Source organism: Pempheris klunzingeri, chromosome 9 (assembly GCF_042242105.1).
Source record: "Pempheris klunzingeri isolate RE-2024b chromosome 9, fPemKlu1.hap1, whole genome shotgun sequence".
In the NCBI taxonomy this organism is placed as follows: domain Eukaryota; kingdom Metazoa; phylum Chordata; class Actinopteri; order Acropomatiformes; family Pempheridae; genus Pempheris; species Pempheris klunzingeri.
In genome coordinates this window covers 3,589,825-3,655,284 of record NC_092020.1, presented here as the reverse complement: position 1 = coordinate 3,655,284, position 65,460 = coordinate 3,589,825, and the positions used below count along the sequence as shown (strand labels likewise).

At 45.0% G+C, this 65,460-nt stretch overlaps 1 protein-coding gene across 3 annotated transcripts; it reads left to right on the top strand.

The window, feature by feature from the left end:
- The first annotated feature begins 4,890 nt into the window (after positions 1–4,890).
- On the top strand, positions 4,891–56,927 carry ebf1a (EBF transcription factor 1a). Of its 3 annotated transcripts, none has more exons than XM_070836357.1 (17): positions 4,891–5,069; positions 5,909–6,065; positions 7,123–7,186; positions 7,874–7,929; positions 9,239–9,312; positions 10,854–10,922; positions 33,700–33,781; positions 34,781–34,922; positions 37,225–37,355; positions 38,861–38,987; positions 46,331–46,419; positions 49,741–49,806; positions 50,412–50,574; positions 51,757–51,936; positions 53,978–54,175; positions 54,466–54,534; positions 55,657–56,927. In XM_070836357.1, the coding sequence occupies exons 1-16, from the start codon at positions 4,936–4,938 to the stop codon at positions 54,531–54,533; spliced, it is 1,800 nt and encodes a 599-aa protein (XP_070692458.1). In that variant the 5' UTR covers positions 4,891–4,935; the 3' UTR covers position 54,534; positions 55,657–56,927. The 3 variants fall into 3 exon arrangements, with proteins under 3 accessions (XP_070692458.1, XP_070692460.1, XP_070692459.1); XM_070836359.1 differs by lacking the exon at positions 54,466–54,534 and adding an exon at positions 37,085–37,090; XM_070836358.1 differs by lacking the exon at positions 54,466–54,534.
- Positions 56,928–65,460: the final 8,533 nt, after the last annotated feature.

Below are 65,460 nucleotides of genomic sequence, written 5' to 3'. Positions count from 1 at the left end.
CCTTTAATCTGCCCTTTGTTTTTGTATACAATTATCAGAAAATAGTGAAAAATGCCCATTCCAATCTCCCAGAGCCCAAGGTGATATACAAAACGTGCTTGTTTAGTTTGCGGCGAGTTTTGCTTCAAATATTACTGAAACAATGGATTAATTAAGTGGTTATGTAGATCAGCCGCTCCAACCCCACTGTAATAATGTATTCTTTGCAGCATGTCTCACATGAGAAGCATGATTCCACTGGAACCACCCACAGTACGTCTCTGAATAACGGAGGTCATACTGTACAAATGAAATCAAAGTGTTTGATTGTTTCAGGCAGTCATCAATACTCGGCGCATTTAGTGGTCAGTGAATTCCCAGTCCTTCCCACTCAGGCGTGCTCTAAAATCTGGTAAAGGAAAGAGAAAAGTTAGTCAGAAACAAAACAAAAAGTTATGTTGTGGCACACAGAAGAAGTGAGCGACTCAGGTCGTTTTCAGTTATTCAATTTTTATTGTTTAGTCTAATTAACCAAAGCAATGACAGATTTTCAGCAACTCACCCAGTCAAGTCACAGGCATCTCATTACACCTTTATAGAGGAAACACTGTGTATCCATTTAGACAGACTGATCCAGTTAAAAGATGCAAATCTGATCTTTGTCCTGTTTTTGCAGACTGTCCTCTAATCTTTTATTATTCAAAAACTATTTATTTCATCAACTGCATGTCTCTGGCTGAAGCAGTCATAGCTCACAGACGGACTGGTGAGGAGGAGTTTTAAATATATTGGACGCAATTTTGTTGTTCATGGGTCACAAGCCAAACAGATTGAGAGCCGCTAAAACTGTGTATCATTTTTCATTAAAAACAATAAATGACACACAATTAGTATGCACCAAAAGTTTCATCTTTTGGTCGTTTTGAAAGCAAACACACAGCTGAACGATCTTAGAAATCAAATAGAGAAGTTGCCCTCTTCCTTCAACTGGTATTACGTGACAATTTTTCCCTACACAAATCAGAAAATCCCAAAAATTCATACCAGTCATTGATTTTAAAAACTCGAAACAAAGAACAAGAACAACAAAATCTAGACCTTCTGAAAGGATCTGCTAAATCCCCCTGCAAGGAAACAACTGACTTGTACTGAATCCATGTGATTTATTCCTCCAGTTCATCTTCTGGTGTTGCCTACAAGATCAATTACATTCAAAACCTGTTCTCATGAATCCACAGTCTCATTGACCTTGTCCACATTTGTTGACCATGTTAATTAATGGGCGCAGAGAAACAGAGAACTGGACAGATGGCATTTATCTGCATTCTACTTACTATGCAAGTGCCACATTTGAGAAAACAAGTGCCTCTTGGTGGATATTGTAAATTCCCTCGTGCAGTGTCGTTTTAAAGCCACTAGATGGCAACATAGCACCAAATACAGTGGGTAGAGTCTGTGTTTGACAGGTCCTCAGTCACCTGAAGGAGAGTGGGAGAGGTCATCCCTAGGAAGTGTTCACCAGAAAGTCAGACATTCCTAATTATTACCATTTGTTTTAGTTTTTTTACAAGTAGTGCTAACTATTTCTCATTGATTTCATCTTGAAATCTGTTTTTCTGTAGGTGTAGAAGCGGTAAAAAAAAAAAAAAAAAAAAGTCCTTGCATGTTTCAGAAACTAAGTACACACTCTTTTGGTAACACTGTTTTTTATGTCTGGATCAAGACATTACATTCTGCTGCTATTTTGTCTTCATATTTAAATAGTTAACGTCTGTATTTGTCGTCTTTTATGTCGACTAGAGAGCATATTGTTAGACATAAGGCCCATTCTCAAAAGCATATGCCTGAGTTTTACAACTAGTCATTTTTATGAGTCTTCAATTCAGTCGGGCCATTATTATCATCAGCCCAACCTTTTGATTTACGGGAACATCTGGTGGTTGTACAGGAGGCGGGCGGCAGCGCCTACATCTCCTTTCTGATCACTTACTTCAAAATGTCTAATAGAGTTATAACGCAGGGCTTTTTAATAGCCTTCCCATATGTGGACACTTGAATAGAAGTCGTGGCCTACACACACACACACACACACACGAACGCACACTTTTGCATCGTTCACATTCCTACCTGTGCGTAATGGCCGGGGATATTTCGCAAACCTTCACGTGTGGGTGCCACGGAGTTAGTAAAACACAGTATTAACATGGCTGAATCATCGGGCCCCAACTGACATCTCTGTTTTTGGACACTGAGACAGTGATATTTGGGCTAACAGCGTGTGTTGGAGCTCGGGGATATAAATATATGCCATCCCAGGGGCCCGGAGTGTTCGTGCTGGCCCGCATGCCGACCAAGGCAGACAGATCATGGCGAGAGAGCCGGCCACAATCAAACAAATGTGCTGAAGGATCGCTCTGACCGTGTGTGTGTGTGTGCGCGCGTAAAAGTGAGGCAGTGTGAGAGTGAGAGACATTTTACCTCACGTTGCTTTTATTTATCACTATTTATTGTATCGTGTATTCACGTGGTGGGGCGCTCACATTTCTCCTCCCACAGCAGGAGACATAAATAAACAGCTGTAGACAATGATGAGATGATTTCGGGGGTGTGGTGTCCAACCTTGACCGTTTATGGCATTTATCAGACCCTGCAAGTGGCCGAGACTCTCATGTGTGAGGCTGCTGCACAGGATCACCGCTCAAATGACAGTAAAACTCCTTTTTAGATTGTTAGAGTTGCACAAATATAATTATGTTATACAAAATAGTGTGAATCTTGTCATTTGGTATGACTTTTTTTTTTTCTGAGGCGCTTTGTTGGGCAACTGTGATTCCAACATCAACGTGTCAGACTGATTCATTTCAACAATTCTTGATAAAAATCTTAATTTTCAAAGATCCCCCCCCCCCGAAAAACAAAAACGACACTCATTCTTTCCATTTCATTAACATGAACCAAACAGCCCTTATTGAACAGATGGCCCCCAGACAATTCAATTTGACAATTTTGAAATGACTCAGTAATGATGAGAGGGGGGGGGGGGAGGTTGGGGGTGGCAGGGCTGATGGGGATCACAAGGAGCGCTGTAACATCCTCACTTTCTGCAGGCTGCAGTTTTCATGCATGTGAGCCCACTGTGCAGTTCCACGGCTCTGTGAGCACCCATGCAAATTTTTCATTTCACACTTTTTTTTTACTATTTTTGTTTTGGAGCACTTATTTTAGACCAGTTGCAATTTTTTTGGACGGCGGGACACAGCGCAGTTTAGCTGTAATCCTCATATTTATGTTGGATTCAGCACTTAGTCCCGCAAGATTTCTGTAATGCATCTAATCAAAGCTAATTTCAAACCATCGGGCTGTAACAGAAAAATGTGCGCAGCGGCTGCCAGGCTTTTTGGTGAGCTGAAACTTTGTTAAGCTCTTAATCTTCCAGAGTTGATACTCTGAGTGAGCATTTAGATTGCTCAACACAGCTGATTCAGTTCACATGAGACAGCGTTTACGTTTCATTTTAAATGTTTAAATTAAGTCTCTTTTTTTTCTTCCCCCAAAACAGCTTCATTTAGAAACACTCGTGCACAATGTGGGAAATTAAAATGCTGATGTTCATTTGTTAATGTTGAATTAATGTGACACACACACACACACACACACACAAACACACACAAGTAGGGCACAATTAAATCTGCACACAAGTGGTGCAACTGTTCCTCAAACTGTTTCCTCTCATTTCGCTGTTGCACGTTATTGTCACATAATAATGAGAGAAAAATCTGTTTTATCTGATGCTCGTGTGAAAATTGGATGCGACTCTGTTTCGTCTTGTTTTGCGGACAGATTCGGGCACATTTTCATAGCTGCAGCTCAAGTGACACCGCAGCAAACAGACGATGGATGTTACAACCGCCCCGGGTCTCCTCTTCATCCTAACCTTTAGTCTCAGCGGGCGAACTGCGGGGATTAAACTAATGTCCTCCCCTGAGCTGATGTTTGATAGTCGCGAATGCATTAATTGTCATCTTTAAACACATGCAAAAAAAAAAAAGACACAGCGCACGCTGGCACACACACACACACACACACACTCACGCACACACACCGCACACAGCTTCTGGCTAAGTGGCTGGGGCGGGACCCTGCGTGGGACGAGGCGGGGACAGCAGGCAGGCGGGCGGGCAGCGTGCTGGTCGGGTTGGTGGACGGCTGATTGTCCGTGTTATTAACTGTGTTTGGGGGCGTTCCTGCTCGGCTCGGAGACCCCGCCTCCCTCACCTACTAGTTCTCTCCTGTTTGGCATCCCAGAGATGGTCCAAAGTGATTCCTCAGGGAAGAATAGAGCGCAAATCACCCGAGCAGGAGCTGACGAGGTGCGGAGCCGCCGTTGCCCAGGACTGCCTCTTAATTGCGCGTAATCTTCCGTTTCATTCATCTGAGCAGAGGAGAAGACTTTGTAAACAAGGAAACGGAGCGAAGGAGGTTGAAACGTGTTTCATCTCCTTGGTTTTCCTTCTCACTGTGGACTGTTTGTTGCAGAAACTGACATTTTGCTTGTGTTTTTGTCAGCTGCACCTTGATCCGGGGGACCGTCGCCAACTCCGTGCAGCCTCTCATCCTGCGCTTCCCCTTTCATCGCTCTCACGTTGCTCATCTTCATAGCCGCTGCTTCCTCCTCTTTTTCTTCTGGAGTCGCTGACATGAGGTGCAGCTAACCCTGGATGCTGACAGCTCCCCTTTTCCTTCCACATGTCGCATCTTTTGTTTACTTTGAGAAGCACACGCGCAACTAAACGCCAAGTGAAATAGACCACGCCACTTTGCTCCTCTGACAGCGCGATCAAACAGTCGCAAGAGGAGGGGAGGCAGGGAAAAAAAGAGGGAGCCAAGGAGAGGAGGATAGACAGAGAGAGAGAGAGGAGAGAGAGAGAGATAGCGACAGTGTGAAGGTGCGTTTTGATGTTTGGCATCCACGAGAGCATCCAGAGGAGTGGGAGTAGTATGAAAGAAGAGCCCATGGTGGCCGGGATGAACGCGGTTCGGACATGGATGCAGGGCGCCGGAGTGCTGGACGCCAACACAGCCGCCCAGAGGTGAGCCTGAGGCGGCCTTGGCGCTGCGCTGACACCGGGGCGTGGAGACCGGGGGGAGAGCGCGTAAAGATCTGCGGTGTTAAAAGACGGAGCGGCTGTATCACTTGGGGCAGCACACGTTCCCAGAGGACGTAGTTGTTGGATAACCACTGTTCCTGCTGGCTTTATAAGTTTTTAGCTCAGAAGTCCAACACGATATTAAATGCTGTGCGAGGCTCAAAGTGGTTCAACATATTTGTGGAGGGGAAGTGGAGGCAGCCCAAAGCACTTTTAGGCTCGCAGGGTTTCCATGTAGGCTCAGATTAACTTTGCTGGCTGGAGAGAGTTCTGCGAGTTTGCGTTTAAGATTTGATGGCTGTTCCTCTTTTTTTTTTTTTTCTAGACGTGATAAAAGCAGGGCAGTTTACTTTTAATACACAGCATGCAAAAATCACCTCTGCTCCAGCTTGGATTTAGTATATTTTCCTGAAGAATTAAAATAAAATTCAAGTTGGTCAAGTTTAAAATGACAATTTCACACTTTTATCGACATGAAAGCAACTGATCTGCTCAAATTATGCTCGTAACATAAATGAGAAGATTTAACCCTTTTAGGCCTCCAGCTGAATATTTTTCAGTCATGTTTCATTATTGTTGAGCAGACTCCGTCCGCATTAGACAGCGGTTTTAATTAAACAGTACGTATTTAATGAATTTTAGAACGGACATTGGCGGGCACATACGCGCCTGTAGCTCGGAGTGTAAAAGCAGATCTCTCTTGTGTTGCATTTTGTGTTGAATGAATTTATTTTTTAATCGCCCTCGTTGTGGATGGTGCTGGTTTGTGCTTGTGTCCGCAGCGGAGTGGGTCTCGCTCGGGCACACTTCGAGAAACAGCCGCCCTCCAACCTTCGCAAGTCCAACTTCTTCCACTTCGTCCTGGCTTTATACGACAGACAGGGCCAGCCGGTGGAAATAGAGAGAACCACCTATGTTGACTTTGTGGAGAAGGAAAAGGTGAGTTTGCACATTTCACACGCGCACAAAAGTGAGCATGTGTGAGTTTAGAATAAAACCCCTCAAAATAAACTTCTAATGCATCGTGTGCTGCCTGACTCAGTCCACCGGGTCAAAGTGATAAATTACCAGACGTTTGTTAACAAAGTGGCCAGACGCACGCAGCAGGGATCGTGGGTCCTGAAGGCTTCCCTCCTGTGAATTTTGCATGTGGTTTCCTGCAAGACGCACAGACCTCTGATTATTTTAGCTTGTCTTAATAATTACAAAAGCTTCGAAATCTATTTTAAATGAATTTACTGTAAAGTGTGCATCACTTGCACGAGCACTTCTCTGCCTAGTTGTCACTTATATTGAATTTACGACCCGTCAGCACAGCGTGTTGCTTATTCCTGCAGGTGTTGTCGGACAAGATATTCAGTTCTTTAAACAAACATCAATATTCATGTTTGATACGTCGATCAAGTGTAATATTGATCTGTTTGCCAGTGGCGTTAAATGTGAGTGTTTTACGTTAAATGTGTGTTTTATTCATCAGCGTTTAGTATCGGCCTCTTTATCATTTATTGCATCCCAGTGTCCTCCTCTTGTTGGTCAGCATTAATAACACATTTTAATATTAGGCTTTTAGATTTATGGGATAGAGAAATAATAAATGTGTTAAATTCTTATTATTACATTTGTTACATGGAATTTAGGCTACATCATTTTAAACAATTTCAATTTCCAGCAGGCTATAGGTTAATAAAGTTGTGAACAGGCCTATTTGTAAAGAAAAAAAAAAAAGTTTTTTTAAACAAAGAAAATATCAGATTATCGATAAACTGAATATATTAATATAAAACAATTTGTCAAATAACAAGAAAAGTTGGCCAAGTTTCAAACATTACAAATATTTTCTCTTTTAGTTTTGTGGATGATAGAAACGAAGTGATTTAAAATTTGATCGCAGTTTGAGAGACGTTAGTGATGTAAAAATATGAAAAAATCCAGTAAAAATCCCAGGAGGAGATGGTTTGCCTGCTCTGACCGAGTCTGTTTGGTTTAATTTTCATAGGAAACGACGGGGGAAAAGACCAACAATGGGATCCATTATAGACTTCAGCTGCTCTACAGTAACGGTGAGTGTCGCCTCCATTATTTTAATAGAGCAGTAACAAAAACAGCGAGTGACTGATACTCAAATCAAAGTGAGCAAAGTCAGGAAACAAATGTTTTAGGAAGTCATGTCATTGATCGAGTGTTTAGTTTAATGTGTTTATTGTCTGTTCATCATGAAGCACCAGTGTGCTTCATCTGTTTAGTAAAATGCTTTAAATGTTATTTACACATAATTTTTAGGATTACTAAATTATTATTATTATTTGCTTGATGCTTTACACAGCAAATATAGCAGCAGCCCAAGAAGACAGCAGAATAAAATGGTTCCAATCCCCCAGTTCAACATTTTTTTTTAATTTGGTCTTGGTGCTTCCACTGAATAATGAAATTATATTGATTATGATTTTTTTTTTTTTAAAAAGTGTGTGGTTGTTCCTGCCCTGAGCATTTTCACAATTAAGTTCTTGCTAAATGTTTTTGGAGATAAAATCAAACACAGGTAGAGAAAGTAAGTGACATTTTCAAGTTCCAAGCAAACTGACAGCATGCAGCAAATACTGAGTCATTAGTGGCAGTTTGGTCTCATTCAGTTTCCATGAAGAGTCAGAGTGAATAAAAGCTGTGATCTGAAAAATGGGGAAAGCTCTGCCTCATGTGATATGACTCCTATATTTTAACTATTTGTCTGCCTCTCTCTCTCTCTGCAGGGATCAGGACAGAGCAGGACTTGTATGTTCGGCTCATTGACTCTATGACTAAACAGGTAAGAGGTTTGCATTAAACTACTGGGTCTAAGAATTGAACTGTGCATCAGTTCGGTGGTTGTGTTGGTCTGAATGTTGCCCCCACCTCCAACCGCCCCCTCCTCCTCCTCCTCCTCCTCTTCCTCTTCCACCACCCCCCCTCGCCCCGCTGCATGCCTGTGTCTGAGACCCTCAACTTCAGCACAGCACAGCCGGCGTGATAAACGACCTGTCTTACCTGTGGAATACATTTACAGAGGCCCAGAAAAGTAGAGGACATGTGTCCTCATACTCTACCTCTGCACAGCAGCCAGTAAGTGGGGATGGTGTGTGTGTGTGTGTGTGTGCGTGTGTGTGTTTTTATAAGGAAGTGTATACATATATGTGTGTACGTGTGCGCGTGTCAGGCTGTGTGATTGTGCGCATAAAGTGTGTGAATATCTTGGTGAGGTGCAGAAGCTGTTGTGTGTTAGTGTTAGTGTTTGAGAGAGACAGTGATGCATGCCAGCTCACTCTTTGAGGACCTTGACCCTCATTTCCTCAATGTGAAACAGAACAAACTATCCCTGAGTGTGTTATGGCCAATTCAATCACACAAAGAAATACAGAACAGCACATGTGGGCTGACGTACACTGAGGGAATTCTTCGTTAGGATGAATTAGATAACAAAGAAAATAAGGCTCTTCAGCGCTGTTTTGATATCTGGTCTTTTGTTTTGCCAATTCTGCCTCTAGTGCCATTAGGCTTGAAGAGAGTTTTGCCTTAGAATGAAAGGAGTAGGAGGGGATGTTGTTTGTGTGAGTGTGTGTATGTTTGCATGCTTATCGGTGTGTGTGTGTGCATGTGTGTGTGTGTGCAGGGTGATCACAGCCCTGGAGAGCATGTTGAGTGGGGTTGGAGGGGTAACCAGACTAGATTTTTGGACGCTGTGCTGTATGGACCAGATGGTGCACTATACTCCAGTCTGGCAGTCCAACTGCTCACTGTACACAGCATATAAACATACGTGCACCCACAAACACATATGCACACGCAGGGGAACACACACACGCACGCACACGCACACACACACACACACACACACACACACAGCTCTCTCTCTTACTGTCTCTCTCAGAACAGAGCGTTCCTGCTCAGAAGGACTGGATTCCCACGATACACACATTTGCCAGATAGACAACACTACTCCCAGATGAAAGACACACACACACACACGTTGCTGTTTTTCATTTGCCCCTGCATTGTAGTTCACTTTTTCCCTTTCAGCACTCCAACATAAAAATATAAATCACAGTTTCTTTAATTTTCTGTTTATTTCTTTATTTTAGGCAATTGTCTATGAGGGCCAAGATAAAAACCCAGAGATGTGTCGGGTCCTGTTGACCCATGAGATCATGTGCAGGTAAGACAAAACGCATACGGCCACAACTGTTTACAATTTATGCGTCTAGCCGATGTTTTCTAATCTGGATGGAGATGAATGTTTTTCTCACGTTGGAGGTGTCTCTGTTGGTGTAAAGAGGGGGCAAAGACATGAGCAGCACTGCTAAATTACAATAGAAATCTTATCATTTTCCTTAAAGTGGGTTGGGGAGATGGGCCCTGGCCTATTTCTGTTGATAGGGATATGTGTGTGTATGTGTCTGTGTATATGTGTGTGTGTGCATCCCTCTCATGTTCAGCTAATTAGGACAAGGAAAAGCTCATTACTCAAACCCATCCTCCTTAGTCTGTGTAATACATGCAGTTTGCTGTGTCCCGACAGTGAGCTATGTGCAGAGGGGGACAGACTCGAATTACACGTAATATACACACATTCACACACACACACACACACACACCCAGTCAAATATACTGAAGCAAGCGTAGATCTCAGCGGCCGACGCGCACATTTACAATCAATAAAAGCATCACACAGCGTTTGATTGTCCCTCACAAACCAGGTAGAAATACATGTAGAGTTTGAGAAAAATGGCTGGTGGCAAAGTGTAGCCACTTCCTGGTTATCACACAAGGCAATTTAGACCACTTGTTTTCATATGCTGCAGGAAACGGTCGAGATCAGAAATCTGATCTGGCTCTCCAAGCCTCCTGTCCTGAGGGACTCCAGAAAGTAGGGGGGAGGGTCAGTCTCTCTCCCTTCTTCTCTCACTCTCTTTTGTGTCTTTCTCCATCCCCTCCCACACACACACACACACACACCCATACATCAGATGCACTCAGGCAGTCAGACACAGGTACACACAGACAGGCATACAGTACACACAGACGGGCAGACAGAGAAGAAAAGGTAGACGCGATGATACTTTTTTGGGGGAAATGGGGGGTGGGGGGGTGGGGGGGTTGACGGCACACAACACACTGTTACATTGTAGTGCAGTCAAATGATTCAGAAAGGACTCGTCACATCAGTATGCAACCCCCTTCTACCCAGCATGCACTACTCCCCAGGTCCAGTGGGACCACTCTGTGACCCACTTCTGAGAGAGAGAAAGAGCGAGAGAGAGAGGCGGGATAGAGGGAGGGGACGAGCGCTGAGGAAAAATAGAGAACATAAGATGTGTGGTTGTGTGATGTCTGACAGAAATGGAGCTAACCTGAGCCCTGGAGGCTAATTCAAGTTTGTATCCAGCCTCCATTCAAGCTCACTGCTTTTGCTCTTCGCCTCCAAACTTTTCCTAAAATCGCCCCACTGATCTCACCTACTGTAGAGCTAGAGCCCCAGTCTTACCTTGAGGAGCCTGACAGAAATCCAATTCCCGCTGTTTCTTGAACTTGACCAAAGTCTCACGCCCTTCTACACCCTTTTCTCTTCTCAGTATGCTCTTGCTCTTGATTTGACCTTATCTTGATTTCTCTGTTGTTCACATGTCTGTGACTAACTCCTCTTTGTCTCTGCATCCACCACCACCCCACCCCCCTTCTTCTCTCACCTCCCCGTAGTCGATGCTGTGATAAGAAGAGTTGTGGCAACAGGAATGAGACCCCATCAGACCCTGTCATCATCGACAGGTAAGCAAACTTTGCCCTTTAACCTCAGCTGGCGTGATGCTGCGCTGTCATCGCAAACACAAACACAGCACGTGTGACTGTGGAGGGATGCAAACAGGAACTGTGCACAGAACAGAAACATACTTTTACACTAGGTAAAGAAATCAAGACAACATTTCATTTAAATCTTGAGTGAAGTAAACAGATGAGAGCTATTTTCCACATGGCCGAGAAATAAAACCTGCAAGCCCATTAAAAGAAGGCCGCAGGTTGTTTAAATCTCAGCGACCATAATCGACTGTGTAAGCAAAATGTGTGAAACGGCAGTAAATAATATTTCAGTGGTGTGTGTGAGTGAAGTGGAGGAGCAATCACAGAGCAGTTGCTGCTTCAAGTGTGGTCAAACAGTGTTTGTGTGGTTGGGCTGATGACTTAGCTGATGAGCAGTTAGGGTTACAGCTACAGCCGGACGTGTGTGTGCGTGTGTGTTTGGGTGTATAAATCTCACTCTGGGCTGAGTGTGGTACTTAAGCTGCCGCTTTTGACACTCGCAGACACACTCCTGCGCACACACACTTTTCTTTGAGTGTACACCTTTCTCTTGCTTTCATAAACTAGCTCTGACCGATGCAGCGACTCGCATGATTTACAGTCAGCTGGAAAAAAGAGAAGCCCTGTAGATTTACAGTGCGGCCTCTGCTGTATGCATTGCATGCGGCACACATGAGGACATACAGTGTGAGGGAAATTAATCGTTTCTACTTGAGCAATTGTTGGAGTGTGCAGATGTCAGGTAGCTCCATTCGGGACCGAATAGGAGTAAAAACTTCCATAATGTTTCCCATTTGAGAGTATTTAGTGATCTATAACTTGTCCAAACAACTGCATTGTCAGGTAAAATGAAGCGCATCATAGGTTATGTAGGTTTTATGTCTGATTTGAATTTGTCACATTTGAGTGTAGCCTATTTGTGTGTGTGTGTTAATGAGGCAGTGACCTGTGCTATCTGATGAACACAGCTGTCCTGTTCTTGCTGCTTCTCTGTCAAAAGCTACTCTTTACCTGTGTATGTATGTGTGTGTGTGTGTGTGTGTGTGTGTGTGTGTGTGCGCATGAATTTGTGTGTGAGTTTGTGTGTGCGTGCGCCACCCTCATTCCGCTCCAGTGAAGCGGAAGGCCTCACCTCAGCGCTCCCTGAGACAGCTGCACCCCACCACGTGGCCTCAGACAACACGCCTGCCCATCACTCTGTGCCATATTTCTGATTTTTGTTTTCATGTGTGTGTACTTGTTGAATTTCTCATCTGTGCACTATGTTGCTCTGTTTTTTTTTTTTGTTTTTTATAATGGTCACCATCCTGGTTCGTTTCAGTTAAACTTTTTGCCGCAGTTTGAGCAGAGCCACCTTGGTGAAACAGGCTGAGCTCTGCTGTGAACAGCTTTCCCACACTGAGCATGTGTTGTGGTCGCTCGCTGGCGGTATTCCCCTGACGCTCAATGGCTCAGGTGTGAGGGCAGCGTTAACGAACAACAAATTAGAACAGGGGGAGGGAAAACAACAGCAATATCTCCGTTTTCCTCTCCAGTGAGCACTCTTTCTGGACAGGAAAATAGGTCAGGTGAGAGGAGAGCGAATGGGGGGGTTGGCTTGTTTTAAAGGGGGGACTGAAGGGGAGTAAGGAGAGGAGGGTTTATACGTTTGCTCATTTAGTACCAATATATTCTTGGCAGTTGTAATAATCAGGGATTCATAAACAAACAAACAACTGTGAGGGTGAAACTGACTCAATTACCATGAGTTCCCCTCCTTCAAATTCATAAAGAAATACCATCAGCAGCCCCTCTCCACCCTTGAAGTTATTTAGTTCGTTAAATAAGGGCTCGTTAGCCCTCTGCTGTTTCGCAGAGATGATTAGATTTTACAGCCCTAATTAGCTGGGCTAGCTCTAACTCTTCTGGAAGAGTAATGGGTCTGATTGCCTAATTAGCTCTCTCTCGTTAAGATGGGAGAAACAGGCCACTGCAGCAAAACCGCAGGAATGAGGAAAAATAAAGTCAGCTAATGAGAAACTTATTTGATTGTTAGGAGAACAAATCTGGTACAGTGTGGATCGGCAGCGCTCTGGGTACTGTACTCGCTCACCGGGAGAATCTCTCTCACCCCTCTCTTTATCTCGCCTCCTGTTGAAAAGAGAATTTGTTTGGGCTTTAAAGTATCTACAAGCGGCATGATACAGATTTTAATTATGAAGCATATTTGTTTAGGCTATGATAGCGAGAAGCACTTTAACATTCCTAGCTTTTTGTCGTAGCTGAACAAAACAACCTCGACAATCTGTCCTCCTTTCATGCTGTCTTGGTTTAGGAATATCACGGGTGCAGCAGCATTACATTTTGCAAGTGGCATCGTCTCTGACTATCCGAGATATGTTACAAAGTCCGTCTGATCTGAATATCAGTCAGTCCTGAAGATGGAGACAACTCATGCCATATTTTATGTCTTTAACCTCTGAGGTGGTGAGTTGTCAGAGATTCAGAGAGCCCTTGTCATGACATGTTGTGTCTGTGCTTGACACTGGGCAGGAGAAGCAGCTGAAAGGTGAGAAGCTCCTGTGCGCCTCTCCATGTCTTCCCCAGGGAAACATGTGTGGTCCACTTTAGCCTCTTACAGAGGCAGGATAATATGAGGGGAGCCCTTAACCCCCCCACCTCCACTTCCACCTCTCTCCATTACTCCTGGTTAGCGTGGGGTTAATCATATGCAGCCACTGCTAGTCAGTCTATCATGTGCCTGGATGGGCCTCAAATCGCAAACACATTTCCCTCTCACCCATGTACACCTTTGCTATCTCTCCTCATAGCTTTTCTTGAATTCATCTCCCCACAGAACAGTTTTTGTTAATTTACTTGCTGCATCCACATAATTGTGGACTAATCTCTCAGCCCTACTCGCTTTGGGGGTATGACTGTCCCTCCGGCCCCATGTGTCCTCTCTTTCCTTCCACCACCTGTGTCCTGTGGCCCTTTCCTGCCCGTCCAGCTCCCCCAGGCCTGCTACAGGGTGTCCCCCAGGCAGGGAGAGCCTCTGTGGAGGGGGGAGACAAACTCTCTGCGACCAGAGATAACAATCCACTGGATAGCCCCGCATATCCCATGATTCCTCTTTCCAGTCACAGTGCGGGGTGGGGAGGGAGGTGTCAAATGTACACACACACACAGCCGATGTTATTTCAGGCTTATAGCTGTTTTCAAGTGTGTTCTTGTGTGTGTTTGCGTTTGCACACACTCCTGCAGCCCGCCGTTGATGTGGCCCATTTCCTTGCATGCGTGTCTGTGCTTGTGTATCCGCGTCAATGTTGGTTATTTCCCCCAAAGTATGTGTGTGTGTTGATAGAGGCCATTTCCTGGCGAGTGTGTGTGTGTCTTGAGTGAAGAATGTCGGCAGGAAGTGCTCCTCCCGGGGAGGATGATGTCATGGCCGACAGTTTCCTGTTCTGTGAGCCAGTAAAAAGGACTGAATCTCAGCTTCAGGATGGGCAGTTAGAATTTGTGGACCAGGTTTTGGTTCACCTCTGGCCTGCCGTGGGTCTACACCTGGTTTGGTTTCACACCGGATCACCTGACACACCTGTGAGGAGCAAAAGTTTGTACCCAGCAATATTTCAGGGACTTGATTTTCCAAGCTAATGCATTTTGCTGCATAGCTTGTTTGTCACTCTCCCCCTCTTCGTCTCCCTCTGTAGTGGGGAACCCCCTCATTGTTTTGGTTGTTATGTTTGGATGCACTTCCTGGGGTGAGAGGTCATGTGTTGCCTTGGCTGGGCTAACGTGTGCTAGTGAATAATGTATGTCATTGACTTTATGTCAGCCCTGCCAGCCCCCCAAGCCGAGCCCACCCATGTTTAATTCATCCATCTCATTTGTGTGTGTGCGCGCCTGCAAGTGTGTGTGTGTGCGTGTGTCATTTAGAGGCCCAGTCTGCACCTGTCCAGCCATTAGCCCCCTTCTCATTTGCATTTGATGCTAATGTGGTTTTCTGGCAGCGCCTTCCGTCCCCTCAGCTTAGTTTCACTTTCATATCCATGACTGTGTGAGTGAGAGGGTGCAAACACACTTACAGTACAGCTCTGCGACACGTAACTGTGTCTGCTGATGTGTCCAATGTGACTGTTGAGGTCTTCATTAATTTTTCTTTTCTTTCCTTAATCCCGGGTTGGTTTTAATTTATGCAGGATAATCTTTCCCCTTTATTCCACTTTTTTCCCTCACCGTTGCTTTTCTATTGTGTCTGACCACCAATCACTCATTTCCCTCCAAGACAAAAAGAAAAAGGAGACAGTCATGAGACCCTGAGGCTGACACTATCTCTCTTTTGGTGTTTCTCTTTGGGGGCGGATAAATCTTGTCAGATTGTGCCTTGATTTTCGGCTCTGCCCTTTTCCCTTTTAAAAGGTTTTTGGTTTTTCTCGTTGACGTGTTGTTTCTTTTGTGCAGTCTTATGGGGGACAGCTGCATTAGATGTTATGGGAGGCTTTGAAAAGGACTGGCCCTGAGCTGCTTGTGGTGTTTGTGCAGGGCTCAGGGGCAAAGAGGCAGAGTTGCTGGCTCATCGATATGCAGGCAGAACTCCCCTCCCTCAGGTGCTGGCTGCCTCACAAATCCGCCTCACACACACATATAAGAACACACACACACACATAGATACAGATGCAGCTCTCACCTACAGATAAACTCGCACACAGTACACAAATACATATGCAGACCCACGCATGCGCCGTTATAAGAATCCACAGGCGTTCAAAAACACAACATATGCACACATACACACACATCGACCTGCAGCTTTCTGCATCTGTTTGGTTGTTCTTTTTTCCCTGCGGTGGTCCCCCCCCCCCCAGGGTTGGAGGAAAGCGCGGCCCCAGGGGACAGACGGCTGCGCTGATTGACAGCAGGGAGTTTGGAGGTCGAAGAGCCTCTAAAACAGCGCTGCCTCTTTCTCTCTCATCTAGACCTTCAGCACTCTCACCCCCAACAACTGGCTCGCTTTCATTTGGAAAACTCCCAACAAAAAATTAACACGTCACTCTCAGAGTAAACATGGGTTTGTTTCCATGATATGAAATATCAAATTAGCACAAGCTGTTTCTGCTTTGTGGTGAGGAAACAGTGAGGAGCACACTGGAAATAAGTATTTTTAATGCTTAGGTTTGTGTGTGTTGCATTGTTGTGTTTTAATTCTTTCCCCAATAAACTAAACAGAGCTGCCATCACACTTAATAGGCAGTTTAGTTAATGCTTCCCAGCTGAATACAGGTAACAAATAGTTTATAAGGGCATATAAACTGTAATTTACAAATGTCATAACAGTGAAAAGTTCTGTATTTCTTGACATGAGGGGGTTTTTGGCGAGAGCTTCTGTAAATAGTGCTTTTGTAGCTCTATTTTCTCTGCAAACTGCTTTGTCATTACTGCTTGACATTCCCTGCTTGACCTGGCCTCTCTCCTTGGCCGTTCCCTCTGCCTTTGTGTCAGTGTTTGTTCTGTACCAGAATGAAGGGTTTTGGCCGGCCAGACCTGACCCAAATGAGTAGCGTCCTACTTCTCTGAGAGCTATTTAAGACATTTTTGGTGTTGGAAATTGCAGGACAGAGAGATAGAGATAGTAGGGGATTTAAATAGAATGAAGATATATTTACCATATGAGAGGTCTCCTGTATGACGTGTGAACATGAGTGGTGCTGCAAGTGAGGAAAGACTAACGTTTTCCAGGATTTAGTCCGGGACTCGCCCTAGAAGATGCGCTCAATTTGCTTTTCAAATGAGGCGTGAAGAGCGCGAGCGTGTGCCCCTCGGTGTGATGCTATACATTCGGACGTGCATGGTTATGTGTGTGCGGCAGGAGCAATGCTTTGTTTTCTCAGTGCTCTGATGTGTGTGGACAGTCTAGCACATGGCCCACTAAGTGCTCTCTCACAGCCAATGTGTTACATAGCTGCCTGTGTTGCTGCTCGTAATTGAATAGACACACCAGCTCGTCTCAGTGAAGGATACTCAGGCCTCCTCTCCCAACAGGCTTAGCCAGTGTGTCATCGAGCAGCAAGGCTTCCAGCCGCCCTGATCTCAGCCCTCACTGATGATTCATTGTTGACTGATTATTTCTGCTAAGTGGGAAGCGCGTAAACTGTCCACTTCATGCCAGCTCCCTATAACCCCCAACCTGGCGCCCCCACTTCCTATGAGCCAGTTTCCACCCCAGCCCCTTATCTGGCGCTTTACCTCAGTGCTGTAGCCCAGGATGTAAGTCCAGGTGTCCAGGATGAGTGCTGATGACCCGCTGTGCCCGAGCAAGATGTATAGTCTGTTGATTGTTTTCCATCAATCTGTCCAGGAAGAATGGATTGCTGGCCAGGCGCTGTGAGCGGCGCTCTCAGTTTCACACGCCACAATGGAAGGAAAACCTGCACGGCATGGGGGAGACAGGGAGGGAGAGATATAGAGTGTGATAGTGGTTCTGGGACTCTGCAACATAGGAATAATCCTCGTACTAGATTTTGATTATTTCATGAGAGATTTTGATTTTGATTTTTAATATTCTTTAAAAACATTAAAAAAAAACATTTCCTGAGGCACCTACAATATGAAGGATGTTTAGTAACCATATCATTATTTCAATGATGGTTCAACCAATTCATATCTGCTCTTATATATATGAGTTTGGTGACACTGAGCTTGACTAGTTTGAGTAGTAATGTTAAGAGACAAAAGGAAATCTTCAAGGGGGTGTCTCTGCCGTAATTAAACGTAAAGCAGCAACGTCAACATGCAGACAATTATGGTCAACAGCATTGCTCGATCAAAGGGATGATATATTCTTATGTTCCTAATATATATTTTTTTACTTTGCATTAATCAACAATTGAGACCTAAGCACATGTCACTGTTCCACTTCAAAAAGCTGAGCTGAATTTAAAGGCCTTTGTTTGTGTTTATGTAACTGATGAGGGGAGACAAAGTAAGGCGTAGGCAATCGACTGAGACACTTTGTTGTTTTACACCGCCTCACCCCCTTTGTGTGCACGCAGCTAACGTTGTTTGTTTGTTTACCAAGTGGCTTGACCTCGCTGGGAGGAATGTTCACTTGTTTCCTTTTCTTCGGCGTCTCCTTCTGTGTTTGTCTCTGATTTTTTTTTTTCCCCCATCCATGTGTCTCTCTTCTTCATCTCTGTTTCTCTCTCTATCGGCCCCACTGTCTATGTGTCTTTTTCTTTGGTCCTCCCACTCAAACCTCCAGATTTAACTCTGACGGTTTTTTGGTTAATCACACTTGGAATCTTCCCCACGTTTGAACACTCTTCCTCGGCAGCGTGTTCTTCCTCGAGCTCTGAGTACGGCGCAGGAGAGAGCCACGCTAATTATCCTGGTTATTGGCTTCTCCAACGCAGAGGCTGTGATTTACATGAGGTGACATTCAGTTCAAACGGCCAGACCTTTGCAACCTTTTTCTGGAAAACAATTAACAGCGCTGCTTTCTCGTCTGCCTCCCCACTGTACCCTCTTTTTCTGTCACTACACCACTCCCTCTCTCTCTTCCTCTGGCTATTGTCTTCACACAAACAGAGAAGATTTACTGCCAAAAGAGTGAGGCGTGTGCAAGGAGGTGAAATTATTGGTGTATTTTCTGTAGTGGGTGATTACTTGCTTGTTAATTGACCGTTATTCTTTGTGGTAGATAATCAGAGAGGAGTATAAAGTGAATCTGACACGGTGAAGGCATTAACTTTGCTTTTGCCGGTTTGTAGCTGATGGTAGCCCTTAAACTGTATCACATTTGTACAATAAAAGAACCCAGCTTATCCAGCTCCTCTATATTTCCGTCACTGACCCTAGAAAATTCAAGAACCACACTATTACAGACTTGAAATAGTGTGTATGGACAGACATATAGCCCACACACGCACGTTCAAACACAAAGACAAACTTACAAGCGTGCCGTTAATGAAGCGCGTCTCTCTTCTGTCATGACGCCCGTGTTAGCATGACAAGATGTTTACACACACAATCACGGCCGTGCCTCTGATGTGGGCCGGGATGAAAGAGAGATGAGAGGAGAGGAAAAAGAGGAGGCAGAGACGTGACGGTGAGCGTCGGGTATAGACTGCTTTTCTCTGTTTGACAGGAGGACAGTTGTAACAGTACCCCACTGAGAGCTGAGAGAGAGGTAGAGAGAGACTTAGAGAGCTAGATAGACAGACAGCAGAGAGGGAGAAAGATGTACCTGGAGGAAAATGCTCTGAAAAGGAAAGACATTCTTTTTTTCCTTTTTTTTTTTTTTTTTTGAGCTAAACTACATTCTCGAATCTGGAGGAAAACAATTAGATCCACCCGCTTCCCCTTGTCCCGCAGTGTAGATTACAAATGAGCAAACCTGGCATTTATCACATCACTACAAACATTTATTAAAGCCGGTTCCCCTCTAAAGCTGCAGAGATAACAGTGGGTAATTGCAGAGACTGGCTCTATTAGTTAAGTATGGCTAATGTCACTGCCTCAGAGCATTAATGGACGCCGTAGTATTATGTTCCTGCGCTCATTACCACCCCACTCCCCTTCAAACAGATACACACACACACACACACACATATTCACACACCCTCTCCCCCTCCATTGACCCTGCAGCAGGAGTCTGTGCCACTCTAATGAGAAATGGAAAACACTACTCCGCAAACTCCAAGACACACACACATATGTGGACACACAAACATACACACACGCTCGGCGGGAGCCATTACAAGGGGACAGAGGGGTACAACAGTATAATCACACACGCCCAGGGAAACAATTGTGCCGTTATCAGAGTGATCACATTATAAAAGTTTAATAAACACCAAACGGCCTAATGGTGAATTAGCCTGCATCTGCCCTGTGTTGTGCCAGGCTATAATTAGTGATTTAACAGAGACAAACAAATGTTTTTAGCCAGAGCTTTTCACAGTCAACAGATTTTCAGTTGGACATAAATTATTCGGCTTGTCCAGAATTAAAAGAAAATGTGTGGCTGGGCTGATATGTGTGTTTTTTTTTTTTTTTTAATTTTGAGGTCTTGACTCCAAGACACCAAAGTCACACACAGACAGTTACACAAACACAGAGCCACTGAGAGCAGGGTTTGGCTCTAGCCCCAGTCTGGTTTTCTAAGTGGCACTTGAGATGTGTATGGAGAGAGGCGGATGGGTGCTTGAGATTGTTGAGGATGAGGAGAGAGTGAAGGAGGGAGCGAAAGGGGGGGTGGAAAAAAGAAAAGAAACGGGAAGTGATGGTGGTGAATGACGTGGAATAAGTTAGTCAAGAAGGAGGCGGGGGTGGGCAAACTCTACTCACTCTGTCCTGAGCGAAACGAGCTGTCGAGTATCTATTTTGATGTGTGTGTGTGTGTGTCTGTATGTGTATTTGCATGCGTGCGTATGTGGGCATTGACGTTAAATCGATGGCAATTTATAATTTACAATCACAAGGACCTATCACTTTTTATAGGGCCTCCATCTTCACTCATCAATATTACATCAGGACCCAGACGCTCAGTGTTAAGGAGCAGGAGGGTGAGAAAACGGCTGAGGAGAGAGAATATGGCTTTGGTCCAGTGTGTGTGTGTGTGTGTGTGTGTGTGTGTGTTCGTGTGTGTGCAAGGGGTGGAGGGGGGAGGGTGGAGGGGGGCATCTGCTGAGGTTGTAGAAAACATCGCTTCCAGCATACACAAATGTGCAAACGCATACCCCACCTTGCATGTGTGTATGTGTGTGTCTGCATCTGTCTGACTGTTTTTGTGTGTGCATGTACGTATGCGTGTGTGTGCTTGCCAGCTGAGTGACAGTTTGGTATTGATCTGTGGGAGGCCCCGGTGTCATTAGACCCAGTATGGACCAGCAGGCACACGTGGAGGTCAGGGCACGGAGTTTGTGTGTGTGTGTGTATGTGTGTGTGTGGGGGGGGGGGGGACCAAGTGTTCAGTAGTGACAGGCTCAAGCCTCTGAAAGAAAATCAATCGTGTCATAAGAGGAAGGTTTCCTCCAGCTTCTCCCCCTCTCTGTCCCTCCTCCTCCTCTTCTTCCCATCCTTTCTCCCCTTTTCTCCTTTTTTCTTTTCATTCTTCTCTGCTGGGAGATCATCTACAGAACCTCCATTTATACATTTTACCACTCTTTTGTTCCCTGTCTTTATTTCTGTTTTGAGCATCTCTGTTGTCCCGGCCAAACAGACACACTCACACAGAAGCTAGCACTCCTGGGTCAGGACGGGAGTTGCATGTGTGATGTGTGGATCAATCCGAGGGGTTATCCTGGCAAAAAGGAGCCATTAGTGACAGAACTGATCCTGGATCAGCCCTCATTAACTAAAAGGGCACAGGGGCTGTTTGTCCAGATAAAAGAAATGACCCCAAACCAGGGCCAATTAACTCAGAGGGCAGAGACTGGTTGAATTGATGGCATGCGTGGTTTTGTTTAATGGAAGTTTGATTAGAAAAGAAACTGATTAGACTTTGTTTTATTGTGAATTTAAGCTGTCCCTCAGTTATTTATTATTAAGGATGAGCGCACACACACACTCTCTCTCTCTTTCTCTCTCACACACACACACACACACACACACACAGGGCAAGCCTCCACCTGTTCTCCTCTCTCCTCTCTTGCCTGAGGGGACTAGTATGGTAGATAACAGTTTGAGTGGGCCTGCTGCAAAACACTAATCAGACCTAACACTGCCTAATTAGCACAGAGTCCGCTGATTGGCTTACAGCAATAATTAACACAGGTGAGAATAATTAGCTCCCCATAGACCTATTTGTGTGTGTGTGTGTGTGTGTGTGTGCGCGTGTGTGTGTGTGTGTATGGAGGATGTTATTATGCAGTCTTAGTCCCCAGTGAGACTGAGGAGGCAGAGAGAAGAATCAAACTCATTACTGAAACCAGGCCAACCTGTGTTAGGTGCTCTGCTTTCCCACACCCAGAGAATTAGCCATAGAGATCCACCTCCCATCTCTCTCTCTTCTCTGTGTGTATGTGCTTACTTTCTCTCTTTTCCCTCTCTCGCTCTCTCTCTCCCTCTCTCCATCCCTTTCTCTTTAGCTCCCCACTTGCTGATGACTGAAGGTGCGTTTGAGGAATCTCACCGCTAGGTGAACCTGCTAAGATGAGATAAAACACAGGCGTGGGGCATCTTTCTATCATTTTCTGTTTCTCTGGTGGTCTGCTTCTCTCTTTTATCCCCCACCCAGCCCTACTTCAATCTCTCTTCAGCGTAGTAAGAACGAAATGGGGAAAAAAAATGTTGGCGAGCGCTGTCTTCCTCTCCATATAAAAAGCTTGAGCATATACAGTTGCATCTCCCTCTCCATAAAATTGCATATCGCACACTCCATGAACCACTACTTACCGCCCGGCTGTATATAGAAGATATTGAATCATGCTCAGCCAACACCTCATGTTGCCTCTCCAAGAGAGAGGAAGAATGAGATAATGAGAGAGACTGAGAGGGAGAGACAAAGAAAAGAAAAGGAGGACAGTGTTTTGCTGAGAGACTGGCCGTCGTTCATCAGACTGTAAGCAGCATGGTGTCCTCCATCTCACTCTCCCTGGTTATTTTTGCCAAAGAACTGCTTCTTTGATCAAGCCGACATCACAGAGAAGAAGACGGGCACGCAGACATTGAGAGGGGGTTAATATTGTAACACAATTGACGGCTTGTCACTTTTAGCTCCGAGGCACCAACGTCGTTGAGTAGTTAGTTAGGTGCTGGATAGGGAGGTAGAGGGGGGTAACATACACATAGCACACACACACACACACACACACACACACACACACACACACACACCTCGAAGAGCTTTTTGCTTGCTAAATAAATAACAAGCAACGATGTAAATTGGTGTTTTCCTGGAGTGTGTGGCTGCTCCTGGGATGTATTTTTCATGTCAAGACATTTTAGAGTGGTTTAGGAGTACAGGATGTACAGATAATGAATTTAACCCCCCCACCCCTCCCCCCCAAAAAACTGCACAAACACACAGTTTTACTCTCATACATACACATGGGGAAAGGAGTCAAATATTCACCTGACCACAGGTGCATCGCAGCATTAATGCGAGGCACATTCAGGCTGACTCCCGCCCCCATCTCCCTCCCTACACTATTGTTCTCTACCCACCATGGCTCAGGGAGGTGCCAGGGGTGACATCAGCCTATAACCATACACTAGTAGAAACACAGTGGGAGAGGAAAGCTCATTGTTGGCTGACTGATCTCCAGTCTTGCGCTGACAAGCCTCCCATGTTCGCCAGATTTGTTTTTTGTTGTGTTCGCTCCTGGTAAATGCTTGTCTCTCAAAACAGACAGCTAGTTCCTCTGTCACACCGAGGCTGTCAACACAACACTCACCCTCACTGTACTCCACGTCGCACTGAGCTGTACGACACTCAGACACACACAGAGATGTATGAGCTAAATGGATGTACTCAGAGGCAGCTTAAATGCATATAAGAGCTGTTAAAGTGATGTTTACAGGAGGCATTTGCATAGTGTTCATAGCACTTTCTGCCTCCTTTCTCCTTCCCGTACATACACACACACACACACACACACACACTCATAAGTCCCTCTTTTCCCCCTTGAATACTCTTAACAGTCCTTCCTGACTAAAGAAACAAAATGAAAGAACGTTGATTGAGGCAAAACAAGGAAGGTTGTTTTTTCATATTTCCTGTTTCAATAATTAATATGCATGAGTTTTATGGCCGCTTAAGATGCGATCAATTATTCATTAACAGCATGTTAATTGCATCCACAGTCGTGAATATTTAACCAAACACTAAATCAATGGGGTCGAATGAGCAGCAATATGGACATTTTATAAGCTTTGCCAAAATTAGGTTAGGCTTTAATGAAAACGCCAGAGAACAGATTGAAAAGGGACAAATGTGAGGAAAGAACCGACTTCACGAATGGACTGAAGCTTATGTTTCAAAAGCAGACGATATGAATAAATGCAAGGTTGTTGACTCGTAATAGTGTAGTCAGTGACTCTTAGACTTTTCTTCTGCTTTGTCTCTTTATTCTCATCTCCTCCTTTTTTAAATGGAGAGGATGTAATCTCTTCATCTCTGCCCACTGTAGCCAGCCTTTTTGGCTCTCAAAGACTCCAGACTCCTTTGTCCTGGATCTTTGTGTATTCGTGTGTCTGTGCAGCTCTTGTTTGTGTGTGTGTGTGTGTGTGTGTGTGTGTGTGTGTGTGTGTGTGTGTCATAGCAGTGTCTGGACGTTGACATTTCTCTGCTTGGATAACCATCGCGCCCTCTGTCCCTCTGTCCCTCCAGCCATGACGCAGGGTAATGTCACCTGTCAGTCTCAAACTCCTACTTACAACCGCTGTCCCCCTTAACTCCCCTCGCCCCCCCTCCCCACATGGACCACCACCAGCCCACCATCCTCTCACCCCGACCCTAACTGCGCCTTACCTGCATGGGAGACAAAGCCCTCACCATCTTCCCCTTCCTCACTCCTTTTTCCTCTCCAGAACCTCATATGACTCCATATCCTCCTGCTCTTTAGTTGTCTTATATCCAAATGGCAACCCACCCCTTCCTCCCCCTCGCATTTGGGCCCAAGACTCCACAATATGGAACGGGAAGACAGCGCATGCAGTGAATGGGAAAGTCAGGGGTGGGAAGTTGACTTTTTGTCTGAAACCCAGTGCGTTCTGCGCCTGTTTTCAATTACTCTCCCAGCACAGGCAGGGTGGAGGTTTATGCGTTATATGGGAATGTAATTGACTATAACTGCCCTCTTAACATTAACCAGGTGTACTAGCTGAGTGTGTGAGATTAGGCCCCGGGTCTTGGCCGTTATGGTGTGTGTGGACCGTCTATGTGTGTGTGTTGTTGTTGATGTATTTATGCCCTGCCCCTGTGAGGTGCTGCCCATTAGCACCGCATTTAAATCTGCCATTTTTCCTGTGTGTTTCTGTGCACATGTGTGCTTATGTGTGTGCATACTCCAACGACTTGTCCCTTTGTGTAAGTTTCATCATGCATCTGCCTCCTTGTGCATAAGTGAACGAAAGGGAAAGTTTAAAAAAAAAAAGAGGCAGGATACAGATCCAGCCAGCTTCAAGGGGGGGCCTGACTTTACAAGGACAAAGTCAAAATGGGCCCATTCACAAGGCTGACACACTGTGATTTGTATGTATAGTGCTGTGCAGCCTGCGGGGCACTAGCCCAGGGGCTATCACTGACACCCAGACCAGTGTGCGAGCAGGGGGGAGGTGGTGAAGGCGAATGGGGTGTATGCGCGTGTGTATAGGAGGAGAGGGTTGTGTGTGTTGGGGAAAGAGAAGCATCAACAGGCTGTCAATCAAGCCCTGGCCACAGCCTGTCAGTCCTCGATAGAGCTCGTCCGGGGGAGAATGGGAGTCCCTGGGACCCTGGGAGGAGAAAGGAGGAGGAGGTGCAGGAGGGGAGGTGGGGGAAGCAGCGAGGAGATGACTTTCTGTCTGTCTCACTGACTCAGGCTTGATTTGATATTTGATACCGAGCATATGGCATTTGAATGCAAATCTATTTTGATTGTCCCGCCGTCTGATAGGGTTAAGAGGAATCTATAGGGGATATGCATGTGTATCAGAGAGAGCTGGTTTGGAGATACACACATACAAAATGATACAGCGAGTAATTCAGATGGATTATATTACTCACCAATTCACTTGCATTAGGCTTTCTTTTCTCCAAAAGCAATATAAAGATATTCAATCAGAATAAATATATAAGATAATGGGTCAGAGGTGACAAAAATGTTTTATGTAGTGATTCTTATCCCCCTGTGGTATCTGGAAAAACTTGGCAGTGTATGTATGTGTGCATAGTGAACAATACAGTCTGTGTGTGTGTGTGTATGTATGTTTCAAAATGTGAGCGTGTGCAGGATAATTATTTTCCCTGCGTGCATGTGGAGGATTGTGTTTAAAAGCAAGCATGCCAAGTAGATCGACAGACAGACAGACAGACAGACAGACAGATAGACGGACGGATAAAGCCGGTATTACTGCAGTATGGAAATGCGAGGCTCAGTTCCCTCCCAATTAGAGCAGTGACTTCTGAAATACCATAATACCCATTAATTAGCAGGCTGCTATTTTCTCAGTGATATGGCTAATTAGTCTGCGAGGCTTTACACTATCTGGACCGTTATTATTGGGTTGAAGCCATGCAAACACACTCACGTACACACACTCACACACATGTTCGAGTTGACACTATCACATACGGACCGTATAAAGGAAAGAGGTACACAAGCAGTACACATCGCAACAATTTCCCACAGTTGAGTGACCCTAATTTAAGTGACACCATTATATGCTTCAGCAGCAGCATAGCACAGCATGAGAGAGTTAATGGTGAAGGAGGGGATGTTGATGAACAGTTAGAGACTGGCTGCCCTCCCCTTCAACTATATGCTCCTCATAACACGTTATTATATACTGATAAAATCCAACAAACAGCAGCACTGCCCGTCCCCCTGTGAGGAAAAACAGGGAAACGTTTCAACCCCCTGTAATGACTTGGCATGTGTGTGTGCGGTGCTCTCTCTGCCTCGACAGTCCATCAGTGTCTCCCACCGGACAGACAGGCCACTGACACAGCACCACGAGGCCGGGAAACCTTTTCAATCACTCCCTCACTTTTCCCTCTCTGTCAGGTGGCAGAAAGGAGTGATTGATCTGTTGTTTCTCCATGGCGGTAAAGGAGTGGAAAGAAGTTGTGTTGGGTGAAAAAATAAAAAGGTCTGGCATGTGTGACAACCACTTTCATAAGTTTATTAATCATCTACATCAATAATGCAGCCCTGGCCCTGCTGTTGGTTGTCATGCAGCTTGTGTGTGTGTGTGTTTGCATGCATGCGTGCGAGAGTGTGTTCACACTCCTCGCAGGCCGATGAACTTCATAAGTGTCCCATCACCACTTTAATCAAATTACTTATGAACCAAAATTGACAGTTTTCATTAATTATAAAGGATTATTCTAATTGCGATTCAAATTTATTCATTTAGAACAGACGGCATTCAGTAATGTTTCAGGAAATTTGCATATTAAATGGAGAGGGTAGGCCATTAGCTATGCTAATGTATGCATGATTCCTTATTTTGTGATTGGTGGGCCATATGTAGCAGGCTGGGGGTGTGCAGGTGAGAAATCTAGAAGGAGCTGTAATATGTTTGATAAACACAGAGGGATGCTAAGGCCAAAACACACATGTGCACATGTCCACACACACACACACGCTCACACACACTGTAGGAAGCCATACGTCTCCCGTTCAGTATCATTCTCCCCCTTTCTTTCCCCCATCACACACACTCTGTCTCACATTGTCTTGGTCTCTCCCGCTCCCTGCTTCCATATTCCTCCCTCAAGACCAATTGGAGGGAACAACTTTTCACCTGAGAACAAACACGGCACTCTAATTAAGTTTCTGATTTCTGATCCTGCTGCATTTAGAAACATAACCTTGAGCCTGTGTACAGTCACAGTCATAGTTATGATTTAATATGGTGCTTAAATGGAACAAAAAGAAAGAACTTTTGCAAGCGGCACATTCATCCCCACAATGTATGGGGCTGGTCCCAGGTTGACACAATGCTCTTTATCAAGCTATATATAGTCGATGCATTATGCATTAAGTTTAACATGTGCTTAAATCAACACTATTCAATATGAATACATCAGTCCTCAGCTAAGGTAGAGAGGAGAACAGTTAGGGTAAATGACTGCACGGGGAGGCATGTAGGCGGGCATAAGCACACGGTCACACACACATGCGGTCACACACACCCTTCGGCTGTGTGGCGGCGTCTACCCAGGCTGATGACAGGGCCATTATTCACTGGTCAGTCCCACGAGGGCAGGGTTTGGGCTGGACAGGGTAGCAGACCGTCCCAGCATGGCAGGACAGCGCTAAGGTGAGAGGGACCAAGACCCTTCATTACTCTTGTGGTCTGGGGGCCTGGAGCTTTTCCCTCTCCCTCTGTCTCTCTTTCTCGCTCTCTTTGTCTCTGTCTCCATCAGATTAATGGGCCAGGCCCCGACAGAGGAAGTGTTTCAATCAGCACCGCCTGCCAAGCTTGTCCATCAGCCAGACAGCCTCTTATTCATCATGGCTTTGATGCACACACACACATTCACACATGCATGCACAGATGTTTATTTGGTTGCATTTTGTCCCTGGTGTTTTGGTGTAAAGCCAGACCACAGGTAGCGACGTTATCTGGCTACAAGTTGTTGAAGCCAGCACTCCTTTCTCCTACACTGTTCCCACGCAGGAGAGATCTCATTGCCTGTCTTTCAATGCTCGCTGCACGATTTCTTAGTTGAATTTTGAATGATCCTTTTCGGATGAAATGGATGAAACACAATTGGTTAAGTGTCTCTGGGACTACTGTCCCCAAGCTGGGACTGGAGCTCCGGCTCCAGGGAAGCGAGGAGCGATCTCTCCCAAGTGGGGCCTCTCCCTGAGCGGCGAAGGCACAGTGCGGATCCTCCCTGACCCACCGTCCCCCTCCTCCAGGGTCCATTTGTACTTAGAAATATTTAACAACAGGACAAATTCAGCTGACATGACATGCACACACATTGAGCAGATACAGACGAAGAGGAGGATGGGACGATGCACGGAGCGAGCTGGAAATGAATTTTTCAACACAGTGAGATGTTCTATTTGAATAAATCATGACACTTAAGATAGACATGAGGGCAATATAGAGGTGCTCGCTGCTACTTTGAGGAGTAGCACTCCAAAGGAATGGTATAAAGTGTGTTCGTGCGAGTGTGTGATGGTCCGTCTTTGTCTGCCTATCGTCAAGTTTGTGTATGTTCAATATGTGTTTCTGCGTGTTTTCTTTCATGTTTTGTCTTTTTTAGCTGCGGTATCATCTATCTATATATGTATCTATCTGGTATTAGTGTGGCATCTTGATCTGGATGTTTATCTCCCAGTAAACTGGGCCACTGGTGTCCGAGGCCCAGGGCCAGGCCCAGAGACAGACCTGGTTCTGGATTATTAATGTCACCCCCTGTGGAGCCAGGCCCCCTCCCCCACCCAGTGCCCCCCTACACCCCTGGGGTCAGCCTGCATGGCTCCTGGTGCAAGGCCCCTCTCATAAATCTCCCTAAATTAGTGTGTGTTTGTGTGCGTGTGTGTGTGTGTGTATGTGCGTGTGTGCGTGTGTGTGTGTGTACTTCCACACTTAAACATATACTGCAGGCAGGGAGACAGGTCACCACGAAAACAAGCCAGTCAGGGTCTTGGTTGAAGTGTCAGTGATGCATGGCGGAAAGAGTGAAAGAGTTGCAGAGAAAAGAAAGAATACGAGAAATGAAACACACAAGGGGAGAAAAAAAAATACACAAAGCAGAAGCTGAGGAAGATATTTGGTTCTCTGAGAGCACCAGACTTCACTTCTAGTTTGGTCGTCTATTAGTCACTCCTTTTTTTTCTGCTGTAACATTATATTTGCTTACAAATATTTACACTTAATTTGAACTCGCCTCTGACTTCATTAGGATCGATTTCCTGAGCAAATCTTAATGTTTAATTGCCGAAGTGCAGGATCTTCCATTCCTCTACCTGCTTAGATTAGTTCAACATGTCCCACGGTGGTAACAGGCATGGGGAAGTGCTGTTGTGTCACTTAGTTAACCCCCGAGACAAATGGCTCCCCTCCGGAGCACAGTGAATTACACACCTCATGAAGCATATTAGGAGCCAGACACAGTGCTTTTCTTCTGGAGATGATCTGTACGGCAGAAATGGATGGAGGGAGAGGGAGAGGAGAGGGCTGAATTATGGCATCACCCACAGCCATTTTTACAGCACATTGGCGTCAGAGCAAAACAGAAAGAGCAGAGAGAGGAGGGGCAAAGAATAAAGAAATGAGGCAAAAAGATGTACAATGTGTAACAAAAGGCTGAAAAGATGAATAAACTAGAACTACTGAGGAAGATAAAACCACACAGTTCCAAAGTTATCTGTGTTAAATTTGACAAGGAAAACAACTCTTTACCTCATTTGTTGCTAATGTAGGAAAATTATTAGAAAATATAGCAGAATTGTCCCTCGGAGGCTTCCTTGCTGTTAGCTAATCGCTTAGACAATCTTTATCACCACTGTAATAATATTTAGATGCTACAGGGATTACTTAAAAGTTGTGTTATAATTGCTTTCCTTGTTTTGTTTTTTTATGGGCAGAGGGTGATTTTGTGTTTAATTGCTCCAAAGTGACAAATAATGCCCGTTATGATATGATGAAAGTGTGAGATCATTAAATTACTATGGCGACTGGCTGCATGTGTTTATTCGTTCGTTTTCGCTGTTACAAATTTATGCCATGAGGCTTCAAGAGGCCAAGCAGTTATTTACACAAATTCACTTCCACAGCCATTCCTGGATTTGGGGGTAATTACGTGTGAGCAAAATGGTTTTATTTCATTTAATCCGGCCGGTGCGGCAATTTGCTCTGGTAATATTTGTAGCTGTGGAGTCTGCAAAGTAAAACAGCTTGAAACCAGCCAGGGTCTCGAATACAAACAAGGTACAGGAGGCAATAATCAAAACAAGAATGTATGCAGGAGATATTTTGAGATGAGATATAGTTTTGCAACATTATTTTTAAGAATTTGAAACATCACATGCAGGACTAGAGCCCCGGCATTAAACATACTGAGGAGTCCAAATATCCCTCTCATGTAAACCTTTTATTTATTCATTTAACTGTTAATCAATAATGATTTAAATGCTGTTTTAAAGCCTTCTCACACATTCCTCAGTCACTTTTAAAGACATTAGGTCTAAAGAAATACCAGAGTTATCTTTAAAACACAACTTGTGCAATATTTGAATATTTGTGCCAGTATGTAAAGCAGTTGTCGGGGGGGTACAAGGTGCAAGGCGGAAAGATATACAGGAAAAAATAACATCGAAATAGAAATTGGTGTGATACAGATCTTTAGTGAATGCAACAATAACCAGTAAGCCACCAACTCCAATATGCTGACAGACCAGTGCATACCACCCACCAGCCTGAGGTCGCTGTGCTGCCATTAAGACTGCATGAATTTAAATCTTTCTGATGTTATGGATACACACTTGAAACAGTTTGCTAAAGGTAATGGATAATGAAAACCATATTCTATCAATATTCACTTTTGATGTGTTGCTTAATATCCACTTTACAATCAATTGAAATTAATACATTTGGAGGTTGTGGGGATGCATCTGACAAAAATAGCATCACGAGAAAGAAAGCAACAACTATGAAGCAGTAAATTATCTGATTCATTGTTTAAAAGCAAGGAAAACATGACAATAGAGAGCTGAATGGAGCAAATGAGAGAATTATAGGCTATCGTCAGCGATCTGTCCATATTTACTGGTCAGCTGTCAATCAGATTAACCATAAATCCTTGTGGTAATCTCTGCTGTTGCATATGAACACACGCTGCACTTTATCACCCCCCTCCCACCCCCACCCCCACCCCCTCCACACACACCCACACACTCTGTTGATCCATGTAAATGTGTGCAGTGGTGATTCCAGTCCCCCGGCTCCCTGGGAGATGAGATAGAGCACCGAGGAATCAACATGCTACAGTTTTGTAATGTTTCCGTGCGGCTGACTCCAGACACCTTAAGTCATGTAAATAATAAATCAGATGATCCACGTGTGCAGGAGATCGAGGGGACACGCTGATGTATGGCAGAGCGAATGAGGCATGCTGACTTTCTGACTTACTGTCTTCATCTCTTTTTCGCACTCAATATCTCAGCGCAGTCTCACTTTTTCGTCTTCCTCCTCCTCTCCAATCCAAACTCTAATATTTAACCTCCTGATTTGGTCACCTCTGACTCTGGTGACCCTAACTTTCCCATATCCACTTATCCATCATCTGTCTATCATGAATACCTCAGAGGAGGAGGAGAAGGACACATTGGGGAGAGAGCGGAGTCAATGAATTAAACAGGAGGTGGAGTGAGGAAGGTGGAGTATGTTGGACAAGTGGATGTGGTCCACAGCTGTCTGCGAGGCTGCTCTCTGACCTCGAGGAGATAAGAAAGTTGGGAGACCCTCAGCCTTTGGGGTCCAACAGCCAGTATAAAAAAAAAAAATCCATCTCTCCACTTCATGAATTATTGAGATATTGGCCTACAGCTTCTAAAATATACAGGAGGGTGGTCTGTCTCTCCTTTTCGAATTTCACATACTCTCCACCTTGTCCTTCTGTCTATCTTTCAATCTTTTTCTCCTCTCACTTTCTACTTCCTTTCCTCTCTTCCTTTCTCCCCTCCTCATTCAGATTTAGCCTCTTGCGCCAGCGAGATCGTAAATCAGAACACAAACAAAGCAGGGAGAAAAAAAAAAGACAGCGGCAGAGAAAGACAGTTTGTTATTCACATCATAAGAGGCTTCTTCTTCACTTGAAGAAGAGTGTCTACCACTAACCAGCTGTCGTGCATTTAAAAGTTGTCAGGGATAAATTCACGAGTTCTTGTGTTACATCAGATGCTTGTAATGCGCACAGCAGTAGGCTGGCTCTTGAAATGAGACAGAACTCTGGTCTGTCCATTTGTCTTCTTTGCTCTCTTGTTTTTTGTTTTGCTTTTTTTTTTCTAGATGAAGCAATTGTCCAAGGCACACTGCTGCTTACTGTGTTTCTCTTGACATGTCTCTCTATGTGTGTGTGAGATGCGTTTGCCCGTGCATGATTATATCTAAGGCAGTTGGCTCCAAACGCGCTGCCCAGTGCAGAATCCTAGCCATAACAAATGAACAGAGGGTAGAAAATAAGACATATGAAAGAAAAGCTGAGCAAAGGAGTGATTCTCTCTCTGGCTGGTGGAGATCTGTATTGTAAGCACTTTCAGCTGTCAGCACTTCTTTGAGCTACCTCAAAGGGAGGAGGAGGAGGGGGGGCAGGGAAATGTTGTAGTTTTATTTTCCCCCTTTTTGAGGGTTCCTGTTTATTTGTACACGGCGCTGTTTATTTTCACGGTTCATTTGATACAGTTTTTTTTTTCTTTTCAGAGTGAGAGACAATGCAGAAGGGAGAGATCTACAGTACTGTAGTTTCAGTAAAAGAAGAAGTTGTCAGGCTTCTAGCCTTTGGGGTGGGGCAAGGGAATAAATTGTCAGCCGTCCCCTCTCTGCTTTTCAGGCCTCCGGTGCCCCCACCCCTCCCGCCCCCTCCGCACCCCCTCTCTACTCCTCCGACCCTCCCTCCTCCCTCCCTCATTAAGTATTGATGTGGGTAGCCATACTTGCCATCTCAGCCTATTAATAATGCATGGCAGGTGCTGTTGATGTGGTCTCTCACACTGAGATTGAGAGAGGCAGGAATGGCAACACTGCGCTGCATAGTAGCTACAGCACAACCTCCGTCACACGGCTCTGCAGCTGGGGGGGCCTGCGTCTGCCCCAGTGAGTTTATGGCAAGATGTGACAGCAGCTCGGAGATGGATATACAAGGTAGCATCTTACTCAATATCCCGGAGCTGTTTTTACATAGAAAACTGCCTTTGTCATAAACAACTGATGGATGAGGGAGGGATAGTGTATGAGCCTTGTCTGCCGCTGCTCTCTTATTTGTTTTACTTGTATTTCATGTTGTCTTGAAGTAGCTCATGCTGTACTTTCACTGGCAGGCAACTGCTCTTTCACTTGCTCATTTGTTCCTCTCTCTGTGTCTCGCTCTTTGCATATGCAGGTTCTTCCTCAAGTTCTTCCTGAAGTGTAACCAGAACTGCCTGAAGAATGCAGGGAACCCTCGAGACATGAGGCGTTTTCAGGTGAGATGCAACTGTCTGCACGCATACAGAACGTATGCTACGGTGGACAAGTGGGCCACAACTTCCTGAGACTGTGATTTTTTTTTTTTTTTTTTGCAAAGCATCAGACAAAGCAACAGCATAACCACCCTGCAGTTGAAGAGAAACCAAGCTTTTACAGGAAAGAAAGAAGAGAGCACAGTGTGCACTAACAACAAAATCAAATCAAATATTTTTTTCATTCCATCAAATTTTACAACAGAAAATATCCATGCATGTGCCTCAATACCTTCAACTGTGGAGAAACTGTGGCCGCCCTTGCATAAATGTTCTCTGTGCTTCCGTAACACCCTTAGTAAAGTTACAGATTGCCCCAACATGGTCTCAACAATACACTTAACTTGCAGGCTATACAGCAGCCCCGCCACAAGCATGGCAGGTGGATGCATGAAAATTAATTATAGTTTCACTCCCAAATGCTCAAATGTCCATAAATTTACTTTAAAAGTATTTAAAGCAGCTGTAATTTAGGTTTTTATTATAACAATGGGCCAAATTACTTTGTGAAATGTTAGAGGGGGTGCTTGTGCTGATGAATCCACTGGGAATTATCACCCAGCTCTGCAGTTCACCTCATCTCTATAAAGCATTTTAGCATCTTTCAGCTCATTGTTTAGATTTTTTTTCCAAGGGCCTGCATCTTCACTATTTTGGTTCACTTGCACTTTTCTCATAGTCCTTTACGGCTGCAGCAGGATGCTGTTCAGCTAAAAAAGTCAGCAGAACACTACCTGCCAAGCACCAAGCACCAGACAAAGTTAGTGACTAGCTGGTGAACTTAGTGGAGTATTTAGAATTCTGTGTTAAATCCACGTAAGATTTTACAGGAATGTATAATCTATTCATAAATTAGCACATGAACATGTACACAACAGCATGCTGGATACTTTGCAGGTGTCTACAGCAAAATGAGGCTTAGTCATGAGATCCATGGTTTCCATCTGTCTTTCCCTTTCTCAGGTGGTTGTGTCGACTACGGTGAGCGTGGAGGGTCACGTCCTGGCCGTCTCTGACAACATGTTTGTGCACAACAACTCCAAACACGGGCGCCGTGCTCGAAGACTGGACCCCTCGGAAGGAACACCATCCTACCTGGAACATGGTATCAAAAGCTAGACAAAAAGCCCAGACTCCCTCACCGAGCTTTCTTTGTCTTTCTCACTTTCTTTCTGTCTGTTCGGCTCCCCTCATCTCCCTCCCCTCCCTCACTCACCCCCTTCCCCCCTGTCTGGCTCCGCACTCAACCCCTCCTCTGTCTCCACTCTATCCCTCTCAAACCTGCTCTCTTGCCTTCTTTCTTATCTCCCTCCTGCTTCCTCCCAGATTCTCACTTTCCTCTCTTGTAGGGTTTCTAACTTGAGCTAAGAGAGGAGAGAGTGGTAGCTAGTGAGTCTCTTGTCTCTCCCTTGTGGCTTGCTCCCCTCAGGTCTCTGCCTCTGGGCCTTCTACTCTGCCTCGCATAAGCACTATGTGTCTTATGAGGTCTGTTCTGCTTAAAGCCAACACTGGCTTTATTTCCTCGGAGACCTGCTTTTATCCTCCAGCCCTCCATCACTCCCCATCCCTCAGGTTTTCAAACACACCCATACACACACAAAAAGCCCATGCGCGCACACACACACCCCCGCATGCACAGTCAGACCCAAACCTTTAATACTTCATAATGACATGTGCACATGATTTAGGAGCCCGCACTGATTCCCAAGTCCCTAATCCAGTTATTTTCTCATTTCGATTTCCCAGACATTGAATAAGAGAAACATATTTTTTTTTTCTTTGAGGAAAGTCAACCTCAGGGATGATAATGACAAAAAACTAAGAAGGGATTTACATGATGGCCTACAGTAGATTGCATTAAGATTGAATGTTGCGGTTAAGTCTTTCTAATGACTATTCTCTAGAGGTAAGGTGGTCCACTTGTCCCTGTGACTGGTCTCACAGACGATTAGAAAAGTTCACAAAGACGAGACATATTGGAGACGTCAGCAAGACTTGGATCTTACACAGAAAGAAGAGTGCTCACAGTACGCTAACAGATGTTCCTTGTGTCAGAGAGATTTGTTTGGGCATTTCCTCCTCTCTGATTTTCTATTCTCCTGATGACTGGGTTTGGAAGGGAGAACAACAGGAGTAAAAACAAAGAGAGGAGGGGGTAAAAGTGCATAATGGTAAAAAGAAAAGATTAAATGGTAAGATAGAAGACAGCGGTTTCTTTCTGTTTCTAGTGTGTGCTGAGTTTGTGTGCAGGATACACAACTTTGGGGGCCCATTACAGGCGGTAATAGATGAGCAGTGCATAGAGTTGAACAGATGGCACCGAGGAACACCCCAAAGTATAATCCTATCACATGGATTCACGTTCCACCATCTGGTTAATCCACACACACAAGCACACACATGCACATGGAGCGCACATAATATCAGCGGCTGTGAAAAGGAAGCATCTTAGGCCATGATTACGGCCACAGATTGCTGCTTGGTGAACGTTGATCTCTGCAGGCGTATCGGGGGGCTAAATATCATTCCAGCTTGTTGGGGAGGATCAACAGAACAGGGAGTCAGGCAAAGAGCAAAGGCTAGGCTTCAGGGAAAAAAGTCAGCCTAGTCTAAAGTGGATTATGCCGCTTTACAGAATTACAGCATGTCTGACAAGCTGCATATCTGTTAAGGAGAGGAGATTTAGCTTGTACAAACATGTATTTTCCCAATGCTGTTCTTTTCTTCAATCACATCCAGTAATCTCCAAGTCCATAATACCAACAGATAAGTTCAAAAAGCACATTGAATACCAGTTATTGAAAATGTGGTTTATTGTTGTTATCCCATGTACTTTGTCCGATAAGATATAAAGAATATGTTTTAAGAGAAAACATTGAAAGCTTACAAAATGCATTACAAATATCCAAGCAGGAGCAGAAATGACCCTGTGTGGTCAATGTGCTCAGCGGCCAGACGCTGAGGTAGCTGCTCAGATATATGAAACAGACAGCTGAGCAAGAGCTAAGTGTTTGGTTAATGAAGGCGGCGTATTCCGAGGGCAGAGCTACTGTTGGCTCTGCTGTGCTCCCCGGTCGCGTGGCCTTTGATCAGACACTCAGCACACCTGACATTTACACGCCTGCACGCTTTGCCACGTGTCATAAAACAAGCGCACCGCCGCTGCCCTCACACACAGGGCAGGGGTGATGTTTAATAACGGGGTGCGTATAATCATTCTGATTAGTATTCCTCGCTCGCCCCCGACCCCTGGGAGAGAGGAGAGAGGTGAGTGTGTGTGTGGGGAAGAGAGAGAGATGGCAAGAGATGAGGGGACTGTACATGGTGCCAGCAGTGAGGACCTTTATGGTTCTGTCGTTAGGTTGGTTAGGTTAGCATCTAATCTATTTTGTCTCTGACTCTTGCAGCAACCCCCAGCATCAAAGCCATCAGCCCCAGTGAAGGCTGGACCACAGGGGGCGCTACCGTCATCATCATCGGGGACAACTTCTTTGACGGCCTGCAGGTCATCTTTGGAACCATGCTGGTCTGGAGTGAGGTGAGTTACCATCTGGCCAACTGAAAGAATGTAATTTCCAACCTCTTTGGCTTGGCGCCCATTTAAAATGTGGCAATGCAACCCCTTGTCACATCTAGTGGCCTTGGTGTGGACATGAGTTGCAGTAAGTTGCAGTTTAACCAAATAGTGTTTTTTCAATTCTCAGACTGTTTCATTTGACGGCTATTTAGAGGAATAAAGAAGAAACATAAAGTCAGAAAACACACATATATGTATGCACAATTTGTGTAACTAAAGTATATTCTTTATACTCTACTTATGATTTCAAGTCACTTAAAGATAAATACTAAACATTAGCTTCTCATGTGTGGAGAATCCATTTGAGATTTTTTACTCGTTCAGTCAAACTCAAGGTCTCACCACGGCCTCTGAATACTTGCAACATTTTATAGACTGAAAAAAAAAAAAATCCCGTACCTGAGAAAATAAAAATTGATTAAATAAAATTGACAGTGATCATTAATTGCCCAGCTCCAAAATGTTTCCCAATCTGAACAGCCTGCTTTTTCATTTCTCTCTGTAGCAGTTTGTATTTTTGTTGTATCTCTTCTCAGCTCGCTTCCTGTCCTTTAGAACGTTAGTATCAGCCTTCTTGTAATATGTGCACAACGTACTGTATGAATCTCTTTGTAAGGAGCATCTGCCACATGACTAAAATGTAAATGTAGTGTATGTGTGAAATTGAAGGTCAGTGAGCAGCGCAGTTAAACAGCTTTCTCTTTAGTAACGGAATAATTCTATAAAAAGCTCTTATATTATCTCTCTGAAAGGTGAGTGGGGCCAGACAATGGTAGAATGAAAGCCTAGATAAGTGAGCAATGAAAGGGACAGTTAGAACAACACACACACATACACACATGCACATACACAAGGCGCTGGCAGCAGCATTGATAGCTTTTGAGCGCCACTAGCTTTGAGTGCTAGTTCACTATAGCGTGCAGAAAACGAGCACTCAGTGAGGTCTCATCTGTGTTTTGTCTTGTTACCGTTTTCCTTCAAAGACCCTTCAACATATACACACAGACATACGTGGCGAGCGGGCTCATCAACCACACTAAGTGAGCCTGTTTAAGACACAGTGGTGCTTTAAAGTAGCTAACGGCAGCTAGACATCCTCAGCTGACAAACACAGAGACAGGGGCAGCAGAGACGAGCATATTATAGGTTTATTCACACTGTGAAATAGACGTATGCAGAGGAAGGTGTGTTTTATTCATAAACAGATAACTGCTTTTGAACCCCTCTTACAGAGCCCATGTCAGCACTGATAACCATCCTAAGCCTCACAGTGACATTGCCTCGGGGTACGAGGCCACCTGAGGGCTTTAGCGCTAACACATCATTTTCAGGCTGATTATACAAAGAAAGAAAGTCAAAAGCTGCAAAGGAAAGGTCTGAGGCGAGCTGAGAATAGTCCCCCGAGCGCATGTTTGGATATGAAGTTTCATTGCATTAATCTTTCTGCCCTCTCTGCGTCTCCATAGCTGATCACCCCCCATGCCATTCGAGTGCAAACTCCACCCAGACACATCCCCGGGGTGGTGGAGGTCACGCTGTCCTACAAATCCAAACAGTTCTGCAAAGGCACACCTGGACGCTTTATCTACACAGGTACTACCTCCACCTAACACTTACTAATGAGTCTAATTTACAGTGCAATCTGAGGAGATAATGTAGCCCCAAACTAACTCTCTGCTGGCTTTTCTCGTGCACTTTTCTCCCAGATTCTCTCATTTCTACAAACAACAATTTGCCTGTAGAGTAATGTGAAAAGAGCCATAATCGCATAAAAATGTCACATAGTGGCTTTAAGTTTTATTAGGACCGTATATTTGCAATATCTGCTAAAAGTAACCTGGTACAGTTCATATACTGTAACTTTCTCTACACTGTTTCTGGAGAAAAATGTGCATGCTAAACAATTTAAAATTCAATAACATTACTGAATAATTCAGCAAAAAAGCCTATGGATCAGAGGAGGAAAAGTGTTTGCCCTCTTTTATGAAGCAGGTGAAGGTCAGGGGGAGGTTTAGCCTTTTGATTAGTGGGATTATTGAGATTTAACCCTGTCGAAGACATGATTCACAAAGGAAGAGATCCATGAGGAGGGTGAGATTTTTAACAGTGAGTGCAGGGGCACAAATAGCTTGAGAGTTACATCAGAGCGTATTGGTGCAGAGTTATAGCCATGCGGTGAAGAGAGCGGCACAGAGAGTGAATGTGAAGCTGTGATTAACCAATGCGAGGCCACAGGTCCCCGGGGAGATTGTGAATCACATAAATCTGTCTGTAATCTCAACCACTGATAGACTTAGGCTGTAAGCCCCAACTGGAATTGCCAACATTTGACAAAATCACAACTAAGAGTGAGTGTGTGCATCACGTCTCCGCCGTGCATTTTCTGCATCTTGTGTGTGTCCTAATTACTGTGCATGGACAGAATCCATGACCATGGGTGATAATTATGACTATGTGTTTGTGTACTGATGGGAAAGGCTGCGATAAACTGCCTGTGTTTGTTTGCACCTATGTGCGAATTTAATCCAAGCACACGCATGCACGTTGACAACTAACTGCATTACTAAGAAAGGGGGCAGATGGGTGGGCAGCCTTTGCCATGCCAGAGCTGTCCAACAGTCCGCACTCTGCCAATCCCATAGAGCTGTGTATATGTAAGTGTGTGTGTGTGGGTGCATGTGGAGCCATTTAATGTGCCAGACATGTGGGAACCGTATACATAAATGCCCTATCTCTTCCCAGCCCTCCACTCTTTCCCCTTGTCACATTCCCTTATTCAAAACTTGCTTCTTTGGATGAATTCATCCTCTCTCTCTCTCTCCTCTCTTTGCCTCTTGGCTTCTATGGAGGCACATAGAAGAATCTCAACAGGTGTGGGGTAGCGAGAGGTCATCCACTGGGAACTGAACACACACACACTGTGATGCTGCTTGCCAAGCACTGGCACCTTCACGGTGACACAGTCAACCGTGTCGAGGCATAGATCCCAGTTCTACTCTTCACACACTTCACTTCAGCCACTGCTCTGCACCCTCAGCGGGTATTTGTACCTCTCCCATAGCTCCTTTATCGGCCCCTTTTTTATCATTTTACGACGTCCCGGCGAGGAAGAACCCCTCAAATTTGGGATCTTGAATGAGAGGCAGAGAACAATGAGAGGATGAGCAAAGTATTTGGAGCAAAAAAGCAATTGATGAGAGTGGAAAGTGGTGGATGAAAAAGGGAAGAGAGGAGAAGGATGGGAGACAGGGATGGAGGATTACCATGGGCCATGTTGCCCTCCTGGGTCTGTTTGGCACCAGTTTGCACCCAGTTGCCAGTGGGTACTAATCATGGAGGATTGGCAGCGCTGCGTGGCAGCTGGCAGCTAGCACACACACACACATCAACACAGCCCCACACTCGCAAACATGCATATACTCATATATTACTTGTGCACGCACGATCACACACACATGCGCACACTGAATTACATTGGGGACAGCTGGCATTGCTAATCAACTTCAGCTGAGGAGAGGAAAGCGAGCAGCTCACAGACCTAATTAAGTCACCACATACCCAATACTGCTGCTACTGCTACTTTGCAAACATACCCAACACATACACACACACACACACACACAAACACACACACACCTAACCCATCTATAGGTTTACTCCCCCCCCCAACATACACACACCCTCCTCTGCGTGATCACTGATGCTCCACAACCGCATGTTGCTGAATGGAAAAATTTCAGCCGTAGTTCAGGACAGAGGAGACAAGCAGGGGACTTTTGGTGCAGAGGAGATTCGGAGAGAAGCTATTACAGTAATGTGTCCTCTGCCGTCTCTGAGGACTCCTCTGCCATTAGACTTCAGAAAGCTCCAATTAGACTCATCAAAGGCAATTAAGCTCTCTACTGATAAGAATAAAAGAATGTTTTTTTTTCAAACTCTGCTCTTCCTCTGTCTTTTTATCCCCTTATCCCCCGTCTGTTCCTCTCCCTGCCCTCTGCCTTACCCACCTCTGGGGCTGAGAGCTCTCCCTAATCTCACTCCCTCCCTCCCTCCCTCCCTCCCTCCTGCTCTCTCGCTCGCTCTCTGTCATTATCAGGTCATTGCCCACCTCCCTCCCCCCCTCTCCCCTGTACAAATGCATCTCCATGTTTGGTTGTGTATCACCTTTTACTGGATTGCTGTCTTTCTAACATTCATCAGAGAAGCTCTCCCTTTTCTTTTCTCCATGCAATATAGAGTGATAATGCTCTCTGCCACAAGGGCCCATGTGTGTGTGTGCGTGTGTTTGTATGTGTGACACAGGGATACTGGCCATAGATTGGGGGAGTTGATGAATCACCCTTGTCGTTCAAAAGGCAATCCCTCCCTCCTCAGTATGCAGGCTTGTCTGCTTAGTGCTTCCGCTACAGCTTCTGCTGATATTAAAAGGCTCTGCTGGCTCACATTAAGGCCGGCACCATGCGCACTGACACGCATCCGCACACACGCACGCACAAACATTAGGGGTAGTTTTTCAGCGCTGAGTGCAGATTAGGTGTGTAGGAAACATCACTCAGTTGCAGAGAATGGCGAGGGAAAAGACAAAAGTCAAGAACAGAATTTAAACCAGCCGGGATGTTGCTGACATTTCTCTCCGTCTCTCTGCCTGCCTCTGTGCTCCAAATTAGTTTTAGGAGTAGAGGAAGTACTGTCAGTTGTCTGTCATTTTATACACTACAGACGCAGAAGTGAAACACAGGTGAGGCCACAGAGACCGTTGAAAGCACGAACATGCTCTGTAAAGTTGTGATTTCCTTTAACCCTAATTAAGTTGTTCCGTATAGTGAGGAAATCTGCTCGTCACACACACTCAGACACAAAGATTGTGTTGCGCAGATGCTGGGATGCTGCCTGGGACTTCAAATTAGTGATGTGTCTGATGCTGATTGTGTTGATATCATGATGTTGATGTAATCTGCCAGTGAGTCAGTGAGAAAACTTTTTGCCTGTTTTTCTACAGAAACAAAGTTAATGCAGACATACAGATGTATTCATTGTGTTCGCATGCACTCATATGCATACGATACATCTACACCCACGCATGAGCACATTCACATATTACTGACATACAAATGCAGCATGTAGTCACCTGGCAATAAAAGTGGGGTGCAGCCACGAGCTGGTCAATTACTTGCCTTGCTCCTATTTGTGAATGCTGTCTTTTATTGAGCTTGGGTGGAGGCCTGCTGTTGATTAAAACGGCTGGTCTCCAGCTGGAGACAGGGCCAGCTGAGATAGCTGCACACATTCACATTTACTGCGCGCAGTCTTAACTGTGAGGAAATTCACACCTCTATCTGAGATTGAGATTAATTTTCTGCACCATGTGGCTTGTCTTCCCTCTTTAGCATGCTCCGTTCTTATTACAGGAGCATCTGGTCCATGATGATGATGTAAATGAATTTTGAACACAGATTATTTTATACCCCGCTGAAATGAGCGGCGTGCACAGGGGGAATGATTTCTTATGTCTTCTTATATCTTAATTCAAGCGCACATTTTTCCCCCAGATTTTCAGGATTTGCATTCTCCTAGTGAGGATCCGTGCTGTCAGGTATTGTTAACTGTCGACATGCACTTTTTGCAACAGATAATTAGAGCTTAGGTTGTAGTAGCATCCACACCTCCATTGATTTGTAGAATCTCTTAGCGCCCCCCCCCACCCCCCCCCTCCATTCTCTCCTCCCTCTCCTCCTCCCTCAGCCTCAGCCTCTCCCTTCCTTTAGGAGCAAAAAGCTCTACTCATCTGTTTTCTGTGTATGAATTTCCAGCCATGCATTAGTCTCCCTGACATGTTCAAGCGATGCTTTATTTAGCTTGTCGGATTCTGCAAATAAACGCAATCTCGGGGTTTATGGAAAAATGGATAAAAATTAGATTGTAAGGTATTGATCTGGATTGTGAGTAGTCGTGGGGGTGTTGTATATATGTGCGTGTGTGTGTGGATGTGTGTGTGTGTAGTGGTGGTGATGGGGGGGGCAGCTCTCATCTGTGTAGGGCGGAGGGGGGGGGGAGAAATGAAGCCGTAATTCAGGGCTATTGAACCCCCTGCCACTGGCGGCATCGATCGCCAGGCAGCGCTTATGAGATCACACCTGAGCACTGGAGACTGCAGAGGGGAGGGAAAGAGGGGGAGGGAGAGAGGGATGCGGGGAGGGAGAGGGGAAACGGAGGAGAAGAGAGTGAGAAAGCGAGAGAAACAGAGTGTTGTGATATGATCAGCTCCTTACCCACTGTCTGAGGGCCTGTTAAGGTGTTAACATCAAGCCTCAGAGCCAATTACCTAACCCTGCAAGTACACTACCCACCCGCTGCTGCCCCCCCCACACACACACACACACACACACACACTGTGTTGTGACACAGGAAGAGAAGGAGAGAGGTCTACTGGACACTTACTGTAGTTTGCCCTCCTATATTTCTCCTCCTCCTCCGCTCTTGTGTCTCCAGGACAACTCCACCATACTGACCTCTCAATTATCCCTCATCCCCCACCACCCACTCTTTGCACCCCCAAACAGCCACCCCCCCCTCTTATTCCTCCCCTAAAGCTCATACCTCCAGCACCCCTCCACCCTTGCCTCCTCTCCTCCTTCTCCTACCCCCTCACCCCTTCATACACACTCCCCCTGCAGCTCTGTGGGTTATTATAGTGAAATATGAAGCGGTGTGGATTCTTGGCTTCATGAAATTTCCATGAGCATTGATCTGATCTGATGTGGGTGATTGCTAGGTGAATCCCTCCAGTCCAGGGCTGTTGCTCATCTATTCATTTATTTATGGCAGTTATGTTTTACTGGCTTTGATTTGCTCTTCTGGAGAGCGACAGCTAAGGATTATAAATATACCTGTATAGGAGAGTGTGCTTTGAATCCTGGAGTGTACCGACACACCACTCCTCTTTCGAGGCAGGAGGGGTTTTTTTTTTCTTCTTCCAGTACTAATTCCTGTTGTGAAATGTGAGATGTTGAGCATAGATATAAAAGCATAAAACACCAAGATAATCCCCAAAGAGACACAGCCAGGTAGTTAGTGGTGTGCATTGTCCCCCACATACTCCTCCTCTGGTTTATGGTCCTTGAAAACGAGCAGAGACAATATCACTTCCTCTCTCAATTACCAAAATTGTCTCTTTATTTGTAATAGGGGGTATCTCTGGATGTCTTGGGGTTTTTATGCTATTGTTCACTCGAGGCTCATTTGGCACATTGTGGAGAACTGATAAAAAATTCATCATAAAAACAAAAGCCTTTGAGACGAAAGAGAGGATGTTGTCGGAACAATCCCCTCCTCAGACTGCAGGCCTAATCCAGGGCAAATCCTCCTTAAGGCTTTAGGAAGATCAGAGAATAGCGAAGTAATGTCAAATATTTGTCCTCAGAAATAATTCATACTTTATTTGTTGCATGTGATCATCTCATTGTTTTGGCTTATTTTATCAGTGGACCAGCTGGCCTGTAATGTGTGTCATTCCTCAGAAGTTGAGCCTGCCTCTGGCAGCCATTCTTCCACTTTTGTTTTTTTCTCTATGCTGCCTTTGCTTCTAGCTATTCACCTTTCCTTTCTTTTACTCTTATGGATTACTGGAACGGTCCACTGGGAGAGCTGTCCAAATACGTTTGTGTTGCCAAAACAGAGCATCACAGATTCTTGCTCCTTTGCTCTCCTACAGTTTGTGTGTTTGAGCGAGCGGCTCAGGAGGAGCCATGGTGAAGTCACTAGAGGTCCAGCAGGACAGCTTGTACTCATAGCCTCTAGGGGCCTTTTTCTGGGGGCCGCCTAGTCAGCCTGGCTGCTCAGATGTGAGGCGAGCAGGGCATCAGCCCTCAGGAAACGTCCAAGCTGCGACCCACAGGGGAAACAGACGGACGGCACAGACACATAGAGGCAATCCTCACGCACAATGGCTCCTTCTCCATCACTTTTTACACACATACATAAATACAAATACACACATGTTTAAACCACAGACTCTGTACAGAAGCAGCATCTCAGAGGCTGTAGCCTAGAAAAGTAGTCAAGACTGTTATCCATGCATTGACTCCCCAGGCAACCCACAAAGAGACACAGGGGGGAGGAGGGTAAAAGACAGAAAGAAGAGAGAGTACATTAGGAATGAATTATGTGGAGAGAGCACTTATCCAACAATCCTCCTCTGAAGTGTTTGTACTATAAGCCTCAGATCTTCATTGTATTTATTCTAATGTTTAAATATTCATGGTAAATCTTCTCATATTCAATTACCGTAGCACGACCACAGCATGCCGAGAGAGTGCTTTCTCCCTGCTGCCTGGATGATCTGACTCTGGTGTGTGTGTGTGTGTGTGTGTGTGTGTGTGTGTGTGTGTGTGTGTGTGTGTGTGTGTGTGTGTGTGTGTGTGTGTGTGTGTGAGCGTGCACATGTGCGTGCGTGTGAGTGTATGGGACTGTGTGCGCGCGCGTGCATGTGTGCGTGTGTTTAGCCTGTTCCCCGGAGCGATCAAGCCTTTGTTATATTGGAACCAGGCTCTGTAATTGCTTATATTAGTCGCTGATCAACGCAAGACCACAGGACACACACACATGCATGCACACAAACACACATTCACTCTGCCTGATTCCTGACAGTCTTTTTATTAACCACCAAAGCAGGCGACAGAGAGAGATTCATTACATCACAGGCAAACAAAGACACACACCAGACTTAATAGAGAACACCCACATTTTCAGCGTGTTTAGTTTAATGTTGAAATATTCATGTAAAACCGCGCTTGATTCAGTCATTTCTACCGTAGGAGAGGATCCCTCCTTTCTCCCGCTGTATTTGTCAGTTGCTGTTTAAGAGTAGGTGTTTTCATTTTTAAGAATCAAGCATCCATTCTTTTTTCTTTTCTTTTCATGTCTCTCTTTCTGCTCAGCGCTGAACGAGCCAACCATAGACTACGGCTTCCAGAGGTTACAGAAGGTCATCCCCAGACACCCCGGAGACCAAGAGAGATTACCCAAGGTACAGTGCCTCCATTCCTCTCCTGTGTTTGTGCTCACACTGGTTGCCATATGCAATTATATTATAGGAATTTGTCTTGGTAACACTGGTACAGAGAGGTATTGACAACTTCTAGAGTTTCATAGCATATATGGATATACATGGCACAAGGGCAACATGACCTCACATACAGAGGAATGATTGTGTGCTATAGACAGACGGCTATACATGACACTATGCAGTATGCATATAAACATTTTATCATATGTTCATGGTCATTTTCTGCTCAAACAAACACTTTATTTGCATAGCAAACGCACAAGCAACTCTATTCATCCTTCCACTGACTATAAGGTCATTTAGACTGGCAAAGCAGGAGAGGAAAGGGATAGATGGAGGGAGGAAAAGAGGGAGAGAGGGAGGAAAGGAGGTTGAGGGGAGAGAGGAAGAGAGAGGCAGAAGCAGGTTAGGTGATCCATCATAGCTGTCCAGTCTTACCTCCTGCTGGGTCAGTGGATCGAAGTCAACCCCGGGTGGACTTTATTACTTCCAGCACACACACACACACATATACACAAACCGACACACACACACATACACACAGAAATGCATGTACACACTTCTTTGCGCCTGTGTGTGCGCACACATACACATTCAGAGGACTGAAGTTACCACAAGGCTGAGATGGAGAGCCCAGGTAGATGCAGAAGGAAGATAGAGAAATCACTTGTCCTCGCTGTGTGTCATGTCTGGTGGATACAAGACTTGTCCTGGTGAGTTCTGGTCTTTAGCCTATCAACCCCCTGTATCTCTCTAAATATCTTTGTATCCATCCATCTCTTCTCCTCCTCTTCCTCCCTCACTCTGTGGTGTCTCTTTCTCTTCTAAATGAACAGCGGTAGCTGGCAGGCCCTGTTGTTCATTTCAGCTCTATTGATTTGTGCCTTTATTGAGGTAATAACAGTTTGTTGACCACACTTCTCTCAAGTGTTGGCCTCAATCAAGAGAGAGAGGGGCAGGAGAGGGGCATATACTGGCAACTTCTTGTGCTACAAATGTCTATTCATGGCTACCTTGGCAAAGCCTCTTTGTTGTTGGTCTTTATTCAATTCCCAGTTCAATTTAATCGAGATTAAATGGATTGGGAATATAATGTATTCCACTCCAGTGGCACCTTTTTCGAGCAGATTCTTAATGAACCCACACACACGTAGCAGGGAACAAGCAGGATATACACCAATGCCTGTTATATCTCTGTATGTTGTGGTAATGATCCAGTGTCCAGCTGAAAACAGCCCCCATACTGTGCTGTAGCTAATAGTCAGGCAGAGTGAGGAGGGAGTGCTGGGTAGCTCAAGCCCTGCCAGACTGCAGGGTGTTTAGCTAAGGCTGTGGTGTAGCTGGGGGTCTGGGGCCAGCTAATGAGTGACCGCCCTGCCAGACAGGGCCAGGCTCTGCTCTGGATCAGGTTCCCCTTCCTGTTGACGTCTCTGAGGGCCTGACTTTACTGGAAGAGACCCTGCGCCCAGGAAATGGTCTCCTCTTACAGCAGCAGAGCTAGGGAGGCAGCACGGCGCTAACCACATTTATCTGTTTATCAGAACGACTCTGGAGCGCTGCCTAATCACGTTTAGCTACTGGACAGATCCCTTTGCTAACGAGAGACTGATAGGTACAGACAGGGCACAGGACCACGAGAGGGTGATTAATAGAGAGGATGGTCGAGACAAAGAGAAGAGAGACGAGGGAAAGTAGTTTGGAGACACAGGTGAAGAGGGAGTTGAGGAGATGATGCGCAGACAGACAGGAGTACAGCTGAACAGACATGAGACTCGTTGCTGGTGCAGAGAGAGGCAAAACATTTTTTTGATGAAGTGACTAAGGTTTCACGTGTCCTCCCTGAACACAGTTACACTCCAGCTGTGGATCTGTTTGTGTCCTAATGCCTCACACTTCCCTCATTTCCCCTCCTCCTCCCTCTCTTCCTCCTCCTCCCCTTCCCCTCCCGTCATCCATCCATCTACCTATCTAGCAATCCCTGGGAGGCATGGGGAGTCGAGGAAAAGCAGAGAGAAGGAAGCGAGGAGCGGTGCATACATACTAAAGAACCACTTACCTTCCTAGGGCCTCTACATCTCTCAATCACCCCGAGCAGGCCTCCTCTCTGGTCTCCCCTCTTTCTGTCTCCCTCTCCTCCTCCCCCTGCCTCCCTCTCTGCCTCCCCCAGATAGTGCTAGTAATGGGAGGTTAACACAGAGGCAGCGCTCCCATTATTGAGTGAATTTAGCACCTCGGACAGCGCTCTACAATCTTTATTGCTTTGCTGACCCTCTCGTCATGTCCTGGGCGTGCTCGACAGCCTCCACATGTGCGTGGCTGCGTGTGCGCCCGCGTGTGTGTGCGATATGAGGTCTGATTGAAAGACGGCGTGTCACGGAACAGAGAGCACACATGCTCCAGGGCTTGTTCACAGCGAGGGATACACTCAGGAGGGTATAGCGCACAGCGTGTGTGTGCGCGAGTGGAGGAAAAGGAGGGAGAGAAAGAAACGAGGGGAAGGTTGGAGGAGTGGGGGCTGCAATTTTCTGGTTGTCGCGCCTCCAGCATATATCCTGGCCCCGGCACATTAACTTTTAAAAAGGGTTTCGTAGGGCTGTAGGTGTCTACATCACACACCACATATAACGACTGCCTGGAGTCACACACTCATACACTCAGGGAGGTAAAAGAATAGAGACAGAGAGGAGAGAAAGGAGGGTAAGCGGTAGAAAATGAGCGCAGAGAAACGGCAACGCTACGGAAGGATAAATGTTTGATGTGGGAAATTCCACTCGGCAGTTTTCACCTGAGCAATGATGTACTACATTTATCACACAAAGTGGATGCAGGGCTATTCACTTGGATCATTACCAGGGTTAATACAGGGCAGGGGACGGGTGTGTCCCAGCTGACGAGGGGAGTTGTATAGCCGTCGACCTGATGATATGTTGTGTTAAATGAGATTGATGTGTGATCATGTGCGGTAGATTCATGATCCAGCCACGACAGTAGGAGGAGAGGACGTAGAGGGTGGTTGACTGATAAAGAGATATAGGCTCATGTTTTATTCACAGATAACAGTATCTTACCTCTGCTCTCCCAAACTGCCCGGCTAGTAACAAAGTGCCGGGACAGGCCCATTTCTCTTCCTCTCCCTTCCTCTGTCTGCCTCCTTCCTCTCTTCCACTCTCTGTTCTGCATTCACAGCATAATGCAAGACGTGAAATGCAATAAAAGTGACTGAACTCTTTGAGCCGTCACACTCATGATCAATCCCCTTCCTCTCTCTGTGCTTGATTGTAGGAGGTGATCTTAAAGAGAGCAGCAGACCTTGTAGAGGCTTTGTACGGGATGCCTCACAATAACCAGGTAAACACTCATACACACACGCAGGCATTTGCACAAACATCAATATCTTTTCTCAGATGAAATTATGTTTGTGGTTCGGACCACTAGCAGCATCAAAGGCGGTGTCTCCGCTGGCCCCCGCAGCACCCTGCTGCGTTCCGGCTAGATCTGGGACCCACAAACTCACATGGGAATAAGTGCTTTTATCAGCTCATATGTTGAGGAGGAGAGGAGGAGAAGTACAATGAAAACTAAACGTAGGGGAAGGAGGGGTGAATATAAAGAGTACAGGAGCAGATGAGGAGGAGAAGTGGGATTGAGACTGGACTCTGAAAGAGGAGGAGAAGAGAATGGAAACACAAAACAGGGAGGAAGCGGCAGGGCTACAGATTTGATGAGTCTGTTAATGAGGCTTTCCTCCATTTACTGGAACCAATCCCACCACTCCCTGTGACCACTGATAAAAACCACTCAGCCTACTAAGTTTACATGCACAATATCTCCAGTGGAGATCTAGCATTCTTGTTAGACCATAAAGCCTGCATCAAGGGCATATTTTCCCTTTGCTCTTCTGTCCTGCCTGTGTTGCTGACCACAGCTCTTTTTTTTCCCTTCCTCATTGTCAGGAGATGATTCTGAAACGAGCGGCGGATATCGCAGAGGCCCTCTACACAACAGTGCCACGAGGGCACAACCAGCTAGCCAGTCTTGGCAGCGGCTCCGTCCATGCTGGCATGATGTCCGTAAACTCCTTCACTGGGTCGGAGGTGGTACAAACAGCCAATCAGGGTACGCAAACTCAACAGGAAACAATTAAAGTCTATTTTCATGGGAAATGTGGCAATGATTTATTTGAATAGTGACATTGGGGCATTTTATTTTTCATGTGGGAAATTCAGAGAGGGTGATTTAAGAGCATGGAGCAAATAAGGAAGGTACTGAAAAAGGAGGACAGGAGGGAGAGGAGGAGGAGGAGGAGGAGGAGGGTAGGTGGCAGTAAGAAACAAGGAAAACTTGAGAGGAGGAAAGAAGGAAGGTGAGAGAGTGAAGAATGGAGAAAAAGGGAGCCATGGATGGAGTACGATGGAGAAATATGAGTGGGTCCTAGGGGTGTGTATATTAGACTGGGGTCGGCCCCTGTCTGACAGAGAGAGATGTGGGTGCAGTCAGTGGTGATTCATCACTTGTATCAGGGGAAGGAGAGGAGAGTGGATGGACCAGCCTCTGGATATGTCTCAATATATCCAATGAGCTTCCTCGCCTTTTCCTCTGTCCTCCATCTTCATCTGGAAACATGTTCAGATGTAAAGAAAACAACAGATATCAGCTGCGTGACTTCTGGCCTCCAGTTTCTGACTCATAACAGATGAGGGAACTGGCGGTACCTAATTATCAAGAGGGTGGCTTCTACAGTAGTGAAGTGCAGGCCTTGTTGCACTAGAGAGCAGAAATTCCTGATGTTCACTTCCAGCTGTTTTTTTTCCCCAGTGTCAGCACATTGGACCTGAAATGCATATTTATAGTCTTCTTTCCATCTTGTCCTCTTTCTGTTCGCTGCCCCTGTAAAGCATAAAGGAGGAAAGGGTCCTGTCAGAAATACTGGCTTCATTCTTTATAAATTACAGGAGAGCTGCGGAGGCCTTTTAGTGTTAATTGCCTTATCAATATATGTAATTTTGGAGAGGAGCCAGTAAGGTTAAAGGCCTCTTGTTTCAGTAGTTGGATTGGAGCTAGTTCCCTCTCATATCACCCTTCCTCTGTTCATTTGTTCATTGCTTTCTCGCTCTGCCATATGCTGTCTAAGATTTTTAGAAAATTTCTTTTGGCTTATGTTGCTTATGTCATTTGCCGCGTAGGGAAAAGAGTATTTGGCAGCATTGCATGTAGGCTTTCTCATTTTGTTTTGTCTGCCATCTGCTATACCCCTAACACCTTTTCTCTCTCTGTCTCCCTCTCTTTCCCTGTCCATAGGTTTCAGTAGGAGTACAAGCAGTGTGTCCCCTCATGGTTATGTCCCCAGCTCCACTCCCCAGCAGAGTAGCTACAGCTCTGTCTCCACTAGCATGAATGGCTACGCTAACTCTGGCATGGCAACCTTGGGCACCTCGCCCAACTTCCTCAATGGATCTGCAGGCAACTCGCCCTATGCTAGTGAGTAAATACACCACATCCTAGATCTAACTTGTAGAGGGGGTGACAAAATAAAGGCACAAAAAGATAAAACGATTGAATCTAAACCCTCTCAAGATAAAAGAATAAATACGTGAGAGGAACTGAGAACAGGAGGTGCAAATGAGGAGCGAGACACAAGGAGAAAGTCATGCAGTTCAGCTGGCTCATCTGTTTCTTTAAGAACAGAGTCAAACGCAAATCCCCACTTTATTGGCCAGGGGAGCAGATCACCTAGCACCCCCCCGACACACACCCCACCACCTCCGCTCATGCACACACACATTCACCCTCTACATTAAAGACCCTTGATTAAATCAATAAACTAATTGCTAGAGAAGCAATTCCATTTCAGCGCTTTGATTCCTGGGTGTTAACAAGTATTTTAACAGGCTCATCGGCCCCACACAGACACTTTCAATCAATGGCCCCTCGGCCTGCCTTTGTAGGTCCAATTTTCATTAATTGATTAGTTAGGCCCCTTCATAAATGGATTATGACTTTATTGCGAGGATTTGTCAGGAAGAGCCATAAAAGCTAAGTGTTGGATAATAACAACAATAAAGGCAGAAGCAGATATCAGAGGGCAGGTGAAATACGACTCGGTTGATTGTAAAATCACTGAGGGGGAAAATGCTCTTAGAGTATTAGCAGACAAAAGACAAACCTAGGAGAAGTGGATGGATGGGATGATGTCAGAGGGAGACAGGGTTTGGGATGTGAAGCTAACCTTCTGGTCACTTTTGTCTCACAATTGTGACAGTAGGCGGAAACTTGTAGAACAGCAAAACAGCAGTCTTTTCTAAAACCTTAATGTCAGCATTTCAAATATTTCACAAAATGTGTGTAGCTTTTTTTTTCAAAATATTCTCTAGTGTTTCACGTGTACAACGTTTCACCATTAAGTTTTATTAAACCTTCCTGTTGGAGTATAAACTTCTAAATAGCAAAGACTTATCGCAGATCGCAATAACGCGACATACAGACCGCTATGAGACAAGAGTCAATGGTATTCATAACTCTTAACAAATAACTGTGAACCTATTGTCCCGTTAGCCTGCAAACTGATGCGCTTACAGTTAACCAACTAGTTATACTTTGAAACTGAAACGCTATTGAATAAAAGAAGGTACAGTCCTGAGAACAAAGGGGTGAAGAATGTCAGGTTTCCGTTGGCAAGTGTGTTAAGTTAGCTGGCTAGCTACAGTAGCTCATCAACTGCCCGTGTGAGTAGCCCCGACGTCACTGAGCATCTACAACCACATATTTTATCTTATTTAAGACACATGGATGGATTTCCCTGTGACACCTTCTGGTGGCTTTGGATTATGACACCGATGAGAAGCCTGGACATATGGCTAACAACTGATGAAAACGTGCTTTAGATGTCAACATGGCAATAAAAAGAAGAAGCAGTGACTGTTGTTAAGCAGATGTTGGATGCTTGTGTTGGATGCATGGATGCCCATGTGTTGGATTTTATTGAAACCATTTGCTCTGGCTGTTTATAGAAATCTCTTGCATGATTATCTGTGGAAGAAGGTGATCTGGAAAAATCATGTTTGTAAGTTGCCCTGAAAACAAATTGTGGGGAGCAGCACCCCAAGTTAGCGAGGAGCTGTTTATCAAGCTGCTGCACCCCTGGAGCATTGTGATGAGTCATCAAAAACAGACTGATCAGAGGGAAAAAATGCTTTGGGCTGTTTTTGGTGAAAGTTTCCAACTAAACACATTTTTGTCTTAGCTATGGAATATGGAATTGCCAGGTGATTGCTTAACAACTAAAAAGATGAGAAAAACAAGTCTGAGCCAGTTGATCTGAGTCCAAAACATTATCCCTCCTGCCATCGTCCATTGACCAGTCCCTTTCTGTTCGTCCCGTCTGCCCGTCCTGTGCCCTCGGCCCTCTCTCTAACCTCGTCTCTCCCCTTTCCGTCTTCATCTTTCCTCCCTGTCATTCTTCCCCGCCGTGCTCCCTATGACCCCCTTAACCCCCACTTCCTACCCGTCTCTCTTCCCTCAGTCGTCCCGTCAAGCCCCACCATGGCCTCGTCGACCAGCCTGCCCTCCAACTGCAGCAGCTCCTCCGGCATCTTCTCCTTCTCTCCAGCCAACATGGTGTCCGCCGCTGTCAAGCAGAAGAGCGCCTTTGCCCCTGTCGTGCGACCCCAGAACTCCCCTCCGCCCACGTGCACCAGCGGAAACGCTAACAGCCTGCAAGGTGAACTATAAACAGTTAGCCACCTAGTATTTGTTTACATGGTATCTGATGAATTTAGAGCTACTGTTTTTATGTGTATTTATGTAGAAAGAGTGTACTTCTAAGATAACGTTAGTGTCTGTACCTTTTCACCAAGCTTTAATTCTGCCTGTTGTCACCTTAGTATGATAACAGTTTCTCACTTTTACTCCCACTTTTTCCTCCAATTTTCCTTTGCTTCCTCCTCCTCACCCCCTGTCTTTCCTTTCTTTACCCTCCTTGAACCCCCCCACTCTCCTTCCTCACTATAGATCAGTCTTTTGTGGACTCTAGCAAGTACTCATCAACCAACTCTCTGCAGGGCCTGGCCTTCTCCTGAAGTATGTTATTTTCTCTTTCTCTGTTTCTTTCCGTACCACACTCTCCCATGACTCTCATTCGCACCACCAGCTCATCCTGCCCTGCCCTTACTTCTCTCGCTCTGTTTTTATTTGTCACTCTTGAGAGACAGCATGCCACGCCACATGTGTTCCATTTCCTGTTTTCACTTCCTGCTTCCTGCCTGTGCTCCAGTGGGTGTCTATGTAGGGAGGTAGTAGTAGTGGTGGTGGGTGGAGAGGGGGGTCATTCTCTTCTCCCATTTCCATCGAATGCAGCACGGGGTCTGTTCGTCTCGGCAGGATGTTGTATGGTGTTGAGATCCTGAGAGAGAGAAATGATGGATGGGAATCTTTATCAGAGCACCAAGCTAAGCACTTCCTCACTTCCTCTGTCGGCGTTGATGAGCGCTGACCGTGGTGACCCAAGGGCCATTGGCCACTGCGCACCGATCACACTGACACACACACTCACACACACACAGACACTTAGGAAATAACCAGGGAATTAGTGAATTGAGGAGAGAGGGGAATCAATAGAGAGCCAATGTGTTATATGAAAAATTCCTCCTTGGGATGGCTTCTGTGTAACAATTGGGGGAGGGGAATGGGGTGAGGGGGATGTGGAGGAGTTAGTGGAAGGCAGAGGATGATATAAGAAGGCAAAAATGTGAATAAAGGTCCCTGTGAAAGGCTCATGGATTCCATGTCCATGTTCAAGTGTGAGCGTAATTTCATCACCCCTGTCATCCCACGTCACGGCGTCTCCCCCACATGTTTGAATTATGCTCCATGATGCACAATGGGCTTACACAGTGTAACTGCTAACAATTAACAGTGGCAGCTCTTGCATTAAGCTATTCAGAAAGCCTGCGAAGAGTTGAATGATGTAGTCGGTGCGCGCCAAGTTAGCGCAGCAGAGAAAAATGTTTTGATTTTGGGGCCTCGGAATGAAGAGATAATGAGGGAGAGTCGTCTTTGTTCGCCAGATGCTGGAACACATTTCTGTTATGTGACTGTTGTGATGACAGATGAAACCCAGCAATCACATGACTGACCTCTCTCTCGCTCTCTCTCTGCCTTTCCTTACCCCCTCCTTCCTCCCCCTCTTTTCCCACAAAGCAGCGATTCCCGGGATGATCGTTCCACCCATGTAGAGGATCTGGGATAGCTGGAGATTTGGGAATGTTGAGGAAAAGACACAGTAGCGGAGTCTGGCGAGTCTCTGTTAAGCTCCGGAGCTGAACTGAAGGAAGTCAAGATAAGGCGCAGGACTCTGTTAAACTCAGGCCTTTCCATTGGGATTTCATCTGAAGGGATAGGGGAGGAGAAAAAAAGGGACAATACGAACCTTTGTGATGCTATTTCCCTCTTGGTTGAATTAGTGTAGCTTCTCTGACACCGCGTTGGAAGGAGTGTATAGAGACTGATAGTTTACCCACAGTGTGACACTGACCTCATGAAAAGAGCATTTATTTATCTTTATCTTTATGTTTATGCCTGTAAGGTTTGGGTTTGATTACTGGAGGCCCCACGCCATCTTGCAATCCGTCACTCGCGCAAACAACAGTGAAGTGTTGGTTTGGCCATGAAGTTTACGTAACCTCTGTCACAATAGAAGATGCTTTCCTCAGCACAGCCTGCTTACGAAAACCATGTAACAACACACTGGCCAAATGGGACTAAGGTCAACGACACACAAAAACAAAGGAATACAGAAAAGAACAAAATCAACCCTCAATTTTGCTGCTAATTATCCCATAAATCTAAACGTGGTATAACAAAATCACCCTTATGCTTATTCAACATCAGAAAACATGCCTTTCTTTCTTTTTGTTTCCGTTTGGTTTGTTTGTTTGACTTTTAATAAAACTGTGAGGATTGAGCTGTTTGCAATATGCTTTTCTGCTTGTCATGTGAAGAAAAGGTGGTGATTTAGCCAAAATTGACATTTTGTCGGAGATTTTAGCGAAGACTTGAAAAGCCAGAGGATGTGTGCGTTCAGCCAGCACTGTACTGAAGGAGTCTAGCAAATATCAAATTAGAATAAATGCGTGATATATGTGATATATTTTTGTATATAAAAAAAAAAAAATGTTGAATTTTTCATTTGACACTTCTTTTCTTTTTGCGATAGCTATAGTTTGAAATGTAAACATTAAATGTCTTAAGGCAGCTTCTCAGTACAGAAGATAGATTTACTGTGTGTTGTCAATATCTCATCAGCTAAACACGAGAAACATGGATTTGGATACAAAAAGGGGATTCCTGTAAAATATCCTATAAATAATGTATTTATCCCTTGTATTTGTACATTGCCTCTCACCCTCGTTTAGTTGTGTTGTGTAAGTTTAATACAGTAAGTGAACATATTTCACGGTGTTTTGTTTCATTATTTACTGTTGTCTCCTCACTATTTAAATGTGACTTTTTTTTAAAAAACTTTTTTGTTTTGTATGTTGATTGTTTGCATCGGTATACCATGCTTTTGTTTGTTGATTCAAAAACATGCCATTGTCTATTTTTGTATTATTTGTAAGTTAATAAAAAATTTCAGTTTTTTTTCCTTATGAAAATGTTTATTGTATGGCAAAAAAGTAGCATCTTATCCAGAGTATTTGGTTGAAGTAGATTTTTTAAGAATATATACACACATTAATATATACTGTAAATCTATATCTTTTTGTTTGAACTCTTTGAGGCTTTCAGATTGATACTGTTCTTGAACTGATAATATGCATGGGTTCTTCTCTTGAGTGACACTTTCTTTTTTTGTGCGTGCAAACCAAGAGAACGAAGAAATTGCTCTGTGTTTTTCTTTCTTTGAGTTCCTCTTTTTTCCCCCTCTGTTCTTTCTTTTCCTATGTTATTTATGCCTGCTTACATACTGTATCTATATACTCTTTCTTTTTTTCTGTCACTGTAATCTTTACCAGCAGTCTAGATGCCTTAACAATGCAAACCCATTCTTCATTCAATCACATGTACAGTTTTCTACCCTCACCACAATTGTCTATTGCCACAGAGGAATTCATGGGAACTTGGGGACAAAGCACAAACCCGCTCTGTTTGGTGGTGAAGCCAGACTAGAATACAAAGAGCCATAACTCAACAATCACACACACCCCGATGTACTATAATACTACAGCAATGGCACGCTTTGAAGGACATTTGACGCTGAGAGGCCTGTCTCAGCTGTGCTCATTGCACTTTAGTGTTCACAGAAACACTTTGTGTCTCTTTTTTTTTTGTAGCGATTATGTAGCTTTTTTTCCAAATAATGAAATAATTTAAACCGCATGATGGTAATATTTCTCAATAATATCCTTAACCACAGGTTCACAACAGTGTGACAACACAGAGCTGTTTTAATTGTAGTACAAAGGGGCGCACAGTAAAGACAAGCACTGTCACAGCACAATTTTAATCTCACACACGGAGTCGTAGGCCTGACTCTAGTATCCGACAGTCGATCCCCCGGTCCTCCTCCCGCTGTATTAGCGTTTGGACAATACAGCTTCATCACAAGCTAAACAGAACAAGAACAAGTGAGGGAGCATGAAAGGGAGCTCCTTGGCCCCTCAGCCATTTCTGCAGTCTTTTCTTTGTGTCTGCCGTGTGTCTTCAAGCTGTTGCTGGACAGAGAATAGGGCTTTTCTCTCTGCTTTTCTTTTCTAGAGCCTGGTTTTGTTAAGTGGGTAGAAAAGACCGTTTTAACAGAGGCGCCTGCTGACAGACGAGTGTTTTTCAGGCACTTGTGTGCCTGTGCTGGTTGGGCCGGGGCGGGAGGGGCTGCACCATATCTGTTTCAAATGAACTACAGAGGTCTGTTGTCATACAATGGCTTCTTTGTAAGCAAAGTTCCATCCTGATTATGAATATTGGTAATGGGTGACAAAGTTTTGTATTTAGGTAACAAACAACAAAAAAAAAAAGATGCAAACCAAATAGCTGGTGTCTATTTTTCCTCTGTTTTGTCTTTGACTGCAAATACACTGAACAGCTCTATGATATAAGGGAAGAAAAAAATTCTACTGTATAGATTGTTATTGTTTTTGATGAAAATTGAGCTGTAAGATAACTTTTGGACTCTCACAATGTTGAATTAAAGTTACCTCTTGTCTGTGACTTTGTCAGTGGTCATTTTGTTGTTTGTAAATTTCTGTGACACGATTCATCATCATGAAGCAGAAATTTCAGTTCAGTCGACTCGTGAAAGATTGAGAGGATTTGTGACTTTCTTCTCTTTTTTGACTGAAAGTGTAGCCTCCAAAACAGCTGAGAGGCTGTTGGCTAATACGAGAGGAGAACTGATTCCACAGGTCAGAAACAGGCCTGCATCCCCTCCCCCCTGCTTGGCTCCTTTCTCTAATGAATCTAATTCATTAATGCATTACTGATGGCATGGTGAACATGGTTAGCCTGACAAGTTTCCTCCTAAACATATTAGTTAATGATGATTCCAAGGTTATTAATTGCGAACGCACCAGCCCACCATAATTGAGTCATCATTTGCATACCCGGTCATCAGCAGAAAATTAATTTCTTTTTTATTTTTTGCATATCTAATTTAGGGGGCTCAGATTGGATTAGCTTGTGAAAACAGCGGATCCCAGGATTCTGCTGACCTCAAACTGTTCCAGGGTCTCCACGGTAACTGGAGGCTTCCGTAACGCCACGGGGGGGAGAGCGGGACGACCTGGAAGTACTGATGAAACAAGGCCTGGTAAACACTGTGTGTGTTTGTGTGCGTTTGCCTCCTTAATTGCCCATAGGTTCATAACTGCGCAGGGCATTTTCTCCCATATATCTAATAACAGAGTTGATAGTTTGCTGACAAACACTAAAGTGGAACGTAGTGCGCACGATTTAGCAGTAAGAGGTGGGATATTGAATTATGGAGGTTACACACTCACTGCAGGGGAAAATGAGTCCTGGAGCCTAATGTTTTTGATTAGCGAGCCGAGCACCGCTGCCTTGTTGCACCGCGTGGCTCCAGGGATTCCGCCTCCCCAAATGTAGCTTGCAGGGCAACACACACACATTCAAACACACACACACACACACTCATAAATCATAAATACACACAGACAAAAGGTGAACCCATTTTGCTCTTTATTTCCAGCAGCTTTTCAGGCCCAGATAGACTGGTCAGTGTGGGAGGAGGACAATAGGAGTGGGAGGCCGAGGGCAGCGTGGAGCCGGCAGACCTCAGCCCTCTGGAGACATAACATTAAAGAGGCTATTCCTGGAGAACTACTCCTCTGGATACAGACGGCAGAGCCTTCACACATCAAGAGAGGTGCTGTTCAGGAGCTTCCGTGCTACTAGTATCCTAATGAAATATATTAATGCACATATTCCTCAACATCTCGCTCTCCTCCTCCTTCGTTTTCTCATTCTCCTCCCTGCATGGACACATGAAGGGAGGAAGAGCAGGGAGGCGTGTTTGAAAGGGAAACAGGAGTCCCCATGGGGTTCCCGGCTAAAGAAAGGAAAGGAAAGAAATGGGAAGGAGAGAGGATGGGAGTGGGGCGGTGTGTGTGTGTGTGTGTGGGGTGATATTCAGAATGGAGGCAGACCTAGACGTTGAGCAAAAGACAAGGAGAGGAGGAATGAATAGTAATAATATTCTGTGCTGGAAAATAGTCACAATGGACATCATAGAGAGATGAAAAGAGGAAATGGGAAGTTCCATTCCTGGCCTTACTTAATGTGTATTTGCAGGTGCACACGAGCGTATGCGTGTGTGTTTATGCATGAACACGGCTGCCAGTACGACAGAGCATATTTGAGTGCAGGCATACCTTGAATGAGTGTGCACTCACATTCAGGTTTGCGCTCTCGCTTATGAGGGTGTGTGGTCGTTTCCCACAGTAATTATCCCGATGACTGTGGGTGTCTGTCTATGATCTGTGTGGTACCTGTCAGAGGGAGCCCGGCAGAGCCTATGCTTTATATTCCCTGTAATTGCTGCTGCTAATTTACTGTGCGTTGGCCTAATGAGTAGGGAGGTGAGGGGCTGGGGTATGTAATGGATGTTAGAGAGATAGCGATAGAGAGATGGATTTCACCACTGCCGGCAGAGAGGGAGAGAAGGGGAGGAGGCCGGCGAACTGTGTGTGTTAAGCAAGCATGTAGAACACTTATCTTTATTGTTCTACTAAAATGAAAAAAAAAAACAAAAGATAAGCTATTTGCCCCCCCCCCCTCCCTTCTACCTTCCCTCTTTCTCCCCCTCCATCCTCCCCTCAGCTGACAGTACAGTGGCGGCTGCAGCGAGCACATTAGACAAGCTTTTTGTTATGTTGATTAATGATAAAAGCAAATCCATAAATAATATAGATTATTTATTCCATTTATTCACATGCTAATTAGAGCTTGCAGCAGATACCTCAGAGAGATGGCCTTTTTTCTCCTCATCTGTTCTGGTGCAGCCAGATAGACCAACTGACATTCAGACAGAGGCAGAGACAGTCACATATTAATGTCATTCACACTTTGAAGCACCAATGGTATCTTGTGATGGGGACACGTCCACCCTTCATTTCTCCCTAATGAGGTCATGATAGAGGCCAGTGCTTTCGGCACACACACACACACCCTCTGTTTTAACTCTGTAGGCGCTCCTGACGAGCGCTGGATTGACAGGGTCGTCTTTGATTGATGCACCGTGGTTCTTCCACATGTTCTACAGCTCAGTCATTTAATTATGTTTCCTAAGCATCATTAAGTACCATTATATTCTATCATATTCTAATGAGAGAGGTGGCCAGTCGCAGGACAAGCTAATTGGTGATTAATGTTGTGTATCAGTGAGAGACAATGCAAGATTGGCCATTTAATGACACAACGCTGTATTTAAGTGCTGAATATGTAAAAACACAAGAGCTAATATATGTTTTGAGATCAAAACAGATATTGGCTCTTACAGCTCTAATCTCTCACTTTTTCCCTCTTGGCCTCACACCCACCTGACACACACACACACACACACACACACACACACACACACACACACACACACTTCTTGCTTTATTCTGAATTGTTCACCTCTTAGCCACATTACACACACTTACTCAGATAATGCTGGAAACCGTCTCCACAGGCATAACTCACCTGCTCCTCCAGATTAACCACTAACTCAGTATTGATGCACTGCTTCTCAGGTACACACGAGAGCACACACACGCACACACAAACAGAGGGAGAGAGACACAAATATCCTCATCTGGTATTGACATGCCGCGCGGCTGTAGGTGTTTCCATTTAAGGTCAGTCGATTGCCTTAAGTATGTAATGTTAGGAGGGGGGTCCGTAAACATGTCAAATTAGCAGTAATGAATGACCAGGCACCGGCAGGGGGAACTGTCAGGGTGCACGCCCAGGACAATACATTACCCTGAGTTATCCTAGTCTGCCCTGTTTGTAACACACACACACACACACACACACACACACACACACACACACACACGCACAAACTAGTGGGACCCATTCAGTGGTCACACACTCTGCTTTAATGGGCTGTGGGGCTGATGGGTGTCCAAGACATGAAAAAAGCAGAGGACTTGAAACAAGGAGTAGACACATTGTTAGAGTCTGGAAAGTTCAGCGGGAAAATACGCTAAAAGCAAAGTTGAAAGATTGACGGACACAGGCAAAAAAATGATTTGAGAAAAAAAAAAGTATGAAAATAGATAGAGGGATAGATAGAGGACTAAGCTAGAGGGAGAGAAAACAAACTGCGGTATTTATTTTTTCTTCTCAGTGTTGAAACAGGAAAAGGACCTCTGGTTTAATAAACCATGAATCCTTTCACAGAGGGTTTGTATGTTATTCTTCAGAGAAACAGATATGTGGGGAGGGAAGGGGGGGACAGAGAGAAGGAGAAGCACAGAGCAGCGGGGGGAGGAAAAAAAAAAAAAAAAAGAGATGCTCTGCAACCATATGAATTTCGCTCTCCCTCTCACCAACACACACATACAGTACATACACACCCCTCAGCCCACTTCCAGGCTGTATGTTAGTTTTGGGTTAGAAGTGTGTGGGACGGGGAGGGGAAGGGGAGGGAGGGGGGGGTACACATCCTCCTCAGTCCAGCCTGAGAGAGAATGAGCATAAATGAGAAGTAAAAGATATACTTCCCATCTGTAAATGATTAAATCCTTCTCGTCTTCCTTTCACCATTTGACAGTTTGTGAAAATAACATATTCGCTCCACACAGAAAATGTTCAGTCCACCACAACAATGCAGTTACACCAGTATGTGGTGCATACATGAGCTGAATGTCCACTTGAATTCTTAAGTGTGTTTTGACTGTATTTGCTGTGGATATAGTGACACATAAACATGTACACAAACATGAACCTACTGTCTGTGTGCGTTGTCTCCTCGCCTCCCACTCTCCTCCCCCCCTCTCTCCTCTCTCTCTCTCTCCCTTCCTGTAACAAAGGTTACATTGATCATGTTTCTAAAAGAGACTCTGTATTTCCACATGGCCCTGCCTCTGATATGTTTTCCTTGGCAGGTCGGACTTCTACTTTTGTCATTCACTCAGCATATTTTAACAAATTAGAAACATTAGAAACCAGGATCGCGGCAATGTTTTGGTTTGGTTTCGAAACTCTTAAGGTCCCCACAATTATATTTCAAAACACGGCCGAGTTGTTTGACAGCCGAGCGGAATAAAACCCTAAAACAACTTTTTCATTAGAAACACATGCTGCCACAATTAGAACCCAGCATTATGTTAATGTGTGTTTGCGCTGGTTCAGTTGTTGTAGTGTGAACGGTGACGCCGCGCGAGTGTGTGCATCTGCGTGCACATATATGTGCTCTTAAACGTGCAAGGGTGTGTGAGTGACTGTGTGGTTGCCTTTGTGTGTGTGTGTTTGTAAGGGACAAAGGGACACAGTGCTCCACATAACAGCATTACAGATGGCTGTTGTGAGTGGTTGTGACAGTGAAAGCGAGTGAGTTCCCACTCCATACAGATGTACTCTGAGTGACCTTACAAACACAGTGGAACTAAAACAGGCCCCCTACCTCTCGCTCTCACTCTGGCACACACTGTCAATTCTCACTCAGCCCTTGCGGGGCACTAAAAGTTGTTTCCTGAGCCAGGAATACATCAAGGGCCAAGAATATATAAGCAGGGAGCAGGAGAGATGCATAGCGAGGGTCCAGGAAAACATAACTTGGACTAAGTAAATATTGGACTGAAGGATTAGTAGCTTTTGCCACCTATAAAAGCAGCGCAGGTATGCCAGCCTGAGTTAACGACCACACGCTCTGACTTTACCCTGGATTGTTTTACCAAGGGGCTGCAGTGGACAAAGAGGACATTTCAACAAGTTCACTTTATGGAGGAAAAGTGGGGAAAACTAGAAATGACTTTACTTAGCTGAACAATCACCCCCTTCCTTTCACTGACGTAGGAACTGTACAGAAGTTAACGGAGTGGGGAGGGCTTGGTGCACTTTGTGTTTCACTTTGTAAAAAAGCCCTGCCTAAGAGAAAACACGCAGCAAACTACCCGCAGAGTCTCAAAAGTACAGCTAATTTTTACTATCGATAACTAAAATAAGTTTAAGATGGTGTAACCCAATTAAACTTTAATGTGCAAAAGTGAAATCTATACATCAACATCTGAGGTCTCGGGAAGTACTAGACCACTGCAAAAGGAAAAAAGTTGTGGCACTAGCAGGAGTCTGAACATCAGTTGAGTGAAGAAGTTTGAGGTTGAAAAAATATGTAGTTAGAGAGAAGCGAGTTTACCAGACCTCGTCCCTCATTTCTGCTTCAGGCTAGCAGCCCAAGGCTCCACTAGCCACCGCTACTAGCATTACACACCTGAATGAGTAAGAATGCATGGAATAAAAAAGACGACATCTCTGGCTGTGCTGGGTTAATTCTGATCACACTTTTTAAACAGTCCATCTGGAGTAATATTTTAATGGTATGATCATTTTCTGGTAGCCAAAACTGGCCAAAATGATGACAGGATTGTTGTCATATGGCTAAATATGCCTTTATGAACTGTAGCGCACACTGAAACCATGTAATTTGCTTTAAATCTTACAATGGAGGACTGAAATAAAACATAAATCTGGAGTGAGAAAAAGTTCAAAGGAACTTTTTTGTACAGTCCCTTACGATGCCTGTCTCTTTTTTCAAAGACAAATACATTTTAAAGCGTCTGTCTTGGAGCATTCCTTTGCTTTCTGTGATGTTGAAGCTGATTTTGATTTTTGTCTTTGCTTGCTCATTCTTTTATTCCTCTTCTGAGCCAGCTCTTTTCTGGTGGTGGATTGTGAAACAACAAGAATGTTTTTTATCCCCGTGCGGTCTCACCCACAACATTTGTTTCCCATTTGACAGATTTTGGAACAGAAATTCTTGGGAGAGAAAATGATGGTTGCATGATGGCTCAAAAATAAGCTCTTTACAAAAGTCCTCCACCTATCCCTCAAATCTCTCCCCTCTCCCCCATTGCTCCGAGGCTTTCTCTCCTCTACTTCCTTCACCTCTTCTCCTCTTTCCTCTGTTGGTTTCAGTCCAAACAAAGTCACCTCATCGTGTATTGTGGGAGAGATTGTAAAGTTTTCATTGAGCCCATGTGGAAGTGATTTAGCTGTAATCTCCAGTAATTGTGACTGTAACACAGAAACAGGCTGGAACAGATTGGCCTCATATTTTTCTTCAGGGTCACTATGGGCTTATCTCAATATTTAGCGTCTTGCCTGATTGAGTTATCATATCACATTTGCTGTTAAGAGCTGAGTGATGTCAACAAATGTAACCAGAGAGCACGAAATGTTGCTTTAAATCACAAAGAGGAAGGTTCCTGTTGGACGAAAGCACACACATCAATGTCAGCACGACCCACAGAGACTTGCTTTTTAAAATGCATGACATTTAAGAGC

Coding starts and splice junctions, on each gene's coding strand:
- ebf1a (XM_070836357.1), top strand. CDS start 4,936: ATGTTTGGCATCCACGAGAGCATCCAGAGGAGTGGGAGTAGTATGAAA. Junction 37,356..38,860: donor CCATGCTGGTCTGGAGTGAG/GTGAGTTACCAT, acceptor GCGTCTCCATAG/CTGATCACCCCCCATGCCAT. Junction 50,575..51,756: donor GGTACAAACAGCCAATCAGG/GTACGCAAACTC, acceptor CCCTGTCCATAG/GTTTCAGTAGGAGTACAAGC.